Source organism: Hypanus sabinus (assembly GCF_030144855.1).
Source record: "Hypanus sabinus isolate sHypSab1 chromosome Y unlocalized genomic scaffold, sHypSab1.hap1 SUPER_Y_unloc_1, whole genome shotgun sequence".
Lineage (NCBI taxonomy): Eukaryota > Metazoa > Chordata > Chondrichthyes > Myliobatiformes > Dasyatidae > Hypanus > Hypanus sabinus.
In genome coordinates this window covers 1205799-1277887 of record NW_026779010.1, presented here as the reverse complement: position 1 = coordinate 1277887, position 72089 = coordinate 1205799, and the positions used below count along the sequence as shown (strand labels likewise).

Genomic DNA, 72089 nt, shown 5'->3' with positions numbered 1-72089 from the left:
AAATCAGGACACCTGTCCCCCCCCTTTCAGTTAGAACACAGGACACCTGTCTCCCCCTTTCAGTTAGAACACAGGACACCTGTCTCCCCCTTTCAGTTAGAACACAGGACACCTGTCTCCCCCTTTCAGTTAGAACACAGGACACCTGTCTCCCCCTTTCAGTTAGAACACAGGACACCTGTCTCCCCCCTTTCAGTTAGTACACAGGACACCTGTCTCCCCCCTTTCAGTTAGAACACAGGACACCTGTCTCCCCGTTTAGTTAGAACACAGGACACCTGTCTCCCCCCTTTCAGTTAGAACACAGGACACCTGTCTCCCCGTTTCAGTTAGAACACAAGACACCTGTCTCCACATTTCAGTTAGAATACAGGACACCTGTCCCCCCCCCTTTCAATTTGAACACAGGACACCTGTCTCCCCCTTTCGGTTAGAATACAGGACACGTGTCTCCCCCTTTCAGTTAGAACACAGGACACCTGTCTCCCCCCTTTCAGTTAGAACACTGGACACCTGTCCCCCCCTTTCAGTTAGAACACAGGACACCTGTCTCCCCCCTTTCAGTTAGAACACAGGACACCTGTCTCCCCCTTTCAGTTAGAACACAGGACACCTGTCTCCACATTTCAGTTAGAACACAGGACACCTGTCTCCCCCTTTCAGTTAGAACACAGGACACCTGTCTCCCCCCTTTCAGTTAGAACACAGGACACCTGTCTCCCCCTTTCAGTTAGAACACAGGGCACCTGTCTCCCCCTTTCAGTTAGAACACAGGACACCTGTCTCCCCGCTTTCAGTTAGAACACAGGACACCTGTCTCCCCCCTTTCAGTTAGAACACAGGACACCTTTCTCCCCGTTTAGTTAGAACACAGGACACCTGTCTCCCCCCTTTCAGTTAGAACACAGGACACCTGTCTCCCCATTTCAGTTAGAACACAAGACACCTGTCTCCACATTTCAGTTAGAATACAGGACACCTGTCCCCCCCCCTTTCAATTTGAACACAGGACACCTGTCTCCCCCTTTCAGTTAGAACACAGGACACCTGTCTCCACATTTCAGTTAGAACACAGGACACCTGTCTCCCCCTTTCAGTTAGAACACAGGACACCTGTCTCCCCCTTTCAGTTAGAACACAGGACACCTGTCTCCCCCTTTCAGTTAGAATACAGGACACGTGTCTCCCCCTTTCAGTTAGAACACAGGACACCTGTCTCCCCCCTTTCAGTTAGAACACTGGACACCTGTCCCCCCCTTTCAGTTAGAACACAGGACACCTGTCTCCCCCCTTTCAGTTAGAACACAGGACACCTGTCTCCCCCTTTCAGTTAGAACACAGGACACCTGTCTCCCCCTTTCAGTTAGAACACAGGACACCTGTCTCCCCGTTTCAGTTAGAAAACAGGACACCTGTCTCCATATTTCAGTTAGATCACAGGACACCTGTCTCCACATTTCAGTTAGAATACAGGACACCTGTTCCCCCCCCCCTTTCAATTTGAACACAGGACACCTGTCTCCCCCTTTCAGTTAGAACACAGGACACCTGTCTCCCCCTTTCAGTTAGAATACAGGACACCTGTCCCCCCCCCCTTTCAATTTGAACACAGGACACCTGTCTCCCCCCTTTCAGTTAGAATACTGGACACCTGTTAAGCCATTGTTGTACGGAATGCAGAACAGCTAGATTAATGATATGTCATTGTTATTTTCTTTTCCCTTCTGAATATAAAACCTTGGAGTGAATTTTAAGCTGATGCCTGCTTGCCCATACTTACCTAGCTGTGGACTGCTGGAGAATTTGCCCCTCTGCGCCCATTGAATCTGAGAAGTGATATGGGTTGTTGCAACATTCACTGGGACTCCAGCACCAAATATCCTGATGACCTTTGACACCTCCCTGCTGTGCTTTTGAATGCCTTTGATAATTATTGACTTACAAAAGCACCAAAATTTGATCAAAATAATTGACAACTTGCAAAACTTGAACTAAAATAAAAATAAAATGACATAAATATAACCAAATTATAAACAGCATAAGAATTAAGTAAAATTCAAACATTGACCTGAATTTTGTCCATAGAGCTGTTAGCCCATTGGTGTAAATTAGCCCTGGTGTAAAGCTGAGGTGTCAGTCATGAGGTACCTAACCCCTTCTCAGGTATTTCAGAGATGAGTGGTGAGTTTAGCACCAGAGCGACCAATTGTGTACCGACATGTGCCCTTTAGCTTGCCTTAGCATTCTGCGTTAGGCTGAGGTCTTTTGGAAGTCAAAGGTAAACAAAGCTGGGCAATCAGTTGATTCTTATGGTTCTTACCTAACAATATGGCCAGAATAATTCCCCAAACCTGTTCATGTTATGACGCAATCTTTACCCACCTAACGGGATGAATCGGTTTTGATTTCACATTCATTGGAAAGAGCACACTTCCAATATTCTGAAAACTGTGCCATAGCTGCACTGGAGGTGTTGGGTAAATTCTTGCATTCATAGATTTGTGGCAAGACTTGGGTCAGAAGGATCTGCATTAGAGGGCAAAGTCAATAAGTTGGTAACTACACCTACAGTGCCTTTAACACTTTCCACCCCAGTCCCAAATCAATCTATAAGAGTTCAAGTTTTCCCCATAATGTTTTTGAGTTCTGACCAATTAATGTACTGTTTTAATTTGTTTCACCTTTATTATCCTTTTTGCAAAGTAGTAACAATAAATTACTTGAGTGCATTTGTGTTTGGTTCCATCTCTGACATAAACTATGTGCAATGTATATACTTTGCCTCATATTATTTCCAACTTCAGTATGAACTGCCATTTATTTGGTAAAATGGTGTTTAAGTAATTGACAGACCTACATAAAAACATTTGATTTGATCTTATAACCATATAACAATTACAGCACAGAAACAGGCCATCGCGGCCCTTCTAGTCTGTGCCGAACGCTTACTCTCACCTAGTCCCACCAACCTGCACTCAGCCCATAACCCTCCATTCCTTTCCTGTCCATATACCTATCCAATTTTTTTTAAATGACAAAATCTACCACTTCTACCACTTGCCTCTAAGTGCCTCTACCACTTCTACTGGAAGCTCGTTCCCCACAGCTGCCACTCTCTGAGTAAAGAAGTTCCCCCTCATGTTACCCCTAAACTTTTGCCCCTTAACTTTCAACATGTTGTTTGAATCTCCCCTACTCTCAATGGAAAAAGCCTATCCACGTCAACTCTATCTATCCCCCTTATAATTTTAAATACCTCTATCAAGTCCCCCCTCAACCTTCTACGCTCCAAAGAATAAAGACCTAACTTGTTCAACCTTTCTCTGCAACTTAGCAGCCGAAACCCAGGTAACATTCTAGTAAATCTCCTCTATAAAAAATAGAGAATTTTGCTGACATCTTTCCTATAATTCAGTGATCAGAACTGTGCACAATACTCCAAATTTGGCCTCACCAATGCCTTGTACAATTTTAACATTACATCCCAACTCCTATACTCAATACTCTGATTTGTAAAGGCCAGCATACGAAAAGGTTTCTTCACCACCTTATCCACATGAGATTCCACCTTCAGGGAACTATGCACCATTATTCCTAGATCACTCTGTTCTACTGCATTCTTCAATGCTCTACCATTTACCATGTATGTCCTATTTTGATTTGTCCTACCAAAATGTAGCACCTCACACTTATCAGCGTTAAACTGCATCTGCCATCGTTCAGCCCACTCTTCTAACTGGCCTAAATCTCTCTGCAAACTTTGAAAACCTACTTCATTTTCCATAACGCCATCTATCTTAGTATCATCTGCATACTTACTAATCCAATTTACCACCCCATCATGTTAAGAATCAGTGTTTATGCAAAGTCTAGCCAAACAATGGGAGCAAGATAAACTTCTCTCTGGAATCTTTTTAGAATTGTTTGGTAATGTAATTGGGAGAAATGTCATAGTTCACAACCACCAACACTGAGTTGGGGTTTCATTTTTAAGAGGCTCGTCTGACGTGATGACGTTATTACAGAAAGAGCTTTAGTGCGCAATTGTGCGTAGGTCTTGGAGTGCAATAAAATGGGTTTCACTAAACATAAGATGCCTTATTTTTGTGAAAACCTGCATTTGTGACCCTGGTGCTCTAGGATGATTCTAGAATTATTGAACATGTCGGCCAATGCAGTCGCTTTGCAACTGCCAGCGTTCTGGGAGCAAAATGCCGTCACTTGGCTGGTACAAGTTGAGGCCCAGTTTACTCTGCGAGAAGCTTCTGCGGATGATACCAAATTCTACTACGTTGTAGCATAACTCAGCATGGCTTTGAGAGTGGTGAGTCTGCTTGAATACCCACCTGAGCACAATAAATACCGATCGCTGAAAACTCATTTTTTTTTTACAGACTTTTGGACTATCGGAGTCTGAGCACGCCAAACAGTTGTTCTCCTTACCAGGTCTCAGCAATGCTAGGTCTTCAAAGCTAACTGACCACGTGCTGAGTGCCTGGGATATCATCATCCTTGTTTTATTTTTAAAGAACTCTTTATGCAGCAAATTCCTGATCAAGTTTGCATAGCCCTTGCTAATGCATCCATGAAGGACTATAGGGAGCTTGCTAAAATGGCTGATAGTCTACATTCAGCCAAGCAGCTGTGCACCATTCCTCCTCCTTTCTCTGCCTCAATAAGCCAGATCAGCAAGGTCTCCAACGTTAGGATGCCTGCGGCTGAGAAACAGACAACGCCAGGTCTGTGTTTTTACCACGCTTTGTTTGGTAGGAATGCTAGGAAGTGCAGACCGCCTTGCACCTTCGACTGTGCTAGCGCATCAGGATGTTAAACATCTGTGAACACCATGAGTTTCAGCTGCCGGGGTCATCTACTCTTCATTATGGGCATCCTTTCAGGGTGATGCTTCCTGTGTGACGTGGGTGCTCAAATGAGTGTGCTGGCTGCCAGCATCGCCTATTAATGAGGAAGCAAAGAGGAACAAAACCTCACTGGAGGCCACCAACAGAAGCAGGATCCGGACCTTCGGGACACAATGGGTGACGCTGTACTTCAGTGGGATACATTACACAGCAGACTTCCTCCTGGCTAAATTATCTAGGCCTCTGCTTGGGGCAGATTTCCTGCCCAAGGACTCCTAGTCCATCTTAAGAACTGCCAGCTTGTGGATGTCAAGGATTTTGGGTCGTTACCGTGCTCCCCCAGCAAGTTCCCCACAATAAATCTATCAGCATGTGCACTGTTGCATTTGAGTATACTCAACTGCTGGGCGAATTCCCAGATCTCACCTTGCCCACATTCACAAAACATGGGTTTAAGCACCACATTCCTACAACTGCTTCGCCAGTCCATGCCTGCATGCATAGACTGGACCCAGAGAAGCTGGCAACCGCAATGGCTGAGTTTGCCAACATGGAAAGACTCGGAATTGTACGCTAGTCGAATAGCCCCTGGGCTTCAACCCTCCATATGGTCCCAAAGTCCAATGGTGGTTACTGCCTATGTGGGGATGGTGACTACCAACACCTTAATGAGGCCACCGCCCCAGATCATTACCCAGTCACACACATTCAAGACCTCTCAGCACATTTAGCTGGAAAGTTAATTTTGTCTAAAGTCGATCTAGTTACGGGCTACAATCAGGTGCCCGAGTGCTCGGAGGACATCCTAAGAATGGCTGTGCTAACTCTGTTTGGCGTTTCTGAGTACCTGAATTCACAGCTGATATACAACATACTAAATCAAGGGGAAAAATAATGCCATTGCTGATTGCCTCTCACAGCCAGCCGTTGAGGCTGTACATGTAGGAGTTGACTATGCCAGCATGGCAGCCGACCAAGTTTCTGACCCAGAGGTCCGGGCTTACCGAACAGCAGTCACGGGCCTGCGGTTGGCTGACTTTAGGTTTGGGGAAGTTGTGGTTCCTCTCCAGGGTGACGTCTCAACTGGTGGCCTTTGCCCCCATCGTGCCTACAAACTGGAGACTGGCTGTTTTCGACTCCATATCTCGTCCTTTGCACCCGGGCCAGGAGGCCTTACAAAAACTGGTTGCACTAAAGTTTGTTTGGTATGGCCTCGGAAAGGACGTGCGTGATTGGACTGCAGCCCGTGTGGAATGTCAGCAGGCAAAAATTAACTGTAATGTTCAGGCACCATTGGCACCTTCCGAGATCTCTGTGCAAAGGGTTGACCATGTCAATGTAGACCTTATTGGTCCTCTTCCCCTCTCCCATGGTTTCACACACCTTTTTGCTATGGTGGACCGTACCACCAGGAGCCAGAGGTCATCCCTCCAACATTGACGGTGGCTGCAGACGTGGCTTATAAATTCATCAGCACCTAGATTGCTCAATTTGGCACCCTATCTGATATTTCCTCTGACCATGGTCCCCAGTTCCTTTCAGACCTCTGGGCTGTGACAGCCCAGAACTCTGGCGCTAGGTTCCATTCCAGCATGACGTATCATCTGCAGTCCGATGGCTGATGCGAGCGATTTCACTACTACTCTGGACGAGTGCTGTCATGATCATCTTCCATGGGTCCTGGGGCTCAAAATTGCTTCAAAAGAGGACATGCAGTTGTCTGTGGCAGAGTTGGTATATGGGCAACCATTATGAGTGACAGGGGATTTCATTGCTGACGCCACGACTACATAGTCAGCCTCTCAACAGTGTTCCACCATCCTCAGTAAATTCGATTCCTTTTCACCTATCATGGCATACAGCATCCACTTTTTTTTTGGAGGGTGCTGTAATGTAATTGGGAGAAATATACATAATTTGCAACCACTGACATTGAGTTGGGGTTTCACTTTAAGAGGCATGTCTGACATGATGACGTTGAACCGTAAAGTGTTTCAGCGCCTTTTTGTATTTAGGTTTTGGAGTTCAATAAGATGTGTTACAGGTTTCATTAAACATAAAGTGCCTCACTTTGTTTTATTTGTGAAAGCCTACAAGATGATCTTCATAACTACAATATTTATGGCAATAACAAGAAATATGCCAACTCATGGGGGTAACTTTATTGCATTTATGTTCCAAAGTCAAAAAGAAAGTTGCATAAATAAAGCACTAGCAGGAAGAGGAAGAAATTATAATGTACATAATTAGCTCAAGAACACACTTGACAGCTATTGGAGAACAAATGGTCAATGTTAAAAATATTTGGACCTTAGCGACAGGAAAAGCAAGAGCTGTTTTGAACACAAACAAGAGAAAATCTGCAGAAGCTGGAAATCCAAGCAACACACGCAAAATGCCGAAGAAACTCAGCAGGCCTGGTAGCATCTTGGGATAAAAGTACAGTCAATGTTTCGGGCCGAGACCCTCCAGTAGGACTGGAGAAAAAAAAGTTGAGGAGTTGATTTCCTAATGTTTCTAACATTCTGCAATAAAATGACAAAAGATTTGCAAGGAATGGTGGTGATACAACAGAAAAAAAAATCTCCTTAATGAAAAGATTTCCAACAAAGAAATAGTGCAGCCATGCAACGATCACAAACAAGTTGTGACGTTCAAAAGAAAAACACACAAAATTATTATTAGATAGTAACAATATAATTCCATCATAACTATATTTATTAATTTTTCGAGATGTGCACATAGCTGCCAAGCCACACCAATCCTTAATCAACCTCGAAAAGATGTTGGTACACCACTTCCTAAATCACTACAAATAGACGCAACTATAATGTTGATAGGTGGCTAATTCAGGGATTTAAACTCAGTGACAGTAAAGGAAAATGATGCATTTCCAATTCCGGATCATATGTGACTTTGAGACCTGCAGGTGGCAGTGCTGTTTCAGTCACTATGTGCCCTTGTCCTTGATACTCAAAGTTGCAGGATTGGGAGGTACCTTTGGAGTAGCCACAATGAATAATTCTACTGCCAGGAGTGTTGATGGTAGTGGAGGGAGTGACTCGGGTGAAGGATGACATGCCAATCTCGGAGGCTGCTTTTACCTGGATGGTATTGAGCTTCTTCAGAGCAAGAGGAAAGAATGTCATCATGGCATGTGGAAGGCTTTGATCTCCTTTTGTAGCTTCTCTATAATTTAATTTCTTGAGCTCTTGATCAATGATAACCCCAGAATGTTCATGGGCGAAGGCTTGGCAATGATATTAACAAAGATAAATGGTTAAACTTGCTCTTGTGAGAGATAGTCATTTTCTGGATTGTGCAGTGTGAATGTTACTTGTGACTTGAAGTTGCCTCTGCCTTCTGCATGTAAGAAAAAAAGGTGCAGTTCTGACTTTATTTTATATTTTTACTTTTTGTGTAGTGATTTGTGAATTATGTTGTGGTGAATTTTGATTACCTGAATGTGAAGCCACCTTGAGACAAAGATATAAAACTGCTGTTGCATCTATCAATTTCCTGACAGCAGTTATGTGAAAACATGTGGATGTGTGCTATTGTGGTTCCAGACTCCATCTGATTACAGAAAACTTACCAGTGGCTGCTCTTTGGAATGAGAAATTGTTAAAACTGATTTTACTCAGTGTCGGACTGTTTCTCATTTTCTTCCTGATGGGACAACCCTCCTATTTCAGGCACCGACCGGTCCTTTGATGTTCAAGGGACTTGACTGGTCTGGGAGAACTTTGCCATGTCTGATTCTGGTACCCATATTGATGGCAGGTGGCTGTTGGGTACTATGCTGTGTGAATAAAACTGTTTGAAATAATTAAGTGGCTTGCTCAGCCACTTCCGTTAAGAGTCAACCTCATTGTTGTGATTTACCCGTCACAGAATGGCTAAGGATAACAATTATCTTTCTCTCACTGACATGAATGACATCATAGATTGCTGCTTTTGCTTTACATTCAAAGGATTGCTTTCCAGCAATACAGGGTGGACGTACACATTGAAGACTTTGACAGTTGTGATATCACTCCAAATGGTCAAAGAATCTCCCACCAAACAATGAAAATAAGGAAATTATTGTTTGCAGTACAAGACGTTTCTTTTCCCTCCATAAAATGAATTCCCCACAAAGCTCTACAAAGGTGGATACTTGAACCTTGAATGGTTGTTTTTGTAGTTATCAGCCCTCACTTACTTAAACCAACAGCACCATCACATTGAAATTGCATTCCAAGAAAAATAAATGATGTAGCTGCTCCACAACTTGATTGGAAATTGACAAAACTCAATGTAGCTTTGCTTCTGGCAAATCATCTCATGGCGGGCTTATCAGCAGGTGAAGCAATTTCCCTGATTATTTATTTCATTATGCTGAATTGTATCTAATGCTACATTGAGTCCCAGATTCTGCATACTAAGTCCCAACAAACAATGTTCAGATTATGTCCCTGAAGATCTGACAATGTATGTTCTTTTAGAAGTCTTTGAATCAGCACTTATTTGAGTTCTGTATGATATGATGATTTGATGCCTACAGAGGCTTAAACTGTAGTTCAATTGTTTCCCTTGTTGCAATGTTCTCCATTCAGTTTATTTACAGCATTGTGATAATACTTTATGGTTTTCAAATTTCCCTGGCTGTTTTCTTCATTTTTTTTTGTTTTAAGAATACAGTGAATAAATTAATGGTTCTTTTTCACAAAGGTGGGATATGAGCTGAGTTGCTGTTGGGAATTGATACTGCTTAGAAGGAGCAAGTACTTAGATGAAAGTCAAATCAAAATTGCTGATGCTGAAAGCCTAAAATGGAAATTCAAAGTGCTGGAAAAACTCACAGGTCAGGATCTGCAGCCCTTCAAAATGTTGCGTGTTTCTCTTTCCACAGATGCAACCAGATTTAAGTGTTTTCTTTTACAGTGTTTCTTGTTTTTATCTCTATATCTGGTGTCTGGGACAACAATAGCATCCGCCAACATAGTTTTTTACATGTTGTCGGTAAGATAATAGATGTAAAAAGCAATTTTCTATCTTCTTTTATCAGTGGCCCCTGTGTTTGGGTAATGGAAATTTGCCCTTAATGAACACACAAAAAAAAACACCACCCAAAAATCTGAGATATGCAAAATTTGTTCTCACTGAAATTTAGTGAAAAAAAGTAAATGACTATTTTATTTTCGTGCATTTCTTGATGTGTGCATGGTTTTTTGTGGCTTTGTGACATGGGACTACCCTGCTGCTCCTTATTCCAAGATCACTCTGGACAGTGACAATGAAAAAATACTTTGGTTGTATTTCTCCTCTTTTCATAGGCATCTTCACGTTGATATGCTCTTCACATTTAAGTACAGCTAGCTGGATAATGCTGGTTGGTAGTTGTTTGGGAAGCAGAAATGTTTGGTTTGGAGAAACCATTGATTGATAGCTAAGTATTAACATTCACTGATAGGTGATTCCATGCAAACTGAAAGTAAAGAAAAATAGATGATAGCAGCCCTGGAGGGCAAAATACAATTAACATTCCAAGCCATTGACATTTTTTTACAGAATCTTGCATATCTATTTAAAGTCTAGCTGCTGAAATCACAAAACAATCAATTTTCCACTTCAAGCGCCCATTATCAGATTTCGTCAATGGAGCTGATCAGAATCTCTCACGTCAATTTGCTTGACCATAAGACATAGGAGCAGGATTAGGCAATTTGGTTTATTGTGTCTGCTCCACCATTCCATCATGGCTGATTTATTATCCCTCTCAATCCCATTCTCTTGGCTTCTTCCTGTAACCTTTGACACCCTGACTAATCAGGAACCTGTAAAGTTCTGCTTTAAACATACTCAATGACTTGGCCTCCACAGCTGTCTGGACAATGAATTCCACAGAATCACCGCCCACTAGCTAAAGAAATTCCTCCTCATCTCTGTTCTAAATGGACATCCCTGTATTCTGAGAGTGTGCCCTCCAGTCCGAGACACACCCACTATAGGAAATATGTTCTGTTCTGTTGCATTTTGCTTTTAATTTGTAATCTTAAAAAATGCAGATTTATAAAACAGACAATTTATATTTTGCAAACACGAGGAAATCTGCAGATGCTGGAAATTCAAACAACACACACAAAATGCCGGTGGGACGCAGCAGGCCGGGCAGCGTCTTTTAGGGAGAAGCACTGTCGACCTTTCGGGCCGAGACCCTTCGTCAGGACTGACTGAAAGTAAAGATAGTAAGAGGGTTTGTCTTAGTTTGCTAGTTCTTACATGTAAGTCAGTGATTAAAAATGACCAAGGAAATTGTGGGCTGATGAATTCTTAAGAATTTCAAAATCTTCATGGAGCAAGCTGAGAGAAGCATGTAGGATTAAAGAAGGGATAAGCCTGGAAGATGGTAATGTGGCATGAAAATTGAGATTTGGCTGATTGGATAGTATCAAAAGCTGGGAAATATCTGAGATCAATTGTTGAGGGTGTTGGGGACCTGACTAATTGCTGAGGAATTATTAAGCAGGTTGGTCATTGTTGGAATGGCTGTGACAGAAGGTTAACAATATAAAAGGTGTGGAGGTTCTGCATCGTAACTGATGAGATGGGATGAGTTTTGAATTTGCAATTAGGGAATGGTACTGTGGACCTGAAGGAAAGCCACCTTTTTTGGGCTACTTTAGTACGTGGGGCTGGGGATCAGGAATAGGACTGGGGCATGGTCAGCATGCTGTCACTTCAGACTGCTAAAGCAGCCCTCACATCCGTAGTTGTACCATGTCTGAGCCCCTTTGACAATTTGGCCATACTCCTCACAACTGTCCACAAAAATAAAAAAAAGGCTTTGAAAATCATGGAATATAATTTCTTAATTTTGCTGATGACAACACTGCACCTAAACTGCAATAAAAAACAATCTTGGCCTAGACAATGTAAGCATAATATTGAACTCTAACATTGCAGATTATTTGATCTAGTTGAACTGCAGTTGCACTTGGTTTGTCTGAAACATGGTCAACATCCCCTGTAAAATGGTTCAATCAATTTGTGCAATTAGTGAACCTTCTAATTGGTGTTGAGTAGAGGTACATGTTTTATTGGTATCTTGGGCACTCTAAAGACATTCCTAAGCTCTTTGCATCCCTGACTATACAGTCACAGAAAAAAGTTTAAAGTACATTTACATCACTATATACAACATTGAGATTCATTTTTTGTGGGCATACACAGTAAGTACAAGAAACACAGTAGAATCAATGAAAGATCACACACAACAGGATGAACAAACAGCCAATTTGCAAAAAGACAACAATCTCTGCAATAGTAATGTTGATAATAGCAGTTAAGAGAAGAAAGACACGCATGAAATGGTCATTAGGAGTAAACACATTCACAATCTGTGTATATTATCAAGTAACACAACTGGAGCCTGACATGACAGCATACAGAGGCAAACTTCATCAGCAATTTATAGTGGAATATCCATTTATGTAAGGATATGCACAAAGAATAGCAGATCAACGTAGAGTGATAATAAACAAAACTTAATACCGATGGACATGTTAAACCAAATAAAACATGAAATAGCATAAGAACTAGGAAGAAACCAACCTAACGACCACAACAATGCTATACAATCAAATAATGAAGATGCCACCCTCTGAAGTGCTGATAAAAATAGAACTACTTCAGCAACTGCTCCACAACGTGATGGTCATAGCAACCACACTGTTTCAGAGTTTCTGCAGAATGTTGATGGTGAAGCTGAGCTCACAGTCGAACGTTCCTAATGTTTAACATCACACTAGCAGAATACATGGGCACTGACCCAACAAAAAGATGCTACGTATCAAAACAAAACACGTCATCAAAATTTGCAAAAATTGTTTGTGTTGTCAATAATATATTACCACAATATTTAGGAAAACTTGAAATATTTGAAGAACGACACACAATAACGTACTGCACAGTATTAATGGCTCCAAAGTAGAGACACTCATAAATTGAAACCCAAAAGTGAGTAATGAAATGAGAACACCAAGAGATGAAGTAGAAGAGAGTAAGGAACAAAACTGAAACTTGGAGCAAAAATAGCCCAAATAATGAAGTATAAAATGGATAACCCAAGCAAGAAACTTAAGAGAAAAGCTAAGAAAATATAAGGTCCACTCAGGATACTCTCAACCTCACAACTTGCATTGTAGAATTTATAGATACACTAAAACAAAAGCTTGGTGCATACAAAGCCAGATTAAATAGCTACATGAAATGTGCCAAATGAAGAAAACACAATTATCAGTTCAGGAGCAATGGAAAAGGTTTACACAGGATATTGAAACTAAATGTGACACACTAAAATGTCACCAACCCTTGCACAGAATTACCAACAAACACAGAGATAATTTTCTGCCTGATGTCTTGTAAAACAGAGTGACGCACAATCAAGAAGCATGAGACAGCTTAAATAAGCTCTGGAGCTCTGCTGGGTCCTAAAGTCCACCAACTTGTGCATTTGCTTTTATTGGTATCCGCGAGGGGGGGTCCCAGCACCAATCCCCGGCAGATAAGGAGGGCCGACTGTATAGCCATTCCAAACACACATAACGTACAGAAATCAGTAATTGAAAAACACCAGAAATGTACTGAGTTAAAAGAGGAAACTGAAAGACTATGCAACATGAACAGGGTATACGTTGACCCAATAGCAATATCTGCAACTGGCATCATCCCAAAAGCACTACACAGTAACATTAAATCATTACGCTACACAGTAATACCTATGTAAATATCCAGAAAACCACAATGCTAAACGCCGCTAGAATAGTCTTAAACTTTCTAGCAATTGAGAAATAAGTGTGCTTGGCTATACCCATACTTCAAGTTTTACAAGTTTGAGCTGAGAAAAATAAGCAATAATATAAATAAATAAGCAAAAAATATCAAGAACATGGTATGAAGAGTCCTTGAAAGTGAATCTATAGGCTGTGGGAATAGTTCAGTGATGTGGTGAGTGATGTTGAGAAGAGCCTGGTGGTTGTGGGCTAATAACTGTTCCTAAACCCAATGGTGTGGGTCCTGAGGCTCCTGTACCTTCTTCCTGATGACAGCAGCGAGAGGAGAGAAATGCCTGGATGGTGGGGGCGGGGGGGGGGGGGGAATCTTGGATGATGGATGCTGCTTTCCTGCAACAGCGCACTGTGTAGATGTGCTCAGTGGTGGGGAGGGCTTCACTTGTGATGGTCTGGGCCATATCCACCACTTCTTGTAGTCTTTGCCATACAAGCACATTGGTGTTTGCATACCAGGCTGTGATTCAACCAGTCAATATACTCTCCATCACACATCTCTATAAAAGTTTGTCAAAATTATTTGATATCTCAAATCTGCACAAACTTCTAAGAAAGTAGAGCCGCTGCTGTGGTTTCTTTATAACAGACGTGTGCTGGTGCCAGGATAGATACTCTGTAATGATAACACTGAGGAACTTAAAATTCCCCTGATGTGGACTGGCTCATAGACCTCCAGTTTCCTATCCTGAAATCCACAATCATTTTCTTGGTCTTGTTCACATCGAGTGAGAGGTAGTTGTTGTGGCATCACTCAGCCATTTTCAATCTCCCTCCTATATGCTGATTCGTCACCATCTTTTATTCAGCCAGAGACAATGTTGTCATCAGCAAATTTAAATATGGCTTTATGAGCAGTGCTTAGCACCACAGTCATAGAGTAGAGCAGTGGCTAAGCACGGTCTTGTGGTGTGCTTGTGCTGATGGAGATTGTGGAGGAGATGTTGCCAATCTGAACTGACTGGGGTCTACAATTGAGGAAATCAGTAAGGGTATTGTGAGTGTCCATTGTAAATTGACAACCAGATCATCAGGAGTACATGTTAACAAATTCACTGGGTAATGCTCCTAGTCCTTTTGAAATAGCCTTATGCTATTGGGTGGGGTGGTAATGTGGACAATCTGAAATTAGTCCATGACATATGTTTGAAATAACCCTAGATCTGTCCCAGTTAATTATGTTTGTAAGTTGTTTTCCTCAAGTCCAGTAATGTGAATTTGGTTTCATTCTTCCAATGATCATCCTGTGTTTCATTCTCTTTCATATTACACCATTTATCTGAGATTACACCAAATAGAAATATTAGGGGACTATGGTGTGGATGAAGCTTGTAAGCAGACTGCTGGGTTTCAAGAAGCTTACACACTTGAATAGAATTACATCCCTCCTGACTCGGCATGTTGCATATTCTGTTGTGAATAAACATAAGCATGATAATAGGTAAATTAAAACAAATAATCAGATGTTGAATTGAGTTAATCAAACTACTCAGTTTAGCAAATGAAAATGCTAATGAAAGTGATGGCATTCACTGAATAACAAAAGGAAGAAATAATGCCCAAAGCTGCATTTGAGGGAGTGAATGCTATCCGGTAGCTGAAATGTGTGTTCATTGCAAACAATGCTTAATCAGCAAAGGCATTTTACATTGGATATTTGCCATACAAGGTTGGATTTTGAAGATTTAGTACTGTACAACATGGGCATACTGTGATGAGGAATGAGGAAAGAGCAAATATGGAGAAAAAAGTCTTAAAGGTGGTTCCACCCACAATATTCCATGGTAACCAGTCATTGTTAACATTGAAGTCACCTCTGCTCTCCAGTTTGGTCTTGCTTCTCATTGATTGGCCTGTGCCATTCACACACTGATAATGTGCAAATGATTATTGCACGATCAACACTAAACCACTTGTTCTATTATATTTAATAGGTAGTCTGAACATCTGCAACAAAAGATTGGGATCAGCAATCAGATTTTTGATAAAAATTTGTTGTTCAGTGCACAAAAGAACATTTGCTGTTTGCAACTGAATTTCTAGCCCCTTGAGCTCTGGCCTGTGTGTGCAACATGATAAATCAGGAGAACTATTTAAGGATGATTTCATATTCTTTACAACATGGGAGGCAGTTCTGTCCATTAAGCCTACATCAACTTGCGAAGCAGTCATATTCAAATAGTAAATTGCCCTGTAACATTTTACTCCCTACCTTTTGATAAATTCCTCCCAATACTTTGACTCACCTTTGCACTAGGGTCACTTTATGGTGGCTATGTGTAACCTGCATGTTACTGGGACATCGGAGAAAACTAGAGCACCCAGAGGAATCTCAGGATTGAATACAGTTTACTAGATCTACACTCACTGGCTACTTAATTAGCAATAAACATTGGAAGCAGGTGTGTTCTTCAGATACTTTAGCCCATCCACTTCAAGGTTCGATGTGTTGTGCATTTTGAAATGCTGTTCTGCACACCACTGTTGTAATGTGCTTGTATGAGATACTGTCTCCTTCCTGTCAGCTTGAGCCAGTGTGGCCATTCTCCACTAACCTCGCTTATTAACAAGGTGTTTTCACCCACAGAACTGCTACTCAATGGACGCCTTTTTTTGTATCATTCTCTGTAAACTCTAGGGACTGTTGTGCGTGAAAATCCCAGGAGATCAGCAGTTTCTGGGATATTCAAACCACCCCATCTGGCACCAACAATTATTCCACAGTCAAAGTCACTTAGATCACATTTCTTCCCCATCCCATAGAATTGATGAATTCCTAATTCCTAGGCTTGAATTGGAGGATATGCAAATATTGGAACACTCGACATGTTGGAAAAAGGTCTTCCTATTTTTAACAGATTGGTGTGAATATCAGATGGTGAAGGTTCCACTTGACAATTCCCCTGCAATGTATAATTTTACAGCTACAGTTAGATGAGGAATAAGCAACACAGTATTCCATATGGATTATTTGTCTTTCCACCCAACACTTATTTCATAGACTTGTAATCTAGAAGTGCAGAACATGTACTTTGTTGGACAATTTGCATGTTGGTCTGTTATTTTTACTCCATGAATTTAATTTGTTCACACAGTTCACAAGAAGTATTCGTCCATGCATCTGTCTCCACTAATCTCCCTCCTGGCACATATCTCTGTAAGCAACAGAAATGCTACACCCGCCCACTCCTCCCTCACCTCCATACAGGGCCCCAAACAATCCTTCCAGGTGAGGCAATACTTCACCTGCAAATCTATTGGGGTCGTCTATTGTATCTGGTGATCTCTACACGCCTTCCTTTACACTGGTGAGACCCAGCATGATTTAGGGGACCACTTTGTCAAGCACCTCTACATCAGAAAGCAGAATTCCCATTTTAATTCCTATCCCCATTCCCATTCCAACATGTTGGTCCATTGGTCTCCTCTTTTGCCACAATGAGGCAACTCTCAGGGTAGAGGAGCAACATCTCATATTTCATCTAGGTAGCTTCCAACCTGGTGGCATGAACATTGATTTCTCCTTCTGGTAATTTTTTCCCCCTCCCTCTTCCCTCTTCTTTTATTCCTTGCTCTGGCCTCTTACCTCTTCTCTACCTGCTTATCACCTCCCTGTAGGTCCCATCCTCCTTCCCTTTCTCCTAAGGTTCAGTCTTTTCTCCTATCAGATACTGTCTTCTCCAGCCCTTTACATTTCCCACCCACCTGGCTTCACCTATCACTTTCTAGGTAATCCTCCCCCCCACCCCCTTTTTTATTCTGGTATCTTTCCCCTTCATTTCCAGCCCTGAAACAAGATTTTGGCCCGAAACATTGACTGTTTATTCATTTCCATCAATGCTGCCTGACTTGTTGACTTCTTTCAGCATTTTGTGTCTGTTGTTCTGGATTTCCAGCATCTGCAGAATCTCTTTTGTTTACAAGAAGTATTATCTATAATCAAATTTACATTTTTTGTTGCACCAACTGTAACCTTTTGGAGCATTTTACAACTTTAAAAGATCACTTTTATTAAGTGATGCAGCATCAATAACTCACACTGAGACGTGAGGCGAGATATCGGCTTTTATTGACTGGAAGAAGGAACCAGGAGTGAGTGTCCATCATACAATGTCCTGGAGACTGAGGCCGAGCGTCAGGCCTCAGATCTCCTTTATACAGGGGCCTGTGGGAGGAGCCACAGGAGCATTCAGCAGGGGGCGTGTCCAGACAGGCACCTAGTTCACCACATTCACCCCCCCCTTTGTTTGAAAGAGTCCCATGTGGCGGTTTCTTACAAGTCAAGTCTATCAGGTGGTCGAATCTGTCGCTGCGATCTACGTAGCACTGACTGTGACCGCATGGATGCCGGCGACATTGGTGATTGCACAGGGGACGGAGGTTGCGCTTGTTCTTGCCCACTAGGCGCCGGTGATCCCTCATGCATGCGCCTGGTATAAATGCGTATGAAACGCCCGGTATACAAGTGTCGTGAGGAGTCTGTGTAGGGCCTGGTGAGCACGGTGTCACCTCGGGTACAGGGTTCATAGTTACCGGAGAGCCTTCAGGGTAGTGGTCTGCTGCACCTGCGGGTGCCAGGTCACGGACGGAGACCGTGTCCTCCCGCCCATCAGGTAAGACCACGTAAGCATACTGGGGGTTTGCATGTAGAAGGTGAACCCTCTCGACCAGCGGGGAGTATTTATTACTCCTCACATGTTTCTGGAGCAGCACTGGCCCTGGGGACATCAGCCAAGCTGGTAGGGTGGTCCCAGTGACAGACTTCCTGGGAAAAGAGAATAGGTGCTCGTGAGGGGTGGCATTGGTGGACGTACATAACAGAGAGCGGATAGAGTGCAGTGCCTCAGGGAGGACCTCCTGCCATCGAGAGACCGGCAACCCTTTGGACTTAAGGGCTAAAAGTGTGGCCTTCCACACTGTGGCATTCTCCCGCTCCACCTGGCCATTACCCCGGGGATTATAACTCGTGGTCCGACTGGTAGCAATGCCCCTAGCTAGCAAGTACTGGTGCAGCTCCTCACTCATAAAGGAGGACCCTCTATTGCTGTGGATATAGCAGGGATACCCGAACAGAGTGAAGAGCTGGCGCAGGGCTTTTATGACGGACGTAGCAGTGGTGTTGGGGCAGGGGATGGCAAAGGGGAACCGTGAGTACTCGTCGATAACACTGAGAAAATAGACATTGCGGTCAGTGGAGCGAAGGGGGCCCTTAAAGTCAACACTCAGTCATTCAAAAGGGCGGGTGGCCTTGACAAGTTGTGCCGTGTCAGGACGGTAGAAGTGCGGTTTGCACTCAGCGCAAATTTGGCAGTCCCTGGTCATCGTCCTGATGTCCTCCAGGGAGTACGGCAGGTTCCGGGTTTTCACAAAATGGTAAAATCGGGTGACCCCCGGATGGCAAAGTTGTGCATGAAGGGTGTACAGCTGGTCGAGCTGTGTGCTAGCACATGTTCCCCGGGATAGGGCATCAGGGGGCTCATTGAGCCTTCCAGGCCGGTACAGGATATCATAGTTGTAGGTGGAGAGTTCTATTCTCCACTGCAAAATCTTATCATTTTTGATTTTGCCCCGCTGTTGGTTGCTGAACAGGAACGCAACCGAGCACTGGTCGGTCAGCAAGGTGAACCTTTTGCCAGCAAGATAGTGCCTCCAGTGCCTAACAGCCTCCACTATGGCCTGGGCTTCTTTCTCCACCGCGGAGTGCCGAATTTCGGAGCCTTGGATGGTGCGAGAAAAGAATGCTACTGGTCTGCCTTCCTGATTGAGGGTAGCAGCCAGAGCGAAATCGGAGGCATCACACTCCACTTGGAAGGGAGCGGTCTCGTCCACTGCATGCATCGTAGCTTTGGCAATGTCCTCTTTAATGCAGCTGAAGGCCGCGCGGGCCTCAGCAGAGAGGGGAAACGAGGTAGACTTGACTAGGGGGCGTGCCTTGTCTGCGTAATGGGGGACCCATTGGGCGTAATAGGGAAAAAAACCCAGGCACCGTCTGAGGGCCTTGAGAGTGGTGGGAAGAGGGAGTTCTAACAGGGGGCGCATACGTTCGGGATCAGGGCCAATGACCCCGTTCTCCACGACATACCCAACGATAGCGATTCGGGTGGTTCCAAACACACACTTGTCCCTGTTATAAGTAAGGTTCAGGGCTTTGGCCACTTGGAAAACTCATTGGAGGTTGGCGTCGTGATCTGGCCTGTCGTGACCACAGATGGTGATGTTATCCAGATAGGGAAATGTGGCCTGCAGTTGGTACTGGTCCACCATCCGGTCCATTTCCCTCTGGAAGACAGAGACACCATTCGTGACACCGAAAGGGACGCGCAGGAAGTGATAGAGCCTGCCGCCCGCCTCGAAGGCGGTGTAGGGGCGGTCCTCTGGGCGGATGGGGAGCTGGTGATAAGCGGATTTCAGATCTATGGTCGAGTACACCTTGTACTGAGCAATCTGTTGACCATATCCGTGATGCGGGGTAGGGGGTACGCGTCAAGCTGTGTGAACCTATTGATGGTCTGGCTATAGTCCACGACCATCCTATCTTTCTGCCCAGTCCGAACAACAACCACCTGGGCCCTCCAAGGACTTGAGCTTGGCTCAATGATCCCCTCCCTGAGCAGCCGCTGCACCTCCGACTGAATGAAGGCCCTGTCCCCCGTGCTGTACCTCCTGCTTTTAGTTGCCACAGGTTTACAGTCGGGGGTCAGGTTGGCGAACAGCGGTGGGGGAGGGACCTTGAGAGTGGAGAGGCTGCAAGTGGTGTCAGTAGCGCAGCTGTCGGCCTGGTTCTGGATGGGATGTGTGTGTCCGTATGTGTGTGTGGTCAGTAGCGGGGTAGGAAGTCCCACAAAACTGAGGATTCCAGACAGTGAGTGGTGGGAGGGGCCCGTCATATACCATAGTCACACTTTCGAGATGGCTCTGGAAGTCCAGCCCCAACAGCACAGGTGCGTACAGATTAGGCATGACCAGTAGCTCAAAGTTCCGATATTCTGTGCCTTGCACCACCAAAGTCGCTACACAACCCGCCCGGATGTCTGTGGACTGCGACCCAGAAGCCAAGTGGAACCTCCGACTTACGGGCCGCGTTGCAAGTCCGCAGCGTTGCACTGTGTCCGGGTGAATGAAACTCCCAGTGCTGCCCGTGTCAAACAGGCATCTAGTCCTGTGCCCCTCCACCCGGATGTCCATCATGGACCTTGCAAGCGGGTGTGGGGCGCTTTGGTCGAGGGTTACAGTGGCCAGAGTTGAATTGCCGTCGGGGTACCCGGTCAGCATCGGAGGGTCGGGGGCGGGGCATGCTGACGTCGACAAAGATGGCCGCCCACATCCGGGCATGTAAGATGGCAGCCCCCACGTTTCACCCGCAGCGCTGCACTCCGCTCAAGGTTCAGACTTACAGACCTTGGCGAAATGGCCCTGCTTTCCGCAGCTGGAGCAGGTCGCTTCTTGCGCTGGACAGCGTTGTCGAGGGTGTTTTTTATGGCCGCAGAGATAACAAAGCACAGGCATCTGACGGGCTACAGCCGTGGTCGGGTTCGGGGAGCTTGTGGAATCGCAACTGGCACCGGCGTTGGCGAATTCGCTCCCGGGAGCCGGCGGTGGCGGGGTCTGAGGTGTCCACGGAACCGGCAGGGAATCGCACGACTGGACAGCGTCAGCATTATGCAGCGCAGCTTCCAGAGCGTTGGCCGTCTCCATCGCCGAGCTTAAGGTAAGGTCGGCATTTTCCAGCAGCCGCTGGCGCATGTACACTGACCTCAGTCCCGTCACAAAGGCGTCTCGCACTAGCAGCTCCGCATGCTGTTCTGCCGTGAGCGTCTTTCAGTCGCAAGCTCGGACGAGTGTCTGTAGTGCTCGGAGAAACTCAGCGCACGATTCGCCAGGCCGCTGTTGCTGGGTAGCTAAACGATGTCTTGCGTAGACGGTGTTCACCGGCCACAGGTACTGTCTTTTGAGGGCGTCCAGTGCCCCATCGTAGGTCGGCAGGTCCCGGATAATGGAGTAAACTTTGGGGGTAACCCTCGAGAGTAGAATTCTGTGCATAACGGCGGGTTCAGTTGCACGAACCTCCTCCAAGTATGATTGGAAGCATGCAAGCCAGTGTTCAAAAGTGAGAGCTGCGTCAGGGTCTTGAGGGTCCAAATCCAACCTTTCCGGGCGTAAAACGGTTTCCATGTTTTAAAACTTCTAGTCAATAAAATTGATGCACCATCAATAACTCACACTGAGACGTAAGGCGAGATATCGGCTTTTATTGACTGGAAGAAGGAACCAGGAGTGAGTGTCCATCATACTACATCCTGGAGACTGAGGCCGAGCGTCAGGCCTCAGATCTCCTTTATACAGGGGCCTGTGGGAGGAGCCACAGGAGCAGTCAGCAGGGGGCGTGTCCAGACAGGCACAGAGTTCACCACAATTAAGATCACTAAGGCTCAGTTTTTTCTAATTCAGAAGAATTCTTCATCAAAACTAGCAGCATAAGTGCTAAGGTTTCTGCACTGTGAAGCATTCAAAGCTGTCTTTATGAATCAAGTATGAAAAAACTTTTTACTGAAATGATCAATTCAAATTCTGTAATTTTAATCTGAAGGCAAAAATGATTTATTATGTTGCACTGACTATGTGCATTTGTCCAATCATTGATGGAGACGTATGGGTGAGGACAGTTTTGTTTTATTCCTGTGGAACTCTCGTTTTGGCTAGTGACTTAATGTTGGAGATGATAGCCCCCCCACCCCCCCCGGCCCAGCCAAACTTAAGAAATCTTGTTTGGATGGATGCTGCGCGGTGTCCCCTGTTACAAATCAGTACCACAAAATAATAGTGCACAATATGTGATTAAACAATTGAGCTTTATAATTCTTAATTTGACTTTATGGTTAGTAAAGAAAACAAAAAAAAAGAAAAGGACACATTCTCATGAAACAGTCTAATGCGCAACGAAGGATTTCACTGATAAGGCTGTTCGTCCACCATCGATCTCCTCCGATTGTCGCTGACCTTCAGACCCTCGCTCCAAGTTCACTCCGTCCAGCAATCTACCAACTCTCTCCATTCACATCTTCTTTCCTCATCCCTCCCCAGCAAAAGACTGTGAATTCCCGGCTCCCAAGAAAAAGCAACATCCCTCTCACTGGCTAGCATGTCCCATTATCTCTCGTCATAATCCAAGCATTGCTACTATAGAGAAGCCATTACTTTAGCAGTGAAACTTTACAGCGTGTTACATTCTCCATCCACCAAACTTATTCATGTCCTCATGACATTGAGATAATTCGCCAACTCTTCCTGCAAAACACAAAGTCCAATCGAGGTACACAAAGCAGTGACATAGCTCCCCAAAACAGTAGGGGTCACACCTGCAATTGGATAATTTAAGGAATCAATAGGGTCTCTGATATTGGCCTTAGCCATAATTTGCAAATGGAAAATAATAATTGAATTTATTCAAGATAGAAAGGGTGCAGAGGAGATTTACAAGGATGTTGCCTGGATTTGGGAGTATGCCTTATGAGAATAGGTTGAGTGAACTCGGCCTTTTCTCTTTGGAGCGACAGAGGATGAGAGGTGACCTGATAGAGGTGTATAAGATCAAACACGAGTAAACCTACAGATGTTGGAAATTCAAACAACAACACACACAAAATGCTGGTGGAACGCAGCAGGCCAGGCAGCATCTATAGGGAGAAGCGATGTCGATGTTTCGGGCCGAGACCCTTCGTCAGGACTGACTGAAAGGAAAGATAGTAAGAGATTTGAAAGTAGTGGGGGGAGGAGGAAATGCGAAATGATAGGAGAAGACCGGAGGGGGAGGGATGAAGCTGAGAGCTGGAAAGGTGATTGGCGAAAGTGATACAGAGCTGGAGAAGGGAAAGGATCCTGGGACGGGAGGCCTCAGGAGAAAGAAAGGGGGAGGGGAGCACCAGAGGGAGATGGAGAACAAGCAAACAACTAAATATGTCAGGGATGGGGTAAGAAGGGGAGGAGGGGAATTAACAGAAGTTAGAGAAGTCAATGTTCATGCCATCAGGTTGGAGGCTACCCAGCCAGTATATAAGGTGTTGTTCCTCCAACCTGAGTTTGGATTCATTTTGACAATAGAGGAGGCCATGGATAGACATATCAGAATGGGAATGGGACGTGGAATTACAATGTGTGGCCACTGGGAGATCCTGCCTTTTCTGGTGGACTGAGCGTAGGTGTTCAGCGAAACGGTCTCCCAGTCTGCGTCGGGTCTCACCAATATATAAAAGGCCACACCAGGAGCACCGGGTGCAGTATACCACACCAGCCGACTCACAGGTGAAGTGTCGCCTCACCTGGAAGGACTGTCTGGGGCTGAAATGGCTAACACGAGAGGGCACAGTTTTCAAGTGCTTGGAAGTAGGTACAGAGGGGGTGTTAGGGGTAAGTTTTTTTTACGCAGAGACTGGTGAGTGCGTGGAATGGGCTGCCGGCAACGATGGTGGAGGTGGATACAAAAGGCTCCTGGATAGGTACATGGAGCTTAAAAAAATAGAGTGCTATGGGTAACCCTAGGTAATTTCTAAAATGGGTGCATGTTCAGCACAGCATTGTGGGCCAAAGGCTTGTATTGTGCTTTATGTTCTCTATGTTCTATGTTGTATCTGTCAGGTGTCTTATGTGAAGACATTTGGTGCTAGCATAATTGCACTTTGTTTCAATACGCTGGTATTCACTGGTTAGCAAACACACACTAGTTAGCTAAAAGCTGGTATTCACTGGTTAGCTAAAAGAATGACGTGTCCCCATTAGCAAGTGTCATTCAAACGAGAAACTAATTTAACCCAACAGACTCTTTTACAATTCATATTTAATTTGGAACAACCATGAAAGCATATATTTAAAGCTTTTTTTTACTTAATGTTTTGCACAGCAATCTTCAAAGGTGCAACTTATTGATAGGATTATAATGCATCAGCCACATAAACACTGACATTTCTTGGCTGACTATTTGGTGCAAGAAATCAAATGACTTTCCCCAATCATTAAACGCAAAAGATTATACAGATGTTGGAAATCTTAAATAACATGTACAAAATGCTGGAGGAACTCAGCAAGTCAGACAGCATCTATGGAGGGGAATAGACAACCAATGTTTTAGGGCAAAACCCTTCATAGATGCTGCTTGACTTGCTGAGTTTCTCCAGCATTTTGTGCGTATTTCTTCCCCCAATGTTTGTTTAAGGTTACTTCAATATGTTACAACTTATCCCTTGGGCTGATTATCACACATTGCTACTGAAAACATTCATTTGGTTTTCAAGTAGCTGATGGGTGTAATATGAATGTAAGACAGGACAAGCCAATGATTGGGTACAAATGTAGACAGAGTAAAGAGTTATATTTGTGTCACAGAGGCAAAATTCAAAAGGACAAAGAATGCTGGACTGAAGGTTTTGTATTTAAATGCATGTAGCATTTGAAATAGGGTTTACAAACTCAGCACAAATAGAGATTGTTTGGTATGATGTTGTGGACATCACTGAGACGTGGCTGAAATAAGGCCATAGTTGGGAGCTAACATCAAAGGATATACTTAGAATTGAAAGGCCAGATAGGAATGCATAGGCAGTGTTGTAGCGCTGTTGGTAGGAGATGGAATTACTTCTTTAAGAATAGGGTCAGAGAATGTTGAATCTTTGTGCGTTGAGTTGAGAAACTGCAAAGGTAGAAGAATATTATGGGAGTAATATATAGGCCTCAAAATAGTAACCAAGATGTGGAGTTGAGATTCAAAATGGGAGCTGGAAAAGGCATGCAATAAGGGAAATGTCACAACTGTAATGGGAGACTTCAATATACCATGGGATTGGGAAAATCAGTTTGATGTAGGATTACAAGAGAGAGAGTTTGTTGAATTCCTACGCGATGGATTTTTAGAACAACTTGCACTTGAGCCTACTCAGGGAAAGGCCATCTAAGACTAAGTGTTGTGGAATAACCCAAATCTTATTAATGAATTTAACATAAAGGTACCCTTGGGAGGCAGTGATTTATTTCATACTGAAATTTGAGAGGGAGAATCATAACTCACATGTATCAGTATTGCAATGGAATAAAGGGAATTACAGAGGCATGAGTGATGAGCTTACCCAGGTAGATTGGAGGAGGATACTGGCAGGGATGATGGCTGAGCAGAGATGGCTGAAGTTTCTGGGAATAGTTCACAAGGTGCAGGACAGATATTTCCCACAGAGGAAGAAGTTCTCAAATGACAGGGGTAGGCAATCGTGAATGACAAAGGACTTTAAGGACTGAAGAAAAGCCAAGGAAAGGACATCTACAGTAGCAAAAGTGAGTGGTAAGTTGGATGAGTGAGCAACTTCTAAAATCCAATTAAAGGCAATCCAAAAGGGTAAAAGATGAAATATAAGGGCAAACTAGCCAATAATATATAGCAGGATTCCAAATAAAAGTAAAAGGAGGTCAAAGTTGATACTGGACCACGAGAAATGATGTTGTGAGGTAGCAATCAGGACAAAGATGAACTTAATGAGTATTCTGCATCTGTATATAATTTTAATTATAAACCATAATTAGAAAATAGAAAAGGGAAGTAAGGTAGTGCAAGTCAGGTCCGGATATTTGGAAGGTTCGGCCCAGATCCGGGTCAGGATCCGTTCAGCAGTCTTATCACGGTTGGAACGAAGCTGTTCCCAAATCTGGCCGTACGAATCTTCAAGCTCATGAACCTTCTCCCGGAGGGAAGTGAGACAAAAAGTGTGTTGGCTAAGTGGGCCGTGTCCTTGATTATCCTGGCAGCTCTGCTCCGACAGCGTGCGGTGTAAAGTGAGTCCAAGGATGGAAGATTGGTTTGTGTGATGTGCTGGGCTGTGTTCACGATCTTCTGCAGCTTCTTCCGGTCTTGGACAGGACAACTTCCATACCAGGTTGTGATGCACCCTAGAAGAATGCTTTCTACGGTAATTATGACATACATGAGAAAAGAATGAGAACTCTTTATTGTTAAGATGTAAAAATTTCCAAATATCAAAAATTCTGGAGTCAACTAAAAAGGATTTAATAAGAATAGCAGATTTGTTTGGAGGTACCTGATTGGACGCAGACCTGTCCTTCGAAGGATTCAGACTACAGTTACAACTCCACCCATTATTAACATATATTCATTTAAATTAGGAAGAGATGCTTAAAATGTTTAAAGAATTCAGGATCATCAGCATTTGGTGCACAGATATGGACCTTAACAACCTTTTGGTTATAAAGTAAATCAGTGATTAATAGAAATCTACCATTTGGGTCTGAGATTGTTTCATAGTGAACAAATGAAATCAAGGAGATACACCTTTCACCTTAGCCTGTAAGTTAGAGTGAAGTTGCAGTCCCTTCCAAGACCTAACAAAATGCTGATTATCCTCCTTCCTCACATGAGTTTCCTGAGCAAAGATAATCTGAGCATTCAATCTAAGAAAAACTTTCAAAATCTTCTTCCGTTTAATCAGATGGTTCTGTTACGATCCAGCAACAATGAATATATGATTGAGACAGGTTTTTTATAACAAATAAAATATTTATTAAACATTGCTAAAAAAACCCAAAAGTAAACAAATGACTTAACTTAACCGGAAGTCAGCTGAGATATGGCAGCTTGAACAGTTCTTAAAGCGAGAATTGCGAACTCAGTTCTTTAAAATGGTATTGCAAAAAGTCCGAAATGATTTACAGTCAGTTAAAGGACAGACTTTCCTTGAATTAGATCCTCTTTTTTGACGTTACTGCTGATCGCAGCTGAAGTATGCTTTGCCGAGGGATTTACTATTGAAGAAAATGAAATAGTTTAAGGCACTGACCTTTCCTTGGTGAAACTCTGCACCCAGCCCTTTCTGCTCTTACAGCAGGGACTAACATGGGCACAGCTAATGAATTCCTTCCAAATGAGGATCAAACAAAGTCAAACCTGTTTCACCATCAAAATCAACTTTCCTCGATCCTTTAGCTTCCCGAACTTTGACGAATCTTCACTCTCCAACTAGATTTTAACTGGCAGTATTGTAGCAAAACTGCCGGCAATAACCTTTGAATTAAGGCAGAAAGTAAAACTCCACTTTAAAATAAAACTGTGTCATAACTTAGAATACACAGCAAAATGGGAGTGAATTCACTTCAGCCATGAACTGCCCCACCTCACAGGGAGGGGTTCTCCTTTTATACCCTGTTGAAAAAAACTATCACATCTACATAAAATATTATGCTGTTATGTATACAATGGTTGAAAAAAACTACAACTCCTCAAGATTTTTCTGATCTGGTGACTGAATGTTTTTTTCTGAAATATTAATGAGATTATATCCTTGGTTAGACCAGTTTCCATCTTCTTGGAACAACTGTTCCAAACTCAGATCATCCAAATCAGAACTATCATATACATCAATTGTCATGTCTCCAAAATTGGGATCATCATGTACTGCAATTGTTATGTGCTGATGATGATAATTTTCCTGTTTCTCCCCCACCGATTTCAACTGGTTGATGTTGGGTATCATCTACTTTTATCTGGAGAGATTAGTACCCTGTATACTGATGGACTTGCTTTGTCTGTGATATCATAGGGCCCTGCAAACCTTCGATTTAAAAACAAAGGGGGTTGGGTATTCTAATTATCACTCTTTGTCCTGGGCTTCATTCTATGGGACTGACTTTAAAATGAAAGCAGGCTTTACTCTGTTGCTTCTTCTGTCCTATTTGGTGGGTTGCCACATAATTGGTCTCTTTCACTGTCTCTACCAATTGTTGTACCACTTCTCTGATGCAATCCCATTAATTTTAGTTTCTGGCAGATCTAATCCTAACAATTCCTCTAACTCTCTCATATTTATCCCGGTCATGAGTTTATAAGGAGTATGACCTTATATGATGCCGCTGTATTTCTTATTATCAACAAGGCAAGAGACAAAACTACTTGCCATGTTGTTCCATGTTGTTGCACCATTTTTTGCAATCATTTTTTTAAAGTTTGTTTTATCCTTTCCACAATTCCACTAGACTGTGGTCTATAGTGTATATGTAATCTCTGTTTAATCCCTAAAGATTAAACGACATCTTTCATTATCTGGGCTGTTAAATGTACCATTATCTAACTCTACTCTACTCCCCAGTGAGAAAAAACCTTTTCCAGAAACAGAAACAAAATACATCTAAAACTGTTTGACTACTGTTTCTGGGTTAGTTGCTACTGTTGGGGCTGTTCAGGGCGTTACTTTATTCAGCTCTCTATAGTCTAATGTCAGCCTCCAACTCCCATCTGGTTTCCTCACCGACCATATGGATGAATTATTAGTGGAGGCTACTGGCCTCAGTACCCCTTGTACCAAACTCTGTATTACCTCACCCACATCTTTCTCTTCTCTTTGTCTGGAAACCCATATTGCTTCTGTGGTTTGGGGTCCAGACCTTGAATGCACACACTGCCAGCCATCTTTCCGCAGTCATTCTTGTAATATGCAAATGCCACTGAGTTCTGTAGAGTGACCTGCTGTACCATGTGATCATTGCTCATCTCCTTGTGTTTTATCCATATTTCATCTTTGGTGCATATTCTACCCTGATATTCTAACTTCTAAGAGTGCACTCACACGCCCTACTTCTGTATATCCTGCAAATCCACTTAAGGTAAGTTTACCTTGTATTTCCTAATTTGCATTAGTTACATTAGTGGTATTGATGTCGGTTCAGGATACTCCATTGTCCTATAAGGAGGTAACAAGGCGGCCTCTGATCTTCAGTCTTGTCCCACCTGTGTCAGACATCCATGTTGGTGAGGCCTGACACCATCATTGAAGCTCGGGGAGCAATCCCCCAGATGGCAATGTCTCCACCACATTGTTTTTGGGTTTGTTCTATCTGACCCCTCCAAGGTCAAACCTTCTTGATCTACTTTCTCACTTCTCAGGTTTGGGCATTCTCCTTTGATGTGTCCCTCTTGACCACAGATAGAGCATTTAAATACTCCACCTCCAAGTCTCCCGTTCTTAGCACTGTTTCATTTCCTTTGGTTTTCCTGATCACTTTGTTGGTTGGGTTACATTTGGCATGGGTCCCCTACCGTCATTTCTCCAGGCAACTGCCTTATATCCAACAGTTAGCAATTTCCCATCAGCGGGTTTATTTGACCTTTGTCTCCTTTTCCCATGCTCTACTCATTTTCCTCAGTATTCATGCCTCATTATGTGTAGGTTCAGTGGGATCAAACATTTCTAATACCTTTTTAGATTCATAGGTAGAGTGGGACACTGAAGTCCTTAACCATCTATTTGAGGGCTCTGGTCCTAAATGGTTTCAATCCAGTGCTGTTCCATATACTCCTTGGAACACTGTCCATAGATGGTATGCAAATGCAGAGGGATGTTATATGTCTGGTAGTGTCGTTTGTACCAGGTCTCCTTTGTTAATACCAGTCAAAATTGCCATCATTAGTTCTTCATTTGTTCCCCCAACTTGCTGTTGTATATCTGGCAAAGCAGAGTGTATATTTGAATGTAATCAATTTCCTTTCCTCAGTGATCTCTGATGACTAGTTGCTTGAAACAGTTCCTGAGGGTCATCTCTGAACCTACAAATCACGATAACTTTGGGCTAGTGGTGCCATTAGCACGGATGATTCCTTTGCATTCTACGTGCATGGAGGATCTTTAGGAAAGAGGCCTTCATCATTATCACAACTATATCTATTCGCATCATCTGCTAAACTGTTCCAATCTATATCTGCATATTTACTTTCCTCCCCTCTTTCCCATCATATTATTATGTTATATAATTATATTATTATTATATTATTATTTTCATATCATTATGTGCAGCAAGCTGGTTCTGCAGTTTTCGTATCTGCTTTAAACACTTTGTATGATCACTAGTATTACTTCTCTTTTCAGAAACTGATTTCCGTATCACGTTTATAACTGATGTTAAATCACTCTATAATTCTTCTGCCTGGCTCTTTCTTGGATATATTAGCTTCTTCCTGTTTTCTTTGATTCTCACATTTCAGCTGCAATCCATACTTCTTCATCCTTATGAATCTGTAAAATTTCCTTCAAAATTTTCTAACTCCTTTTGGAGCATTCTGTTTTCATCTTCTAACTTATATTGCTTTGCGTCAGCTTTTTGCTGATTTGCTATTAACTCCGCAACTGCTACTGGCTTCTGTAGCTACTTAAATTCCTTATCTGACAACTTTCCTTTGGCAATCTAAAAAAAAGCGCCACCTTCACAGCTGGTGTGTCCAACATACTCCCCGTATTGCGGCTATTTCCCCAATACATTCTTCTGGAGGAATTCTTTCCAATCAAAACAGTGCAGGTCCTTTAGACTTGCAGATTTCCCTGAATTCTTCATCCTGGGTCAGTACTAACTAGCTACCCAGTCCTCACTCTTTCTGTTTCTCAGCACGTTATCTGGCTCGAGTCTCTTGCTGACTCAACAGGAGATTTAACCTCAACCCCACAACAGGGACACCAATTCTGTTGTAAAAGAATACTACTTGTAACGATGATTAGCGAGGCACAGATAACTTCGTATTTACTGTCAAGTACCTTTATTGTTTAACCCTGCAGGTATGTGAATTCATACACTAATTACTAATTACCTCGTGTGCATGCCTGGTAGGTATTCCTGACTCACACGAATAGTCATAATAGTCAATAGTCACACGAATAGCAAGAGTATTACCCAGGCAAGGGAGTTTACGTTGGCCAGGCATTCCTCGTTGTCCTGATTCACACAGGCTTGCCCAAGCTTGTATCTGCAATAGTTACTCTTCGAAGTTGACGCTAATAGCACACAGAAAGCATCCACTTGTATAGCATTCCTTATCACTTCAAATTATTGCATTCCAGTGTCGTTGGCCACGGTCATGGCCTGTCCTTTCACACCTTGTTCTGCTCCATGCTAGCATCAATTTATTACCCTCTCCCAATCAAGTGACAGTTGATCATTTATGGCTCTTTGTTCTCAATCAGCAATGAGCTTGAATCACACATGCAGGCACCAAGCCCAACATTCACAAAGTTACATGTTATAGCCAACCAAAGAACATCTCAGAGATAACTTCTTATTTGGAAATTATCTCCAGTCCAGCAGATTATCTTTAGTATCATTGTGTTTTCTTTAAAACACTGACCAAGCCCAGCATGTCAAGCTCACAAAATGGAGAATAGACTGACTTCACAAAATGGCAGCCTCCATCCTCAAGCATGCTGCAAGAACAAAGACAATTAGTCTGAGTGCTTCCACTGTCCTTGATTCATTGGCATTCTGGCCAACAGAAGAATTATTGTAAGATCACTCAAGTGACTAAATAAGGAACAGATAATTTAACAATGAGGGGAAAATGTTCACTAGGATAGTGGAAGAGTTCAAAATGATATCATGGAACTCTCATTAGTATGTGCATTGTAACGGGTTAATCATTATGCTTGTCTAATGTCTACCATCACTGAGGCTTTGGAAATAACTGAACATTGATTATTACAATGGAAATGAAAGCGTAAGAAGGCAATAACATAACGGGAACATGACAGTTAATTGAAAGCCTTGGGTGGGACTCATAAAGAGTGGCGACAAGTAATGCTTAGTTCTGATTCAGTGATTCATGCTGATACTACGTTCTGGTTCATTCACCAGAAGTGGTGCATTGGATGATTAGAAGTGGCGCATTGCACCCCAGTGATTATCCCGTACAAAAGTAAGCCAATTCATGCAAAAAGTATTAAGCAAAAACTGATTTGTAGAAAAAATCTATAACAGGAATTCAAGCAGCTTAGAACTAGAAATGGGTTTTACTGAGAATAAATCTAACAATTAGCAATTATTTTTAGAGATTTCATTATTTCATAAACATCTTTTGGAAAATGTTATCTTCTTTCACATTAATGTGTTTTCAATTTTAAAAAAGTGTTCAATGAGTTAAACTAGGAAAGAAGGATTTTTGTTCTGCAGTCGTTCCATAACTGTTCAATACATGTTTGACACTTGTTTGATCCTGAGGCGCCAGGCATCTGCACCAGCGGTGCATCGCAGGTTTTTGCCAGTCAGTTTATAATTGACACTTGTGCGCTACGGAGTTGTGCTTCGTTTGTCCTTTGTGAACATTTGCAGTTTTGTACTTTAAAAAAAATTAAGCCTTGTTTTTACATTCAGTTACCCATCACATTGCAAAAGAAAATGAGCAAATAAAAGCAGAAAGTGATAGTAAGCATGAATTCAATGAACAGAGGGAAAATGAGTTCTTATTTATGCATTGTTTGTGAAAACACTTTCTCACATAATAGAAGACATGATCTTAATAGACACTATAAAACATGACATCAGACTGAAATCGAAGGAAAACTGAATCTAGTGTTTGGATCTGAGTTAACAAAGAGAATATGTGAATAAGAAAAAGGAAGAAATCAAAAGAAGACAAAATATATTTGTTAAAAGTCTCATTAAGGTAAGTAAAGTTTATCTTGTTTTTATATTAAACCAATATATCATGTAAAAATGCTAATTATGTCTATATTAACATATTTTTTACATAAATTGAATGGGGGTACAAGAGTTATATGGCACATCTGAACTTATGCGTGAAAAAATTGACACACGGAATGTAAAAGGTTGGCCACCCCTGTAGAGGTAGGGCTGATGGGGGTAACATGGGGTATATTTTCAGGGCCTCACTCAGAGGTGAAATACAAATGGCATTGTGGATTGAGAAGAAAGTGAAGTATGCTGGCAGCCCTTACCACTCTCTCACATTGGGGGTGATGAACTTCTATTAGACACTAGGATTTTTAACTTATGACTACACATGAATTAGAATATAGACCATAAGACATAGGAGCAGAATTAGGCCATCTGGCCCATTGAGTATGCTCCATCATTCAATCGTGGCTGATCTTTTTTTTCAATCTCCTCCTCAACCCCAGTTCCCTGGATTTTCTCCCCAAATAAAAATAGTCTGCATGTTTATTTCTACTACCAAAGTGCATGACTACGCATTTTTCAACATTGAATTTCATTTGCCACTTTCTTGTCCATTCTCCTAATCTAAGTCCTTCTGCATCCTACCTGTTTCCTCAACACTACATTCATCTCCACCAATCTTTGTATCATCTGCAAACTTGGCAACAAAGCCATCTGTTCCATCATCTAGATTATTATCATACAGAATAAAAAGAAACAGTCCCAACACCAACCCCTACAGAATACCACTAGTCATTGGCAGCCAGTCAAAAAAGGATCCTTTTATTTCCCACTTGCTGATTCCTACTAATTAGCCAATGCTCTAGCCGTAGAACAATACAGCATAGTACAGGCCCTTTGGCCCACAATGTTGTGCCAACCCGTAAGCCCTGCCTCCCATATAACCCCCCCTCCTTAAATTCCTCCATATACCTGTCTAGTAGTCTCTTAAACTTCACCAGTGTATCTGCCTCCACCACTCTCTGAGTGAAAAACTTTCCTCTAATATCCCCCTTGAACTTCCCACCCCTTACCTTAAAGCCATGTCCTCTCGTACTGAGCAGTGGAGCCCTGGGGAAGAGGTGCTGGCAGTCCACTCTGTCTATTCCTCTTAATATCTTGTACACCTCTATCATGTCTCCTCTCATCCTCCTTCTCTCCAAAGAGTAAAGCCCTAACTCCCTTAATCCCTGATCATAATCCATACTCTCTAAACCAGGCAGCATCCTGGTAAATCTCCTCTGTACCCTTTCCAATGCTTCCACATCCTTCCTGTAGTGAGGTGGCCAGAACTGGACACAGTACTCAAAGTGTGGCCTAACCGGAGTTTTATAGAGCTGCATCATCACCTAGTGACTCTTAAACTCTATCCCTCGACTTATAAAAGCTAACACCCCATAAGCTTTTTTAACTACCCTATCTACTTGTGAGGCAACTTTCAGGGATCTGTGGACATGTACCACCAGATCCCTCTGCTCCTCCACACTACCAAGTATCCTGCCATTTACTTTGTACTCTGCCTTGGAGTTTGTCCTTCCAAAGTGTACCACCTCACACTTCTCTGGGTTGAACTCCATCTGCCACTTCTCAGCCCACTTCTGCATCCTATCAATGTCTCTCTACAATCTTCAACAATCCTCTACACTATCTACACCACCACTAATCTTTGTGTTGTCTGCAAACTTGCCAACCCACCCTTCTACCCCCACATCCAGGTCGTTAATAAAAATCACAAAAAGTAGAGGTCCCAGAACCAATCCTTGTGGGACACAACTAGTCATAACCCTCCAATCCGAATGTGCTCCCTCCACCATGACCCTCTGCTTTCTGCAGGCAAGCCAATTCTGAATCCACCTGGCCAAACTTCCCTGGATCCCATGCCTACTGTGAGGAACCTTGTCAAATGCCTTACTAAAATCCATGTAGATCACATCCACTGCACTACCCTCATCTATATGCCTGGTCACCTCCTCAAAGAACTCTAACAGGCTTGTTAGACACGATCTGCCCTTCACAAAGCCATGCTGACTGTCCCTGATGAGACCATGATTCTCTAAATGCCCATAGATCCTATCTCTAAGAATCTTTTCCAACAGCTTTCCCACCACAGATGTAAGGCTCACTGGTCTATAATTACCCGGACTATCCCTACTACCTTTTTTTAACAAGGGGACAACATTCGCCTCCCTCCAATCTGCCGGTACCATTCCTGTGGACATTGAGAACATAAAGATCCTAGCCAGAGGCTCAGTAATCTCTTCCCTCATCTCGTGGAGCAGCCTGGGGAATATTCCGTCAGGTCCCAGGGACTTATCCGTCCTAATGTATTTTAACAACTCCAACACCTCCCCTCCCTTAATATCAACATGCTCCAGAACATCAACCTCACTCATATTGTCCTCACCGTCATCAAGTTCCCTCTCAGTGGTGAATACCAAAGAGAAGTATTCATTGAGGACCTCGCTCACTTCCACAGCCTCCAGGCACATCTTCCCACTTTTATCTCTAATCGGTCACTTCTGTCATCCTTTTGTTCTTCATGTAATTGAAGAATGCCTTGGGGTTTTCCTTTACCCTGTTCACCAAGGCCTTCTCATGCCCCCTTCTTGCTCTTCTCAGCCCCTTCTTAAGCTCCTTTCTTGCCTCCCTATATTCCTCAATAGACCCATCTGATCCTTGCTTCCTAAACCTCATGTATGCTGCCTTCTTCCACCTGACTAGATTTTCCACTTCACTTGTCACCCATGGTTCCTTCACCCTACCATTCTTTATCTTCCTTACCAGGACAAATTTATCCCCAACATCCTGCAAAAGATCCTTAAACATCGACCACATGTCCATAGTACATTTCCCTGCAAAATCATCATCCCAATTCACACCTGCAAGTTCTAGCCTTATAGCCTCAAAATTTGCCCTTCCCCAATTAAAAATTTTCCTGTCCTCTCTGATTCTATCCTTTTCCATGATAATGCTAAAGGCCAGGGAGCGGTGATCACCGTCCCCCAGATGCTCACCCACTGACAGATCTGTGACCTGACCCGGTTTGTTACCTAATATTAGATCTAGTATGGGATTCCCCCTATTCGGCCTGTCAATGTACTGTGACAGGAATCCATCCTGGACACAATTAACAAACTCTGCCCCATCTAAACCCTTGGAACTAATCAAGTGCCAATCAATATTAGGGAAGTTAAAGTCACCCATGATAACAACCCTGTTATTTTTGCATCTTTCCAAAATCTGCCTCCAATCTGATCCTCGGTATCTCTGCTGCTACCAGGGGGCCTGTAGAATATCCCCAGTAGAGCAACTACTCCCTTCCTGTTCCTGACTTCCACCCATCTTGACTCTAAAGTGGATCCTACTACATTACCCACTCTTTCTGCAGCTGTAATAGTATCCCTGACCAGTAATGCCACCCCTCCTCCCCTTCCCCCCTCCTTTATCCCTCTTAAAGCACTGAAATCCAGGAATATTGAGAATCCATTCCTGCCCTGGTGCCAGCCAAGTCTACATAATGGCCACTAAATCATAATTGCTTGTATGTATCCAAGCTCTCAGTTCATCACCTTTGTTCCTGATGCTTCTTGCATTGAAGTACACACACTTTAGCCCTTCTACCTTACTACCTTTATACCCTTTATTCTGCTGCTCTTTCCTCAAAACCTCTCTGTATGTTAGATCTGGCTTTACTCCATGCACTCCTTTCACTGCTCTATCACTCCAGGTCCCATCCCCCTTGCAAATTAGTTTAAACCCTCCCGAACAATGCTAGCAAACCTACCAGCAAGGATATTGCTCCCCCTCAAGTTCAGGTGCAACCCATCCAATCTGTACAGGTACCACCTTTCCCAGAAGAGATCTCAATGGTCCAAAAATCTAAAACCCTGCCCCCTGCACCAACTCCTCAGCCACACAGTCAGCCGCCATCTCCTCCAACTCTTACCATCACTATCACGTAGCACTGGCAGCAATCCTGAGAACGCCACCCTCGAGGTCCTGTTCTTCAGCCTTCTGTCTAGTTCCTGAAACTCACACTTCAGGACCTCATCCCTCTTCCTGCCTATGTTGCTGGTCTCAACATGTATCATGACTTCTGGTTGCTTTCCCTCTCGTACTAGGATGTCGTACACCCGGTCAGAAGACATCCCGGACACTGGTTAGTATCTTACCAGTAAAACCACTATATATAACTATATAACAAAATAAACAGACGTATATACCTTCAATACAGTGTGCAAACAACACATACACATTGTTACAATCCAGCAACCATAAATATAATATTGAGACAGGGTTTTTTTTATAATAAATAAAACATTTCAAGTCAAGTCAAGTCAAATCAACTTCTATCGTCATTTCGACCATAACTGCTGGTACAGTACATAGTAAAAATGAGACAACGTTTTTCAGGACCATGGTGTTACATGACACAGTACAAAAACTAAACTGAACTACGTAATAAAAAAATCACAGAGAAAAACTACACTAGACTACAGACCTACTCAGGGCTGCATAAAGGGGACAAAACAGTGCAGGCATTACAATAAATAATAAACAGGACAATAGGGCAGTAAGGTGTCAGTCCAGACTCTGGGTATTGAGGAGTCTGATGGCTTGGGGGAAAAAACTGTTTCACAGTCTGGTCGTGAGAGCCCGAATGCTTCGGAGCCTTTTCCCAGATGGCAGGAGGGAGAAGAGATTGTATGAGGGGTGCATGGGGTCCTTCATAATGCTGTTTCCTTTGCGGATGCAGCCTGTAGTGTAGATGTCTGTGATGGCGGGAAGAGAGACCCCGATGATCTTCTCAGCTGACCTCACTATCCGCTGCAGGGTCTTGTGATCCGAGATGGTGTAATTTCCGAACCAGGCAGTGATGCAGCTGCTCAGGATGCTCTCAATACAACCCCTGTAGAACGTGATGAGGATGGGGGGTGGGAGATGGACTTTCCTCAGCCTGCGCGAAAAGTAGAGATGCTGCTGGGCTTTCTTTGCTATGGAGCTGGTGTTGAGGGACCAGGTGAGATTCTCCGTCAGGTGAACAGCAAGAAATTTGGTGCTCTTTACGATCTCTACCGAGGAGCCGTCGATGTTCAGTGGGGAGTGGTCGCTCCATGCCCTCCTGAAGTCAACAACCATCTCTTTTGTTTCGTTCACATTCAGAGACAGGTTGTTGGCTCTGCACCTGTCCGTTAGCCGCTGCACCTCCTCTCTGTATGCTGATTCGTCGTTCTTGCTGATGAGACCCACCACGGTCATGTGGTGCACAGTCATGGGTCAGCAGAGTGAACAGCAGTGGACTGAGCACACAACCCTGGGGAGCCCCCGTGCTGCTCCCGATCCGGACTGACTGAGGTCTCCCAGTCTGGAAGTCTAGGATCCAGTTGCAGAGGGAGGTGTTCAGGCCCAGTAGGCTCAGCTTTCCAATCAGTTTCTGAGGGATGAATGTGCTGAATGCTGAACTGAACAGCATTCGAACGTATGTGTGTTTTTTGTCCAGGTGGTTTAGGGCCAGGTGGAGGGTGGTGGCAATGGTGTCGTCTGTTGAACGGTTGGGACGGTACGCAAACTGCAGGGGGTCCAGTGAGGGGGGCAGCAGGGTCTGGATATGCCTCATGCCAAGCCTCTCGAAACACTTCATGATGATGGATGTAAGTGCAATGGGACGGTAGTCATTTAGGCAGGACACTGAAGACTTCTTCGGGATGGGGACGATGGTGGCAGCCTTGAAGCACGTTGGAACGATGGCGCTGCTCAGGGAGATGTTGAAGATGTCAGTGAGAACATCTGCTAACTGGTCTGCACACCCTCTGAGCACTCTACCAGGGATGTTGTCTGGTCCAGCAGCCTTCCATGTCGGAAGGGTTCTTCTCACATCAGCCACGGAGAGACACAGCACCTGGTCATTCGCAGGAGGGGTGGACTTCCTCGCCGCCCCGTCATTTTCTGCCTCAAACCGGGCGTAGAAGTTATTCAGAGCACCTGGGAGGGAGACATCACCTGCTCAGTCAGGTGATGTTTTCCTGTAATTGGTGATGTCCCGGATGTCCTTCCACATGCGCCGCGTGTCGCCGATGTCCTGGAAGTGACTGTGGATTCGCTGGGCGTGTACACGCTTTGCCTCTCTGATGGCTCAGGACTGTTTATTAAACACTATTTAAAAAAATCCAGAAGTAAACAAACGACTAACTTAACCGGAAGTCAGCTGCAATACGGCAGCTCAAACAGTTCTTAAAGTGAGAATGCGAAAACAGTTCTCAGTAGAAATGCAAAAGTCCAAAATGATTTACAGTCCGTTAACGGAGAGGCTTCCTGAAATGATGTAAATTCTCTCTTGTGGAGTTACTGCTGATCCCAGCCGAAGTATGATATTCCTCAGAGGATTTACGATCAAAGGAAATAAAACGGCTTAAAGGCACTGACCTTTCTTTGGCGGAACTTTGTATCCAACCCTCTGCTCTTCTGACAGAATGGGTTATCATGGATACTCGTTACTAATTCCTCGGGCGAAGATTAAACAAAGGTCGAACCTGCTTCACAGCCAACATCAACTCTTTTCAGTCTTTCAGCTTCCTGAACTTCAACAATTCTTCACTCTCCAACTTGATTTTAACTGGCAGTATTGTAGCAAAACGGCTGGCAATAACCTTTGACTTAAGGCAGAAAGTAAAACTCCACTTTTATATGAAACTACATTATAACATCAGAATACGCAGCAACATGGAGTCACTACCAAATTCAACCGAGGACTGCCCATGTCACAGGGTGGGGTTCTCCCTTTATATCCTGTTTAAAAAAACTATCACATGACCTCTCACTGATGGGAAAATGATATCACTCCCCCATCACATGACCATTACCTCATCTCTAGCATAGCTTCAATTACATCATGGTCACTTGACAGGTACAAGATACCCATGGGTATGTTACACCTCCCTCCAAAAAATTTTTTTGATCTGTCAAGAACAGAATTTTAACAATTAACTATTTTCAGGAGAAGAAATACAAACATACAAAATTTACAATGTACACAGTATACATATCATCCATCAACTGACAAAATATTACACAGGAATGTTACAAATGTTAAATTATCACTCCATAAAAAAATTATATTGTACATTCAACATCGAAATAGACAATCAGCAATTACATTATCTTTGCCTTTAATATGAGTTATCAAAATATTGTACTTGTAACATTAAATTCCAGTTTAATAATCTTCTATTATTGTTTTTCATCTTACTCAGAAACACTAACAGATTATGATCAGTGTAGACAATAAGTGGTTTTTGAGTTGTACCAACATACACATCAAAATGTTCTAAGGCTAAAACAAGAGATAACAATTCTTTCTCTATTGTTGAATAGTTTCTAAGATGCTTATTAAATTTCTTAGAAAAGTAAGCTACTGGATGATCAACCTCATCTCCCTCATTCCTTTGCATTAATACTGCTCCTGCAGCCTCATCACTAGCATCTACAGCTAATGAAAAAGGTTTGTCAAAATCAGGTGCCTTAAGCACAGGTTGTTGACATATCATAGTTTTCAGTGCTTCTTGACAAGGCACTGTCCACACAAACTTTTCATTCTTCTTCAAGAGGTTAGTTAATGGAAGGGCAACATTAGCAAATTACTTACAAAATTTTCGGTAATATCCTACCATTCCCAGGAATCTTCTGAGAGTTTTTTTTCAAGTTGGTGTGGGAATCTCTAAAATTGCCCGAACTTTTGCCTGAACAGGAGCTACCTTACCTTGACCCACAATATAACCAAGGTAAGTCACAGTGGCATGTCCAAATTCACTCTTAGCTAAATTAATAGTTAAGTTAGCTTTTGAAAGTCTTTCAAATAATTTCTCCACCACAGTAATGTGTGCTTCCCAAGTATCATTTCCTGTCACCAAGTAGTCAATATAAGCAACCGTATCCTTTAATCCCTGAATCACAGTGTTAATCATCTGCTGGAAAGTACCTGGGGCATTCTTCATCCCAAATGGAAGAACATTACATTCATATAACCCAGATGGAGTTATAAATGCAGAAATCTCTCTACCTCTATCCTTTAATGGAACACACCAATACCCTTTCAATAAATCAATCTTTGTAAGCAACTTTGCTTTTCCAACTTTATCTACACAATCATCTACTCTAGGAATTGGATATGCGTCTGTTTTCGTTACAGCATTGGCCTTCCAATAATCTGTACAAAACCTAATACTACCGTCTGGCTTTGGCACCATAACACATGGCGAACTCCAATTCGAGTTAGAAGGTCAAATAATATTATTCTCTGACATATATTTAATTTCTTTGTCAGCAAGTTCACATTTTTCCATGTTCATCCTATATGGGTGTTGTTTAATAGGTTTGGCATCCCCAACATCTACATCATGTAAAGCTATAGTAGTCCTTCTCGGAACATCTGGAAACAACTCCCTATATTTAAAAATTAATTGTTTCATTTGCTGCTTAGGCTCTGGCTGTAAATGAGCTAATTTCTCATCGATATTTTCCAGAATGGTTGAGTTTGGTAATCTGACAGAAACAACGTTAGGTTTAGAATGAGTTCTTTTCAGAGCAGGCAGCGGAGTCCGTGGAAGCAGAGTCCTGGCCTTTGGCTAAGTGGGCTTCGGCGTAAGGGGACTTCGGTAAGCCTGTGTGATTGCTCGCTGAGGGGAAGAAGGTAAGGTCGCTAGGTGCTTTTTAGACTTATTCTATTAATCCAGTTCAGGTATGGGGGAGACAGTCAGAGCAGTGGTGTGCTCCGTATGCAGTATGTGGGAAGTCAGGGTCAACACAGTTGTCCCTGATGACCACACCTGCAAAAGGTGCGTCCAGCTGCAGCTCCTATCAGACCGAGTTAGGGAGTTGGAGCAGGAGCTGGATGAACTACGGATCATTCGGGAGGCAGAGGCAGAGATAGATAGGAGTTATCAGGAGGTAGTCACACCAAAAAACCAAGAAGTAGGCAGATGGGTGATGGTCCAGAGAGGCGGGGGAGCAGGCAGAGAGAGCAGAGCACCCCTGTGGCCATTCCCATTAACAATAAGTATACCGTACTGGATACTGTTGATGGGGATGACCTACCAGGAATGAGTTGTAGTGTTCCTGCCTCTGGCACAGAGGTTGAACCCTTAACTAGAAAGGGGAGGAGGGAAGAGAAGAGAGCGATAGTTTTAGGGGACTCTATAGTTAGTGGGGCAGATAGGAGATTTTGTGGGGCAGATCGGGAGTCTCGGATGGTATGTTGCCTCCCTGGTGCCAGGGTCCAGGACATCTCAGATCGGGTGCAGGCTATTCTTGAGAATGAGGGCATGAACCCAGAAGTAGTGGTCCATGTAGGGACCAACGATGTAGGTAAGGTGAGTGAGGGGGTCCTGCTTAGAGAGTTCAGGGAGTTAGGAGTGAAGCTGAAAGGCAGGACCTCCAGGGTGACAATCTCGGGATTGCTACCTGTGCCACGTGCGAGTGAGGTGAAGAATAGAATGATTATGCACAGTAATACGAGGCTGAGAGCATGGTGCAGGAAGGAAGGGTTCAGGTTTTTGGATAATTGGTCTTTGTTCCAGGGACATTGGGATCTGTTTCGAAGGGATGGTCTACATCTGAACCGGAGGGGTACTAACATTCTTGCAGGAGTGTTTGCCAGGGCTGCTCGGGGGGATTTAAACTAGATGTGCAGGGGGCAGGGATCCAGATCCAGAGGGTTGGTCAGAAGGTGCATGGGGTTAAGTGTGTAGAAGGTTTGGGTGATCTTGAGAAGGTCATCAAAATTCAGGGTGCAATTTGCCCAATGGAAGTTCAAGGAGCTGGGTTAGGTACAGTAAACAGTGTCTTAAGCAAAGAGAGGAGGAATGGGCTAAGAATTCTATACTTGAATGCGCGTAGTGTCAGAAATAAGACAGATGAGCTTGAAGCTCAGATGAAAATGGGAAACTACGATATTGTTGGGATAACGGAGACATAGCTGCAAGGGGATCAGGCCTGGGAATTGAGTGTACCAGGGTATACGTGCTATCGTAGAGACAGAAATATGGGAAGAGGGGGTGGGGTGGCCCTGTTGGTGAGGAATGAGATTCAGTCCTTAGAGAGAGGTGACTTGGGAACAGGGGAAGTAGAGTCTGTGTGGATTGAGCTGAGGAACAGTAAGGGTAAAAAGACCCTAATGGGTGTTGTGTACAGGCCCCCAAACAGTAGCGTGGATATTGGGTACAAGTTGATTAGGGAGTTAACATTGGCATGTGCTAAAGGCAATGCAGTCGTTATGGGAGATTTCAACATGCAGGTGAACTGGGAGAATCAGGTAAATGCTGGACCCCAGGATAGGGAGTTTGTGGAGTGTCTAAGGGATGTATTTTTGGAACAGCTTGTGCTTGAGCCAACCAGGAACGAGGCTATTTTGGACTTGGTGATGTGTAATGAACAGGAATTGATAAGTGATCTTGAAGTAAAGGAGCCATTAGGAAGTAGTGATCATAACATGATAAGTTTTTATCTACAATTTGAGAGGGATAGGGGCAGATCAGAGGTGTCAGTGTTGCAATTAAATAAAGGAGACTACGGGGCCATGAGGGAAGAGCTGGCCAAAGTTAAATGGGCGGATGCCCTGGCAGGAAAGACAGTGGATCAGCAGTGGCAGATATTCTTGGGCATAATACAAAAGATGCAAATGCAGTTCATTCCAATGAGAAGGAAGGATTCAAAGAGGGGGAAGGGGCCACAGTGGTTGACAAAGGAAGTCAGAGATTGTATAGCATTAAAGAAAAAGAAGTATGACAGGGCTAAGATGAGTGGGAATACAGATGATTGGGAAAGTTTTAAGGAACAGCAGATCTTAACTAAAAAAGCAATACGGAGAGAAAAAATCAGGTATGAGAGTCTAGCCAGGAATATAAAAGGGGATAGCAAAAGCTTTTTTAGCTATGTGAAGAGAAAGAAAATAGTTAAGAACAATGTTGGCCCCTTGAAGAATGAATTGGGAGAAATTGTTATGGGAAACAGGGAAATGGCAACAGAATTTAATGCATACTTTAGATCTGTCTTCACCAGGGAGGACACAAGCAATCTCCCAGATGTGTGGATGGGCCAGGGTAATAAGATATCAGAGGAATTGAGACAGATTGACATTAGGAAAGAAACTGTGATGAGTAGACTGGTAGGACTGAAGGCTAATAAATCCCCGGGTCCAGATGGTCTGCATCCGAGGGTTCTAAAAGAGGTGGCTCAGGAAATTGCGGATGCATTGGTAATCATTCTCCAATGTTCCTTAGATTCAGGATCAGTTCCTGAAGATTGGAGAGTGGCTAATGTTGTCCCACTTTTCAAGAATGGAGGGAAGGAGAAAACGGAGAACTATCGCCCTGTTAGCCTAACGTCAATCGTGGGGAAGATGCTTGAGTCCATTATTAAGGACGAAATAGTGGCACATCTAGATGGCAGAAATAGGATTAGGCCGAGCCAGCATGGATTTACCAAGGGCAAATCATGCTTGACTAATCTGTTGGAGTTTTTTGAGGGTGTAACAAGGATGTTAGTCGAGGGTAAGCCAGTGGATGTTGTGTACCTAGATTTTCAGAAGGCATTTGATAAGGTGCCACATAGGAGATTGGTGAGTAAAATCAGAGCTCATGGCATTGGGGGCAGGGTTTCAACATGGATAGAAAACTGGTTGGCAGATAGAAAGCAAAGGGTAGCAGTGAATGGGTGTTTCTCGGACTGGCTGGAGGTGACTAGTGGGGTACCACAGGGCTCTGTATTGGGACCACAGCTCTTTACGATTTATGTCAATGATTTAGATGAGGGCATTGAAAACTATATCAGCAAGTTTGCTGACGATACTAAACTGGGTGGCATTGTGACATGCGAAGAGGACGTTAGGAGAAAACAGGGAGACTTGGATAGGCTGAGTGAGTGGGCAGATACTTGGCAAATGTCATTCAATGTGAATAAATGTGAAGTTATCCACTTTGGAAGCAGGAACAAGAGGGCAGAGTATTGTCTGAACGGTGTCGAGTTAGGTAAGGGAGAAATGCAAAGAGACCTAGGAGTCCTAGTTCACCAGTCAATGAAGATGAATGAGCAAGTGCAACAGGCAGTGAAGAGGGCAAATGGAATGTTGGCCTTTGTTACAAGAGGAATTGAATACAAGAGCAAGGATGTTCTTTTGCATTTGTACAGGGCCCTGGTGAGACCACACCTGGAATATTGTGTACAGTTTTGGTCTCCAGGTTTAAGGAAGGACATTCTGGCAATTGAGGAAGTGCAGCGTAGATTCACTAGGTTGATTCCTGGGATGGCAGGGCTGTCTTACGCAGAGAGATTGGAGAGATTGGGCTTGTACATACTGGAATTGAGGAGACTGAGAGGGGATCTGATTGAAACGTTTAAGATAATTAAAGGATTTGATAGGATTGAGGCAGGAAATATGTTCCAGATGTTGAGAGAGTCCAGTACCAGAGGGCATGGATTGAGAATAAGAGGTCGGTTATTTAAAACAGAGTTGAGGAAGAGCTTCTTCTCCCAGAGATTTGTGGAGGTGTGGAATGCACTGCCTCGGAAGACGGTGGAGGCCAATTCTCTGGATGCTTTCAAGAAGGAGCTGGATAGATATCTGATGGATAGGGGAATCAAGGGATATGGGGACAAGGCAGGGACTGTGTATTGATAGTGAATGATCAGCCATGATCTCAGAATGGCGGTGCAGACTCGAGGGGCAGAATGGTCTACTTCTGCACCTGTTGTCTATTGTCTATTGAGTTTCAGATGAATCATCTATTATGTTCCTAGTGAGATCAGACTCATTATCATTAACCACAACAGTCACAGTAGCAGACTGTTTCTCATAATATGGCTTTATCATATTTATATGGCAATATTGAGTTGGCCTTCTACAATCTGGAGTTTTTATCACGTAATCCACATCATTGGTTTTAGACACAATTTCATAAGGACTGTGAAATTTAGCTTGTAAAGGATTCAGTTGCACTGGGAAAAGAACCAGCTCCTTATCTCCAGGCTTAAACATCCCCATTAATACAACTTTCTCAAAATAATATCCTACTGGCACCTTATCAATGTCACCATCCAGAAGAGCTTGTACTTTTAATTTGATAATCTCAGGGTCTCTACTCAGCTCTGCTATCATCTCCTTCCGAGACAGAGACAAATCTTCATAGTCAGACTTACTCCAAGAATCTTATTCAAACAATTAAGGTAAGAAAATTCCTGACACATCCTCAAAACTCGAATCCTGAGTTGAACAGTCATGAGTAACAACCTCATTCTGCGCATCAATCTTTTTAGCCATAGCTCTAGTCACAACACAGGAAGAATCTGTGTTAGAATTCAACTCTGCTTCCTCTGACTCCATTGTCAAATGCACTTCAGGAAAAACTTGTCCACCTGCCAAGTCATTATCTAACAATAAAGAAATATCCTTTACAGGTAAGCTAGGCTGTAATCCTACTTTAACAAGTCCTGTAACTAACCCTGATTTTAAATTCATTTTATGCAAATGTACAGGCATAAAATCACTTCCAACACCTCTTGTGTAATTTACCTCACCAGTATCAGACTCTTCATCAAACTTCAACACACTGTCTAACATCAATGATTGAGAAGCACCAGTATCCCTAAGGATTTTTATTGGCACCAGAGTAGATCCTTCCTTCAAGGATACAAACCCTTCAGTTACAAAATGATCATATCCCTTTTTAACTTGGTCAGACTCTAACAAAGCCTCATTTGTTTTTATCAAACCCTGTAACTTTACAGGTGCTTCAGTATATTGCACACAAGCATCTGGAACTGCTTCCTTCTCTTTCTTTTTCAATCTGAAACAGTTAGCTATTACATGGCCAGGTTTCTTACAATAATTACAAATGGGACCAAACTGTCTTTCCTTCACAGGTTTTCCTTCCTCCTTACCCTTCTCACTGACTTCTGATTTAATTTCTGATTTACCTTCATTCACTGTGTTAATTTTCCTTTTAAAAGTTCTGCCCTGAGGAAATTTATTCTTATGGATTAAAGTATACTCATCAGCTAATTTAGCAGTCTCCTGCAATGTAGCAATGTCCCTCTCATTTAAGTAGGTCCTTACTTCAACAGGGATGCTGCTTTTAAATTCCTCCATAAAAATCAGCTCTGTCAATTTATTATAGTCCCCATTTACATTTTTAGAGGAAACCCTTCTCTCAAAACACAGGCAAATTCCACATAAGTTTTTTCCACAAATTTCTTCAAATTTCTGAATCTTTCTCTATAAGCTTCTGGGACTAACTCATACGCCTTCAATATGAGCAATTTCACCCTCTCAGAAATCCCATGATAGTAACCTTCCTGTTTGCTGGAGAAATTGTGGAAATCAAAATGCAAATCGTTATCATATTTTTTGGTAATGCTCTGTTATTAAAAACTATTGGTTGGGGATACACAATGCCCTACAAGACATATTTAAATGTGAAATACCCTTGGAGAGTAAGACTATATATTTTGGGTATATACCTCAAGAATGGTTGAAAAGAGATAAATATTTAATGGGTGGCTGGTAAAAAGACTCTTACTAGGAAATAGTTATCACGGGAGAGTCCAACTTTAATTACATGGATGGAAATTACAATGGACATTTACAAAATGGAGAAGATAACAGTATCTGTTAATCATAAGTGGGAACAATTTGATTCATACTTGGAAAAATGGTTTAACTACATAATGCCTCATAGGCCTGATTTTATCCTCACAAATCAATGAATCTGTTGTAAAAAAAAATCAATCCCTACTTGTACATAGTTCTTTCCTTCTGCTTGTTTTTTCTTTCCACTCTTTTCTAAAAGTGTATACCTCAGATAAATACTTTGTGGAGATTTGTGATATATATGATTATATGATATTTATGTACAATTAAACTGAAGTTTTGTGAAGTGAATGTACATAGCAATGTAGAGGGTAAGCAGTGGGTTAATTGGGAGATTAACCTGGGGAAGACATTAAAGTGCATACATTAACCACAAATACAGCAGAATTACTAGGGAAAGTTTGTGTGAGAGTGAACGTACGCTGTATGGTGTGCATTTATCAAGTGCTGTCTGCCTTCTCTTCGAAGCTGCTTGTTGCTAAAGAGCTGTTCTCACTCCATTTCTTCTTGCTGATTTCGGCCCGAAACGTCAACTGTACTTCTCCCTATAGATGCTGCCTGGCCTGCTGCATTCCGCCAGCATCTTGTGTGCGTTGCACAATATTCTGTGAGCCTTACCAGTGTTTTATAATATATCAATGTTACATTTTTGCTTTTATATTCTAGTCCTCTTTAAATGAACATTAGCATTCCATTTGTCATTCTCACCAATGACTCCACCTACAAACTAACCTTTAGGGAATTCTGCCCTAAGGATCCCAAATCTATTTTAAAGTCTCTCTTTTTCACTTACAGAGTAGAGTGAGTTTTGTTGAAAACCATGATTGCAGATACACCCAGATTACTTGTTTGTGGTGGTGGGACCCACTCTCAGGGGTTCATGACCAGCTGCTTTTCAAAATTCCAAGGATGTGTAAACTTTGGAGTTTGAGGCTTTGTGGCTCTGTGTATGGCCAGATTCTATGACATTGCCAGTGTTGCGAGAGAAAGCAGAATATGGGTAGCAGAAGATCAACTATCAGAGACTCTGTATTCTGTAAGTTGTGCAGTCTCTCTCATTCTGTTGTTGGTATGGATGATTTTGTTGCTAATTTTTGAGTCAAAGAACTCAGAAAAAAAGAAATGTGACAGACATTATCATTGCAAATCAACATACGTTTTGTTATGTCTACCTCTCGATGAGAAAAGATCTCTCTGTCCCTTTTTAAGGTGTGTTGAATTGTAGGATGATCGATTTTTTTTGCTGTACTGCAGATCATGGTCTTTTTAGGGGTTTTGCTATTACAAACTTGGTTGGTGGAGAGTACTGACGCTTTTTTGCAGAAGTGGCTGAGGGTGGCAGGGTTGTTGGTTTGCTTCTGCTTGGATGTGGGAGGGAGTTAGGAATTCAACGTCATTTCTGTCATTCATTCTTTTGGGTACTCTTCTGTTTTTGTGAATGCTAATGACAAGAATTTTAGCAAGTACGGTATATTGTACATACCTTTCTGATATTAAATAGAACTATTGAAATATAAGTATAGACTATTTTCCAGAGAGAAAATTCAAAAAGCGGAGGCACAAAATGACCTTGGAGTCCACATGCAAGATTCCCTACAGGGTAAATTTGCAGGGTGAGACTGTGGTAAGGAAGGCAAATGAGGTATTAGTATTCTTTTTTGAGATGATGAATATAAAAGCAGATTCAATGTTGAGGGTTTATAAAGTACTGGTGAGGCCTCATTTGGAGTATTGTGAGCAGTTTTGGACCCCATGTTAGAAAGGATGCACTGATATTGGAGCGGGTTCAAAGCAGGTTCATGAAAATATTTCTGGGATTGCCAAGCTTGTCATATGAGGAGTGTTTAAAGATTCTGGATTTGTACTTACTGCAATTCTCACTGAAGCCTATCAAATGTTGAAAGGTCTTGATAGAGTAGATGTGGAAAGGGTGTCTTCTTAGGTGGGAGTCTCAACCTGAAATTATTAATCTGCTCAGTTGAGGAAAAATACCAGTGTCACTAAATTACCTCTGAAACGGTTTTTATTCAGAGAGGAGTTCATAGCCCCACGCACTTCGGGCGAGTCGGAGGTCCAGCACTTGCAATTACTCAGATGAATCCAACGTTCTTGTCCCTTCACCTTGACAGCAGAGGGGTCTGCAGGAGGACCTGGTACGGTCCTTTCCACCGGGGTCCCAGTTTGGGTCGATCCCAGTTCCTTATTAACACCCAACCTCCTGGTTCTGCTCCCTGCCAATCGCCTTCTCTGTCAGGAACAGGTCTTGAGGTTTCCTTCACCTGAGTGTGTAGGGACTTAAGAGACAAAGTTAAATGCTTGAGGTAACACAGCAGTTCCTCGCCCATCATTTGTAGATCTACTTGTATTGGCTGGGGGGTTGTGGTCACTGCCCCATGGGGTTCTGTTTGGGCACCCATAAACTATTTCAGGAGCAGTTAGCCTGGTACCGGTTTGAGGTGTAATGCGCATATGATACAGTGCCGGGGAAGGACTTTAAGCCAATTCAGTCCTGTTTCAAGGGTCAATTTAGTTATTTTATCCTTCAGGGTGCCGTTTGCACGTTCCACGATTCCTGCGGCTCGGGGGTGGTGGGCACAGTGGAACTGTTGTTCAATCTTTAGCATTTCGCAGAGTTCTTTGTTTACTTTCCCAATGTTGTTTGTTGTGGGGAAGGCTTCAATCCATTTACTAAAGACGTCGATTATAACCAAACAGTACTTATAACAATTGACCTTAGGTAACTCAATAAAGTCCATTTGTAATCTGTCAAACGGTCCTGCTGGGGTTGGGGTGCACCCTTTATCACAGCTAATAGATTTACCCGGGTTTACTTTATGGCAAATTAAGCAACCCCTTGCCCATCTCTCCATTGCCTCATTCAAACTGGGGGACCACCATGTTTTTAACAACAACATACACATTCCCTCCTTGCCGAGGTGAGTGTCAGAGTGGAGGCGGTCGACCAGGACAGGCAGGAGAGTATCAGGAATACAAATCTGACCTGCTGGGGTCTGCCAGAGGCCTGTTGCATTATTAATAATACATCCATGTTTTTTTCCAAACATCAATTTCTGCCGCAGGGCGTCTCCCTGTAATCGCGCAATGTCGGATATGCCTGGGCTATCAACCGGCTGCCAGGTAGGCAGAAGATGAGGGGTGGAATCCACAGTTATTGTTTTAGAGGAGGAGGCTTGCTTGTCTGTCAGGTCTACCCTGGCATTGCTTTTACTAACGGGAGAGTCATCGGATAAGTGGGCAGCACATTTTATTTTGCAAGCGTACCGGGGAGCTGGATGGCTTTGAGAAAATTGTCAATGCTTTTGCCAGCCGATGTGTGGAAGCCCTGCTGCGCCCATAGTGTGCCAAAATTGTAAGTGACCCCAAATGCATAGCATGAATCCATGTAAATATTGGCTGTCTGACCCGAGACGAGGATGCATGCGCGAGTGAGGGCGAAAAGCTCAGCCTGTTGGGCCGAGACTGGTGGGTGGAAGGCTGCCGCCTCCAAGGTGGTGTGTGGGGTCACAAAGGCATAACCCGATTGCCGGACACCGTCCGGGGAGACAGAGGACGAGTCGTCCACAAAAAGTATCAGGTCCAGATTGTCTGGAGGTCTGGCCGCGGGGAAATGAGGAAGTGGTTTCGGTCTACGCAGGAGTGGGAGGCTCGGATAGAAGGTCGGGCGGGTGATCCACAAAGGTAGCAGGGTTAAGTGTGGTGCAATAGGCGAATGTCGGCAACAGATTATGGAGATGAGCAATCTCGTAGCGGCTGAGTCTCACCTGAGTGAGATGCTGAGTTTGGTGCGTGGTTAGAAGGGCAGTTACCGCATGGGAAGAGTAAACCATTGATGCAGGGAAACTAAAAAGATCCCTCGGGGTAGCCCTGTAGATCTTAATAGTACTCAGCAAATATTCAATAAATTCCTCCGGCTTCTGCTTTCTGTCCGGGGCGCCCTGCATCACTACCAGCATTTCATTGGGCTTCCGGGGGTATACACAGAAACAGTCAAGGGATTCTGCACAGCATCCTCAGCCTGGGCTGGATTGTGACGAGGGTTAGGGACCTCTCGCATTGGCATCTGTCGGGTGGGGGGTGGGGGGCTTGGATCTACCTGGATCTTTGGTGGAGTAGGGCCAATCAGGGTACATTCAAGCAAGGGCAACGTCAGGATTATCCTTGGGGTCAGTATCATCACTGGAGGTGGTAAGGTCTGAGTCAGGGTCAGACTCGTCCCCTTGGGGGTCTATCAATGGGCCGTCACCCACATAGAGGTTCCGTCCTGCAGTCCATTTACGAGCCATGCGGTTCTTAGGGGTCGCAGCTTGTATGTCCCCTTTTCTGGTTTTAGCTCGGGTACGGGCCGCAATGGGGTCGCTGAACCGTGGACTTGGGGGTCAGGAGTGCATGGGGGGGTACGATCATGGGTCAAGGGCTCAGGGGGCGGAAGGTTCTGAAGGTACAGGTGGAATGGGATTCATAGCCCCCGCAGGCGAAGTGACTGCTCCTCCTCCTCCTCCTCCTCAGTGTCCTCATTAGGGTCAATTAGGGTCTGCAGCCCAGTCGTATCCGGTGCCGGCCTTTTATCACCAAGTTTTACATTATGATCATCAGTCCTACGCTGCTCATCATAGATTTCACACAAGGCCTTCAGTACCGGCCAGCCCCTGGGTTTTCCATTACTACCATTGATGGGTATCTTTCTATTTCTTGCATTCACCTCCCAGGAGGTCTGGTGGGAGCGCTCATTAAGTCCACTGGCCACGGTATACCACGTGTAATTAGATCTTTCCATTTCTGTGAGACGTTCTGTCTCCACACCTGTCTCTTTGCTCGTTTACACTTCTCAAGATCCCAAGATACCCCTAATGGCCAAAATTCATTCCCCAATTTATTCATCCGCGTGCTCAGTCTCCGTAAATCTGTCTCATTTTCAGGGAGTTCTTTACACATTTTCCATGATGGTGTATTTGTTCCTGATTTATCCAAAGTCTGGCCCATTTTGGTAACTTACTCTCGCATCCACTTCAGTCCTGACCTTCACTTGGCAGATTTCTGCTCTTAACAACCAGTCTAAGGTAGGATGCGGTTTCAGTTGGATGTTGGGACCAGACCTTAATCAAATTAAATATGTATTTTGCTCCGGAGCTTCCAACCCCAAACCCCATCCAGGGACTCTAACCCTGCTTCCTATACCAGGGGACTCGAACCCCAAACTTCTTAAACCAGGGGACTCGAACCCCAAACTTCTTAAACCAGGGGGCTCGAACCCCAAACTTCTTAAACCAGGGGCCTCTAACCCCAAACTTCTTAAACCAGGGGCCTCTAACCCCAAACTTCTTAAACCAGGGGCCTCTAACCCCAAACTTCTTAAACCAGGGGCCTCTAACCTCAAACTCCATGCAGGGACTCTAACCCCGCTTCCTATACCAGGGGCCTCGAATCCCAAACTCCATGCAGGGACTCTAACCCCGCTTCCTATACCAGGGGCCTCGAATCCCAAACTCTCTGCAATTCTTACCTGTTATCTGTGTCTCCCAACTGAGGTTCTCTGTTTGGTCCGTGGAGGCTGTAGGATGGTCAGCCAGAGCCGAAGGGGTCGGAACGAGGAGTCAGAGAGGGAGAGAGTGACCCAGAAAAATCTCTTGGAGGGCCCTTCCGTCTCAACCCGCTCGTATCTCTTACACCAGATCCTGAACTGCCAGCCGTTAGGTTCCTGACTCTGCTCGCCAAATTGTCAACCTGAAATTATTAATCTGCTCAGTTGAGGAAAAACACCAGAGATGAAATTACCTTTTATTCAGAGGAGTTCGCAGCCCCACACACTTCGGGCGTAAGGTAGCCAACTCCCAATTTGTCGGTTTACAAAGATCATACTTATACCCAAACGCAGGGTACTACATTCGCAAATATGGTTACCAATTCAAATTCATCAATTGATTGGCTATTGCATAGGTAAGCATGCAAAATACTCAGAATTAGCAAAGGTTAAAGTGTAATACTCGGAATGGGTATGGATGCAAGCAAAACACTCGAAATAGGTATATAGCTCAAAATACTTTGCTGAACACACTGTCTTGTGGTCACAAGGTTCCTCTTCTTTGTGGTTGCCACATGCTGTATGGCATCTTATTTTAGCTACCTCTTCCCTGTCCTTCTACACTTCCCCAATGACGTTTCCTCTCCCTGGCCCTGTCTACATAGTTTGCTACACTTACCCCTCGCCCACCCCCTCTACACGTACCCCTTACCCTTTTCACATTCTCAGAAATGTCTAGGACCAGAGAACACAGCCTCAGTATAGAGGGCCATCCTATTTGAACAGAGATGAGGAGGAATTTCTTTAGCCAGACAGTGATGAACCTGTGGAATTCATTGCCACAGACAGTTGTGGAGGGCAACCAATCTCTAAACGTGCTACATCTACCTTATTCCATACACTGCACGCTTTCAAATATAGCACACACAGTCCTTTATTCATCATTCTTTAAATTTTATTGCCCTTTTAAGTTGCAAACCAATCCACTGACTATACTTCTGCTCTACCATCAACCTTTCCTTGCTAGCAGAATCACTACACATTCCTTCTGTTTATAAACAACTGCCTAACATCTTAATAAATGGGTAAACTAGTCTTTTGAGTTTGAAGTTCTATCACTATAAGAATTTTTTTAACTTTTATCTCTAATATGATTTATAATTAACTGTTGTCAACCAATTAGAAACTTTTATTTTGTTGTATCCCTCGTTAAGTAGAATGGCATGGTAGCATTGACAACCATTTTTTAAAAAGACAGTACTCCAAGCATCTACGTGCTTGTATGTGTGTATTCAACTGATTTCCTTAGTCTTCTAAAGCCCTGACCAATTTGTTTCCTGTAATATCTAATTTCGTAACAGATGGAGGAACTCATCCAGTTTTCTTTTGATTGTAAATGAACTACTGATGCAGATAATGGATTGGCATTATTGATGCACCATCAATAACTCACACTGAGACGTAAGGCGAGATATCGGCTTTTATTGACTGGAAGAAGGAACCAGGAGTGAGTGTCCATCATACAATGTCCTGGAGACTGAGAGGCCGGGCTCAGGCCTTAATCTCCTTTATACCGGGGTCTGTGGGAGGTGCCACAGGAGCAGTCAGCAGAGGCGTGTCCAGACAGGCACAGAGTTCACCACATTTATGCAACCTTTCTAGGATTGCATCTTCCAAATCTTTATGTATATCCTAACATTCAGACCATTGTCCATACCTTACGATTCCCCACAGTGCCTAACTTGTTGAAGAAGAGAAATCGCTGCATTTTCAGTCTCAGCCGTTTCTGGCATTTCCAGGCCTGAATACTTAAAACCGCTGAGAGAAAAGTAGCTTGCCTTATCTAACTATTTATTTCTCGCCATCTATCAGTGACAAAAAAATTGCTGTTTGAACGCAACTGACTCTATTTAAAATCTGTTTGCTCTACCCATAGTGTAGTAATGTCTAACAGCCAAACTATTCGACAGAATCTCGTATCGCAATCAAGCAACAGACTGTCCCAAATAAATGAAGTGAACTGCGGATATTCTTACTTCTTATTCCTTAAGATCTGTCCGAAAATAAGCGACAGTATCGATGTTGGGCCGAATTGACCCAAGTCCACAGTATTATATTTCTGCCGACTCCATAGATAATATTGAGGTTTACGAGAAAATCTGACTCGCTCAAATCTAAGCAGATTGTCCAAAGATTTTACAAATCCTGTTATTAAGAATTCACATCAATAAATTCCCCTAATTACTTAGAAGACATGAACCGGACATTCTATTTACACTTCCTTTATCCCTGGGTGTAATAATACACTCATACTGAAGAGATCTCCCGGTCGCTAGGGCGGCACTAAGCGGACCGCTGCTGCAGCAAAGTGGGATTTTGCTTCAGATGGCGTTCTCTTACCACGTACTTTAAAAGGCTATTGCTTTTAACGATTAATGATTATAACCGGTGCTAAACGTCTGGTAAGTTGGAAGAAAGCCCATTATGGCAGAGCTGGAAGAGCAGCGGCTGGGCTCCTCCGGCCGCTGCGCTGGCATATGACAAGATGTCTGACTGAGAGCTCTGGCCTTTGTTTGTGCTTTGCCTCGGATCATCCCTTAGTATATCTTTCCCTGGTACTCTCATCCCGGCACCGAATCTAGGGCTCAGACGTTGGCTGTCTGTTGGGAAGGGGTTGGAGGGTGGGAGCTGTACTTTGAAGCTACGCAGAGTGACTTCTTATTTAGGTACAAATACAGTTGATTTCAATTTAATCTCTTAATTGGATCCCTCAAAATCCCTCTATTTTGTCAATAACATTTACTTTGCCTTTTGTCATGTGGCTTCCTCGTGACTTCTCAGATCTGTTTAACTATCTTATTTGATACTACTTTTCGAATTTTTAGCAACTTCCCTTCTCTAGCACAAATGAAAGATTTAAATAAATTTTACTTACTCCCTGATCAGCAAATGGTTTTATATATATACACACATACAACAAATGTGAAAAATATATTTATTCAAAATAATTATAAATATATGAGATATATAATTATTGCCTTTTTTGTTTCAGATTTAAATTACAATAAACTTTTACGTTTTGATCCCGATACACCAATAGTTTACTAATGGAAAGTGCTTGGAATATTAATACAGAAAATTCTGTGAAGACCAGAGTTTGCTGTTAGAACTTTGGAAAGACAAAGGTTTAATTGTAGATAGCATGGCTTTGTAGGGAATACTATATTTCACAAATTTAATTGAGTCTTTTGAGAATGAGGTAGATTTGCTGTATGGATTTTAACAAAAACTACTAAGGTGGTTAAATTGCATTGATGGTGGAATTCTCAATTTTAGTGTCTAGTAATCAGATTTGGCACTCTTGTTTTTACATATATTAGCAATATGAATTAATATATGACATCAATAGTAAATAATGTGATATTTGCTCTGGATAATGACAAAATTGAGAGTTTACAAAACTTTGGGTAGTGCAGTTTTTGTTGTGCCTAAGAGAGTACAGAGGAGATTCACCAGGATGTTGCTTGGATTGGAGGATTTTACTTATGAAGAGGGATGAGACCGGGTGAGACTATTTTCCCTAGAGTGAAGGATGCTGAGGAGAGACCTCCAAAAGTTTATATCATTATGAGAAATAGATAGGGCATACAGCTGGTATCTTTTTCCCCAAGATCATGTGGATTTAAGGTGAGTGGGAGGAATTAATGAAATTTGAAGGTAAGTGTATTTACATAGAAATTTGTTTCTATCTCTAATTTTTATTGCAACACCAACAAATTACATTCAATGCAACCAGTTGCTAATTACATTTTGACTGTTTAACCCAGCCACTCCTCAACCCTCATCGCCATCCCCCTCTATCCCTCATCCTTTACCCCCTTTCCACCCCTCTCCCCTCCACCAACCAAATGACTAGTAGTGCATACACAGACAGAGCCTTCCTATTTTAACAGAAAATCTTTTAAGTTAGATATCAAATTTGTCCACATTAAGATTGTGTTTGGTTGTGCATCATTTACTCTTGCTGATGATAATTCCAGGTAGGAAATGTCCAAAAAGCTCTGAAGCCAGTGAGTACTTGAAATATCATGAGGAGGTTTCCAATGCTGGACTACATTCTTCTTTAATTATACCCCTGTTAGTTCTGTAAGAGTACTGATAGCCTTTCCCCACAAACCAAAAACCCCTGAACATTCCTATACAACATGTATAAAAGAGCCAATGGTTCTGTGGGGGGAAAATGAGCAATATGGGTCAGGAACCAGTCCCATTTGATGTCTAATTCTCGGTGTTAGATATGCTCTATGACAAAATTCCAAGTGTTTTTTCGAAACTCTGGCAGCATTATCTCAATTCGCATCCTAGTCTAAGTCTTGTCCCAATTCAGACATATCCCTATGTATCCAACTTAAAACAGGATGATCCTTTAAATCTGACCCCCAGGGAACCACATCGGCTTTACAAGCTGATCTTACTCTTAAAATAGAAAAGACAGTGTTTATCAATATTATATCGAGATACCAGTTCTTGAAAGCTAAGGATAATACTTGCGCCATTAATATCTTAAAGAGCAGTAATACCTTTAATCTCCCAAGTTCTGTTAGTGAATGGTTCCCCCACCCCCCGATAGAAAATGATTATTGTACTATAATGGAGATCATTTGCACCATAGGCTTTTAAATTTTCAGAATTTTTCTGCTGCCCTAAACACTTATAGCATATGGGTTAAAATTGGATCTTAATACAAATCACATATTTTGGTAGACATACCTATAAGGAGAAAGTCCTTCAACCTTTTTAGCTCTTGTTCTATATTTTTCCATGATGAAATTTTATCCTCCTCCATCCAGTTGCTAAGAATTTTTAGTACAAATGCCCAGTGATACAGTTTAAAATTTGGACACGCCAATTCCCCATCCGATTTTTTGAATTGTAGAGCTGACCACTTTATATTGGGTCATTTACCGTTCCAAACAAAGCATCATAGTAAGGAATCCAATATCCTGCTGGAGGCACAAATGGGATCATTGAGCTGATAAAATTAATGTGGGGTAAGATGTTCATTTTAATGACCGATAATATGGGCTGGGACTGATGCTGGCGGGTGTCTATCTATTAATATCTATTTTTTTCAAAATTGATTTGTTTTAGCCACAGACTATAGGGAAGTATTAACTTTAATATTGAAGCAGAAGACCTCTTTTGTAACCTTAATCTGGGGAGGGAGAGGCACCTGACATTTATCTGTTTTAATCAGCATCAGTGCTGATTTTGACAGATTAACTTTTAATCATGAAAGAAATCGTTACAGGGGAAATCTGAGGACAGTTTCTAATTAAATGTGCAAGCGGTTCAATAGATATAGTAAAAATTAAAGAAGACAAAAGGTCCTCTTGTCGTGTGCCCCGTCCTATGTCAAATGTCACTGAGAAACCTCCTCCCACACATACACGGGCTGAGGGATTAGCATACACTGCATACATACATACATAGACCACAGGCAGGCAGGATTTTATGTGTAAGAGCCAGCGAATATTAATAGATGCGAGACATCCCCTTATAAAACCCATTTGATCTGATTTTTCCCAACCACTGTCTCGAGTCTATTGGCTAGGACTTTGGAAAGTATCTTGAGGTCGGCATTTATCAAGGAGATTGGATGGTGACTCCACGGGGTTCCATTTCCAATAGCATAATTTAATGTTTCTAACCATATTGATCCAAGAATATCCCATTTTCTAGGTAAAGTTCCATGGAAAATATTTTTAAGGAAAATCACTTAGAACTATTACATTTAAGAGATATTTAGACATTTATATAGGCAAGGCATAGAAAGGTATGGTGCTAATAGAAGCAGATGGGATTGATGTAGAAGAACATAAAGGTTAGTATGGACATGGTCTGTTTCTATGTTGTACTGCTCAATGAAACAGGTTAACATGTTATAATTATTGTATCTTTTAATTAACATAACTGTTTTTGTTTGCAGTGTTTATTCAAATTATATTGCAAGGAAATATATGAAGTCACTCACTGTTGAAGCAGATTACATTAGTGGAAGTTTTCAGAAACACTTGAAAGAATGGGTATGAGAATTAAGTTACACAGCGGTGACCACCCAAATAATCTTCTTAAGGAACTCAATAAGTTTAGGCTCTCCGAAATCATGTGTGATGTAATCATTGTGGTCGGCAACAGAATGTTTTCAGCACATAAGTCAGTGTTGGCATGTGCCGCCAATTATTTCCAGAACCTCTTTCTGAATTCAGAAGTTAACTCTGTAAGAACCTATGTGGTAGACTTTATTACACCAGCAAATTTTGAAAAGATCTTGAATTTTATCTACACAGCAGAGCTTTTCACAGATCTCATCAACGTTGGTGTAATCTATGAGATGGCAGAGAAGCTGGGAATGCATGATCTCCTGAAGGCCTGTTACTGTACATTCCCTGACCTGGAGAAAACTGATACCAGCAAAGTGACAGAACAGTCAACCGAAGAGTATGCACTTCTCACTGGGACCTCAAATGAACAAAATCCCCGTGGGGGATACTTGAGGACAACAGGGTCACAGTTTTGTCATGATAAAGATTATATCGTGCAAATTGAAGTGGGACAGAGTTTCAGAAGTGGAGAAAGAAGCCTTGCCAGTCAAAATAGTTCATACCAACAGTCAACAAAAACTGTTGATAACATGATGGAATACAGCCAGTCCACATCTACTGATAGTGTTTCATTAAACTCAAATAAACGCCCTTGTGAACTGTTTGGGATAGAAAATAATGAATATTATGAAACCAATTTATTGAGTGGTGGTGAATCTAGTGCTGAAAACAATGTCGACCTCCAAGATCATTCAATGAAGAAAATGGAGTGTGTGCAGTTTGAAGGTATTGAACCTGATGACCTTAATTTTGATGTGCAGCAGGAGAATAGAGGTCCTTCTGAAGAAATAATAGAGCTCACAGATGACAGTGAAGATGACAGTCTTGTCTGTATTAAGGACAGCAATATTGACGGAAAGAGCATGCCATGCCAGGTATGTGGAAAGGAGTTACCGGCTAACATAGGTTTGATTCGACAACATGGTAAACTCCACATTGATGCGAAGGAGGGGCTGTGCAAAGTGTGTGGGGCAAAGTTCACGGATAGAAGTTCTCGAATCATCCATGTTTTATCTCACATTGGAATCTTCCTCTTCTCGTGTGATATGTGTGAAATGAAGTTTGTAACGCAGTGGCAAGTGGCTGGACACAGAAAAGCAAAACCATATGATAGTAATGTTATTGTCCACCTCAACTCCATGCCACCACCTGAACCCAATTTTGGGAGCTCTCCAGCAGAACTTTTCTGTGCAGTCTGTGGAAAGGCCATGGCTAAAAACTACCTTGCTGTGAAAGAGCACATCCTTTCTCACCTTGACATGAAAAGTCTTTCTTGTTGTGTGTGTGAGCAACCATCGAGATCTGTTTGTAGCCTAATGTGGCATGTATTGTCTCATATGAATATATCTATTTTTTCCTGTTCAGTATGTGGTAATAGCTTTGTGGATCGAACAGTTCTAGATCAACATTTGGCCTCGCACCAGAGTGTGGAGTATTTATTTAAATGTAATTTGTGCAGCAGAAAGTTTCGATTAGAAGCCTCTTATCAAAACCATCTGAAGATTCACAAGGGGTACAGCTCAGACAGCCCAAAGGGTCATCATGTTCAACACCAATGGCTCAAAAAAACCTTAACAACATCACCCTCAGATGAATCCACTAGTGATGGACATGGACGTGATCTAGAGCAAAAGACTCCTTTCACCCTTGCTTTAAACCATGGCAAGATCATTTCCAAAGGGAACTGGTATGAATGTGAGTTTTGTAGGAAGAGGTTTTCCCATTCTAGTGAGTTTCAGTATCACCTACGAATTCACTCAGGAGAGAAGCCCTATGAATGCAAGCTGTGCCACAAGTTCTTCAGAGGGCGATCAACTGTAAAAAACCATCTAAAGACTCATTCTGGTGCCCTCATGTATTGCTGCACAGTTTGCCAGAGATACTGTCCCACTTTGAATCTCATGATTAAACATGTGGAGATGCACAAAGATGGAGGTCTGCCTCCTGATTTCAGTATTGCTCAGACTTTTATGTACATTGTGCATTCCAAACAGTCAGTAAAAATGATGGACTAATGTTTAATCCAAAAAAAATGCTGAACTTTCTCCCTTACCATCATTCAGGGCCCCAAACAGTCTTTCAGGTGAGGTGACACTTCAACTGTGAGTCTATTGGGGTCATCTACTGCATCCAGTGCTCCCGGCGTGGCCTCCTGTAAATTGGTGAGGCCCAATGTAGATTGGGAGGGCTTTGCTGAGAACCTATGCTCCACCCAGCAGAAAAAGTGGGATCTCCCAGTGGCTATCCGTTTTAATTCCACTTCTCATTCCCATTCCAATATGTCTACCTGTGGCCTCCTTAATGAGGTTTGTCATAATGAAGCCATACTTACGTGGAGGAACAACACCTTATATTCCATTTGGGTAGCCTCCAACCTGCCTTCTGTCCACTCCTGTCAGACTCCCATTCTCCAGCCCTGTATCTCTTATAATAATCAACTTCCCAGCTCTTCACCCCTCCTCCTCCATTTCACTTGTCACTTAGAGTATTTCTGTCTCCCCTCCCCCACCTTTTTTTAACTCCTCAGCTTTTTTTCTCCAGTACTGCCAAAGGGACTCAGCCAAAATGTCGACTGTACTCTTTTCGTAAATGCTGCCTTTGTGTGTGTTAACTAATCTTAATGTTGGTTTGAAAAACTGTATTCACTATTAGACATCAAATAAATTCTGAGTTCACCTATATAAATCCTGTGATTAGAAAACATTTGTTAAATGATAGTTTTGCTTTAACCTTCTATTTTTAATGCCAGTTGAGAGGACCTTTAAGTTGTGATGTCAAGAATTCAGTTATCTTCCTGTTAAGGTAAAGGACAAGGGTGATGGGTTTACAAAACATCGATTGACAATAAGTATTAAATTGTCATTAAGAAAAAGAGGGAGGCATGCATGGCATATAAGGGCAGGAACTAGTGCTGATTACAAGATATGTAGGATTGCAGTTAAGATAACAGAAAAAATATATGAGAAAATCAACAAGACTGAGTATGCAACCAAAGGAAGAGATTTTTAAATAATTTTTCTTCAATTTTTACTGTGGACAAAATAAATCAGAATTATAATAAAGTTTATAATCATTTGTTTAGTGTAGTGACATTTGTTTTGTGAGATCAGTACAGTGTAAAACATTAAAAACTAAAATGTACAATAAGAAATGGATAAATAAATAATGCAAAGTAGGAATAATGAGGTAGTATTCATGGATTCCTAGACTCTTCAAAAATATAATGGCAGAGGGAAGGAAGCTGTTCCTAGTGCATTGACTGTGTGTCTTAAGGCATTGTTACCTCCTCCCTGATAGGAATAATGAGAAGAGGTCATTTATTTACTCAAAGCTGCTGCGCAAGTTGAATCTGTGGTTAAGAAAGCATACGGTGCTTCGTCCTTCATCAATCGTGGAATTGAATTTAGGAGCCGAGAGGTAATGTTGCAGTTATATAGGATCCTGGTCCGATTCCACTTGGAGTATTGTGCTCAGTTCTGGTCACCTCACTACAGGAAGGATGTGGAAACCATAGAAAGGGTGCAGAGGAGAGTTACAAGGATGTTGCCTGGATTGGGGAGCATGCCTTATGAGAATAGGTTGAGTGAACTTGGCCTTTTCTCCTTGGAGCGACGGAGGATGAGAGGTGACCTGATAGAGGTGTATAAGATGATGAGAGGCATTGATCATGTTAATGGTCAGAGGCTTTTTCCCAGGGCTGAAATGGCTAGCATGATTGGGCAGAGTCTTAAGGTGCTTGGAAGTATGCAGAGAGTGGTGAGTGTTTGGAATGGGCTGTCGGTGACGGAGATACCATAAGAGCCTCCTGGATAGGTACATGGAGCTTTGAAAACTAGAGGCTTATGGGTAACCCAAAGTAATTTCTAAGGTAAGGACATGTTCAGCAGAGCTTTGTAGCACAAAGGGCCTTTATTGTGCTGTAGGGTTTGTTTTGTAATTTATTTTTTATATTAATTCATCATCAAACAAACATTTCCTTAAGATGTATTTCAGACATTGTACATATATATCATATAGTGATATTTGCCACAGATCTCCACATAATATTTATCTGAGGTATACACTTATAGAAAATAGAGGAAAGAAAGAACAAGTGAAAGGAAGTGATCTTTTTTTTACAACAGATTCATTGATCTGTGAGAATAAAATCAGGCCTATGAGGCATTATGTAGTTAAACCATTTTTCCCAGTTTGAATCAAATTGTTCCAACTTATGATTAACAGATACTGTTATCTTCTCCATTTTGTAAATGTCCATTGTAATTTCCATCCATACATTTAAAGTTGAGCTCTCCTAATATAACCATTTCCTAGTAAGAGTCTTTTTTCCAACCACCAGCAGTATGTTCATTAAATATCTATATCTTTTCAACCAATAGAACCACAGAACATTACAGCACAGAAACAGGCCTTTTGGCCCTTCTTGGCTGTGCTGAACCATTTTTCTGCCTAGTCCCACTGACCAGCGCCTGGCCCATATCCCTCCAAACCCCTCTCATCCATGAACCTGTCCAAGTTTTTCTTAAATGTCAAAAGTGAACCTGCATTCACCACTTCATCTGGCAGCTCATTCCACACTCCCACCACTCTCTGTGTGAAGAAGCAATGTTCCCTTTAAACTTTTCCCCTTCACCTTTAACCCATGACCTCTTTTTTTTCTCCCCTAGCCTCAGTTGAAAAGTCTTTTTGCATTCACTCTATCTATACCCATCATAATTTTATACACCTCTATCAAATCACCCCTCATTCTCCTACGCTCCAGGGAATAAAGCCCTAACTTATTCAACCTTTCTCTGTAACCCAGTTTCTAAAGTCCCAGCAACATCCTTGTAAACCCTCTCTGCACCCTTTCAACCTTATTAATATCCTTCCTGTAATTAAGTGACCAAAACTGCACACAATACTCCAAATTCAGCCTCACCAATGTCTTATATAACCTCACCATTACATTCCAACTATTTTACTCAATACTTTTGATTTATAAAGGCCAATGTACCAAAAGCTCTCTTTATGACCCTATCTACCTGTGATACCACTTTTAGAGAATTTTGTATCTGTACTCCCGGATCCCTCTGTTCTATTGCAGTCCTCAGTGCCCTACCATTTACCTTGTATGTTCTACCATGGTTTGACTTTCCAAAGTGCAATACCTCACACTTGTCTGTATTAAACTCCATCTGCTATTTTTCAGCCCATTTTTCCAGCTGGTCCAGATCCCTCTGCAAGCTTTGAAAACCTTCTTCACTGTCCTCTACACCCCCAATCTTTGTATCATCAGCAAATTTGCAGATCCAATTTACCACATTATCATCCAGATCATTGATATTGATGACAAATAACAATGGACCCAGCACTGATCCCTGTGGCATACCACTAGTCACAGGCCTCCACTCAGAGTAGCAATCCTCCACTACCACTCTCTGGCTTCTTCCATTGAGCCAATGTCTAATCCATTTTACTACCTCACCATGTATACCTAGCGACTAAATCTTCCTAACTAACCTCCCATGCAGGACCTTGTCAAAGGCCTTACTGAAGTCCATGTATACAACATCCACTGCCTTCCCTTCATCCACTTTCCTGGTAACTTCCTTGAAAAACTCTAATAGATTGGTTACACATGACCTACCACGCACAAAGCCATGCTGACTTTTTCTAATAAGTCCCTGTCTATCCAAATACTTGTAGATCCTATCTCTTAGTATTCCTTCCAATAATTTACCTACTAACGATCTCAAACTTACTGGCTTATAATTTCCCGGCTTGAGGTGTATACCCAAAGTATATGGTCTTACTCTCCAAGGGTATTTCACATTGAAAGGTGTCTTGTAGGGCATTGTGTATCCTCCTCCAATAGTCTTTGATAACAGGGCAGTCCCAAAAAATATGGTAACGATTTGCATTTTGATTTCCACAATTTCTCCAGCAAACAGGGAGGTTACTATCATAATGGGATTTCTGTGAACTGGTACATTTACATTGATACCTCCATATTGTTGTCCATTCTTCCTCAGATATAATTATCCCTCCTTCCTTCTCCCATTTTGTTTTAATGTATGAAGTCGAATGTGTTTTAAGATCTGACAAACCCTTATACATGCTTGAAATGATTCTACTACCATTACCTGAATTATATGCTTTTCTAAATAGCTCTATCAAGCATGTACTTGCCTTGGTTACATTTTTAACCCTCCTATTAACATACTGTCACATCTGCAAATACTGATAAAAGTCTTGTTTTTCTATTACAAGACAACATTTCAAAACTGAACTGTGTTCCTTCTTTCATTATTTTTTAAAGAACTGTTATTCCTTTAGCTGCCCAGTCCTTAAATCTAGTATCCAGTTTATTCCCTGTAAAATCCAAATCATATGCACACCATTTAAGAATTGCAATATCTCCCTCTAGATTATATTCTATTATAGTAGTTTTCCATATTTTAAGAGTCAATTTTACCCATGGGCTATCAATAGTATTTATGTACCTTTGCAGGTTGTTATCAGCCAAAATTGCTTGTATGGGGATGGGAAGTACCCACTCCTCAATGTTTTTCCATTGAGTGTCATATGATGGGTTGCATCAACATATCACAGCTCTCAACTGTGCTGCAAAATAATAATCTCTAAGAGAAGGTAGGCCCCATCCCCCCTTTTCCTTTGCTAATTGCAAAGTTTTGAGACAAACTCTAAGCCTTTTACCCTGCCAAATATACCTTGATAGCATTTTATTCCATTCATTGAATTGATTTTGATTAATCTCTATTGGTAGAGTCTGAAAGAGATGTAATAGTCTGGGCAGTATATTCATTTTAATAGACTCAATCCTTGAACAGACTAGAAAAAGGAATTAGGTTCCATCTTGTTAGATTGATTGATCTATATATATATCTACCTTTCTAAGTATCAATCTATTCATTCATCTATCTATCTATTTACCTGTCTAGCTATATCTACCTAGCGATCCATCTAGGTATCTAGCTATCTATCTATTTATATTAGAAGGGTAGATAGATAGATATTTAGAAGCAGATAGAAATATAGATACATTGGTACATAGATAGGTAGATAGATAATTGGATAGATATATTGATATGTAGATAGATGCATTGATTGATAGAAAGATCGATAGATAGATTGTGTACAGTTCTGGTCACCCAATTATAGGAAAGATATCAATAAATTAGAGAGAGTGCAGAGACGATTTACTAGGATGTTACCTGGGTTTCAGCACTTAAGTTACAGAGAAAGGTTGAACAAGTTAGGTCTCTATTCATTGGAACGTAGAAGGTTGAGGGGGGATTTGATTGAGGTATTTAAAATTTTGAGAGGGATAGATAGAGTTGACGTGAACAGGCTGTTTCCATTGAGAGTAGGGGAGATTCAAACGAGAGGACATGATTTGAGAGTTAGGGGGCAGAAGTTTAAGGGAAACACGAGGGGGTATTTCTTTACTCAGAGAGTGATAGCTGTGTGGAATGAGCTTCCTGTAGAAGTAGTAGAGGCCAGTTCAGTTGTGTCATTTAAGGTAAAATTGGATAGGTATATGGACAGGAAAGGAGTGGAGGGTTATGGGCTGAGTACGGGTAGGTGGGACTAGGTGAGATTAAGAGTTCGGCATGGACTAGGAGGGCCGAGATGGCCTGTTTCCGTGCTGTGATTGTTATATGGTTATAGATATAGATGAAGATAGACCAATAAATGCATTGATGGATAAATTGAAAGGTAGATTGATAGTTATATTAATGGATAGATAGATGGATTGATAGATTGAGAGAGATACATTGATGGATAGAAACATACATGGATACATAGATAGTTGGATAGAATGAGGGAGAGGTAATAGATTGATAGATTTATTGATAGAATGATGGATGGATGGAAGGATGGATGGATAGAGAGATAGATAGGTATTTAGAGATAGGTAGGTAGATAGATAGATTTATAGATGGTTGGATAGATAGTTGATAGATGCCTAGATATATAGATGGATATCTATCCATCCATCCATCTATCTATTTACCTGTCTGCTTGTCTGTCTGTCTACATGTGTCCACCTGTCCATCTATGTATGTATTCAACTGTTATTTTTCTGTACTTGTCCAGCTAGCTATATCTCTATCTAAACTCTTTACCATCTAGTCAATCATGTAATTATCTGCCTATCCATCCATCTATAACTATCTCTATATCTGCCTATATATCTATCTATATATTATTATAACCATCTATGTATTTATTAATGATTCCAGCTGGCAATTCTTTGCATTCTTGACACGGACTTAAGGCGTTTTATATGTGTTTGCCTTAATATATGAACTTTATTTGCCTTCCTATAGTGTATCTCTGGCAATATTCATGGGTATTCATGTATGGTTGAATGATAATTAAACTTAAATTTGGACTTCATTTTGCATTTATGTTTGCTTTTTCTAAATCAGTTGTAGAATACATTTCCTATTATAATAATATTTTGCTCCATTTATGCTCATTCGCTTTATTGCAAAATGTGACTCCAAAATTCACTATTTTATTCTTGCTAAGTATTTGCAATTTTTTTGCTGGCATCAGATAAATATTTAATTGGACTTTTAAAATATATTTTCTTCCATCCCCAGTAACTGCATCAGCAATGCTTCCATGATCTCTTTGTCCTCCTGTCCCAGGAAGTCCTCCACAATCCCAACATTCTGCACCGCTCACGTTCATTTCTCACAATCCTGTATTTCACAATCCAACATTTCCACTTCATTGACGGACATCAGAGCCAAACATTTATAACGCCATATTGTGAGTGGCTGTCTGATAACCTACTAATCACAGAGGTTGAGAGGCTGGACTATCATGTTTGGAGGAGTGGCCAGAAGTGAAAAATTTTATTAAATTGTGGCATTTAAGTCAGCAATAAAACTGTAAAATACACAGTCTTTGGGTCTGATTGACAATCGCACAGAATGGTGAATCATCGCATGTATAATATATTTAAAAATGATAAGTATTCATAACTGGTTGCAGCACTTTAGAATGAACTAATCTTAGGCCTGATGTGTCACTGCACTTCATTTAGTTTCATTTTTCAATTTGAAAAACGCTTTATTCTAATAAGTTTATCTGTCTTAATTCAGGGTTTGTGCATCATGAACTTTATCCCAGTAACTGATCTTTTTGAATCTACCTGGAGATTATTTTACTAGTGTTTTTCTTTCCTTTATTTCTCATGCTTTTTTTTTGAGTTTAAGATTGCTTTAGCTTAGTACCTATTGATTTTAAATTCTTAGGGATCTAAATGACCCTCATTAGTTATTTCCATCATTCTGATTTTTACTATTTCAATACATTTCTTTTGGATTTTCTCAGCCTTTTGCTAATTTTTCTGATTCAGAATTAGGTTTATTATCACTGACATGTGACATGAAATTTATTCACTTAGCAATTCAACATAATGCATAATATAGCAGAAGAAATAAATAATGAATAATGAAAAATAATGAAATAAAAAAAACAATTAATAAATAATTGCAGTATATGTATTTTGAATAGATTTTAAAAACTTACCAAATCAGAAGAACTATATATTAAAAAAAAGTGAGGCAGTGACCAAAGCTACAATGTCCATTCAGAAATTGGACGGTAGAGGGGAAGAAGCTGTTCCTGAATCATTGAGTGTGTGTCTTCAGGCTCCTGTACCTCCTCCCTGATGGCAGAGGGGAAGAAGCTGTTCCTGAATCGTTGAGTGTGTGTCTTCAGGCTCCTGTACCTCCTCCCTGATGTCAGAGGGGAAGAAGCTGTTTCTGAATCGCTGAGTGTGTGTCTTCAGGCTCCTGTACCTCCTCCCTGATGGCAGAGGGGAAGAAGCTGTTCCTGAATCATTGAGTGTGTGTCTTCAGGCTCCTGTACCTCCTCCCTGATGGCAGAGGGGAAGAAGCTGTTCCTGAATCATTGAGTGTGTGTCTTCAGGCTCCTGTACCTCCTCCCTGATGGCAGAGGGGAAGAAGCTGTTCCTGAATCATTGAGTGTGTGTCTTCAGGCTCCTGTACCTCCTCCCTGATGGCAGAGGGGAAGAAGCTGTTCCTGAATTATTGAGTGTGTGTCTTCAGGCTCCTGTACCTCCTCCCTGATGGTAACAGTGAGAAAAGGGCATGCTCTGGGTACGGGAGGTCCTTAATAATGGACGCTGCCTTTCTGAGACAAAACTCCCTAAAGTTGTCCTGGGTACTTTGTAGGCTAGTGCCCAAGATAGAGCCGACTAGATTTACAACATTCTGCAGCTTCTTTCAGTCCTGTGTAGTAGCCCCTTCATACCAGTGATGCAGCCGGTCAAAATGCTTTCTGTAGTACAACTATAGAAGTTTTTGAGTGTATTTGTTGACAAGCCAAATCTCTTCAAACTCTTGTTATATTTTTGTACAATCTTGTCCAATGTCCTTGAAATATATGTTAATGTATGTTTAGTAAGTGTTTGCTGAATGTAATATTTATGTGTATCATACAGAGAAATTATATCCTGCAACAATTTTTGGTGTAACGTTTTTTCATGTTATTGGACAATAAAATATGACTAGAGTATGTGTAATGTGGTCCATATTGTTTGGACATCAGGTGCTCTGTGAAGCACTCACTTTGTTTCCCAGTTCAGCAAGTACCTTCCTACAATAGAGAAAAAATTCTGGCTCATAATGTGGTAAACTGGATCAGCAAATTTGCTCATGATACCAAGATTGGGGGTGTAGTGAACAGTGAGGAAGGTTTTCAAAGCTTGCAGAGGGATCTGGGCTAGCTGGGAAAATGGGCTGGAAATGGCAGATGCAGTTTAATACAGACAAGTGTGAAGTATTGCACTTCGGAAGGAAAAACCAAAGTAGAACATACAAGGTAAATGGTAGGACACTGAGGAGTGCAATAGAACAGAAGGATCAGGGAGTACAGATACAAAATTCCCTAAAAGTGGCATCACAGGTAGATAGGGTCATAAAGAGAGCTTTTGGTACATTGGCCTTTATAAATCAAAGTATTGAGTATAAGATTTGGAATGTAATGGTGAGGCTGTAAAAGGCATTGGTGAGGCTGAATTTGGAGTATTGTGTGCAATTTTGGTCACCAAATTACAGGAAGGATATTAATAAGGTTGAAAGAGTGCAGAGAAGGTTTACAAGGATGTTGCTGGGACTTGAGAAACTGAGTTACAGAGAAAGGTTAAATAGATTAGGACTTTATTCCCTGGAGTGTAGAAGAATGAGGTGAGATTTGATAGAGGTATATAAAATTATGAATATAGATAGAGTGAATGCAAGCAGGCTTTTTCCACTGAGGCCAGGGGAGAAAAAAACAGGCCATGTGTTAAAGGTGAAGGGGGAAATGTTTATAAAGAACATTAGGAGGGCCTTCTTCACATAGAGAGTGGTGAGAGTGTGAAACGAGCTGCCAGATCAATTGGTGAATGCAGGCTCACTTTTAAGAAAAACTTGGACAGGTACATGAATGAGAGGTGTATGGAGGGATATGGGCCAGGTGCAGGTCAGTGGGACTAGGCAGAAAAATGGTTCAGCACAGCCAAGAAGGGCCAAAAGGCCCGTTTCTGTGCTGTAATGTTCAATGGTTCATAACCTTTCCTTTATTTAACCTGACGGTTACCAATCTTATGGAAGTTTAGAGAGGTAACTTTGCCATGTATCTGAATAATTGCACTTATCACAGCAATATGAAAAATGCAGAATTGAGTACATTGTTGTGATTCGTTTGATTTTATTCTGTTAAACCTTCCTTCTAATTATTACCCATTACCCAATACAAGAACACACAGTACTATGGAGAATAAAGCAACAACTTTTTATTTAGTACCTTGCTACTGGAGAGAGAGCTCTCCTAAGGCACACATGGGTCCATACCAGAGGTCTGTCAGAGGGCACAAAGGTACAGAGTTTTTTATATCATTTTTTGTCATGTACACTGAAAACAATTATTTAGCTATCCCCATGGTCACATGCCCAGCAACTTGTACTTCGAGAGAAAAGATCACTTGACCACCTTATAAGGTAGTTGACTTCAGACCACTGGGACAATGTGCACAATGAGATAATTTCTCACCTTTAACTGTCATTTCTATCTTTAGCCTTAGTTTAACACTTTCAGAAGTCCGAAAATCATTTTCCAACCCTTTAACCCTATAACATCTCATTCCCACCTTTTAACCATATCATAGCATAATTAAATTGGGGCTGAAAACAGTGTCGCTAATATGTTAGTGAAAGCTTGGCAGCAAGTGCTTAAACAGGTCAACAGTACACAACACACAATGATAATCATGACAAGAATGTAGGAGAATAGAGGCCCATGATCCCCCTAGCAATCAGCTGAGCCACCCTCCTCCTCCTCCTGCGGACCCTTGCCTAAAACTATCCAACTGCTCCTGGATCTCCGGAATCACGTGAGAGACATTATAGGACTTGTCCCTGACATGAGTGATGCACTTATCTCCAACTATGGCACACTCCCCTCCCTGCTGGTAGTCCACAGCATACCGGGTCTGCAGAGCGTAAAGCCAAACTTCTGCTATTTTTTGGTTGATTGCCTCCAGGCCCTCGA

At 42.2% G+C, this 72089-nt stretch overlaps 1 protein-coding gene and 1 long non-coding RNA gene across 3 annotated transcripts; one reads left to right on the top strand and one right to left on the bottom strand.

Moving 5' to 3' along the window:
• Positions 1-47792: 47792 nt before the first annotated feature.
• LOC132386000 (uncharacterized) lies at positions 47793-55575 on the bottom strand. Of its 2 annotated transcripts, none has more exons than XR_009509388.1 (3): positions 55383-55575; positions 53329-53549; positions 47793-50101 (listed from the first exon to the last, which is right to left on the bottom strand). It is a non-coding gene; the product is annotated as an uncharacterized LOC132386000 (long non-coding RNA). The 2 variants fall into 2 exon arrangements; XR_009509387.1 differs by lacking the exon at positions 55383-55575 and adding an exon at positions 54800-54877.
• Positions 55576-55645: 70 nt separating this feature from the next.
• Positions 55646-62181, top strand: LOC132385999 (zinc finger and BTB domain-containing protein 39-like). The gene has a single exon (XM_059958236.1). The coding sequence runs from the start codon at positions 59429-59431 to the stop codon at positions 61523-61525; it is 2097 nt and encodes a 698-aa protein (XP_059814219.1). The 5' UTR covers positions 55646-59428; the 3' UTR covers positions 61526-62181.
• Positions 62182-72089: the final 9908 nt, after the last annotated feature.

Excerpts from the sequence above, each read along its gene's own strand:
- LOC132385999 (XM_059958236.1), top strand. The coding sequence starts at position 59,429 with ATGGGTATGAGAATTAAGTTACACAGCGGTGACCACCCAAATAATCTT.